At 36.2% G+C, this 72,089-nt stretch overlaps 7 protein-coding genes across 7 annotated transcripts in view; 2 read left to right on the top strand and 5 right to left on the bottom strand.

The window, feature by feature from the left end:
- The first annotated feature begins 19,637 nt into the window (after nt 1–19,637).
- LOC108339378 (protein OCTOPUS) lies at nt 19,638–20,423 on the top strand. Its single transcript, XM_017576514.1, has one exon. It carries the CDS (start codon nt 19,638–19,640, stop codon nt 20,421–20,423), a length of 786 nt encoding a protein of 261 aa, XP_017432003.1.
- Nucleotides 20,424–22,133: 1,710 nt separating this feature from the next.
- On the bottom strand, nt 22,134–23,009 carry LOC108339376 (glycine-rich cell wall structural protein 1). The gene has a single exon (XM_017576513.1). The coding sequence runs from the start codon at nt 23,007–23,009 to the stop codon at nt 22,134–22,136; it is 876 nt and encodes a 291-aa protein (XP_017432002.1).
- Nucleotides 23,010–28,694: 5,685 nt separating this feature from the next.
- Nucleotides 28,695–29,462, bottom strand: LOC108339374 (glycine-rich cell wall structural protein 1). Its single transcript, XM_017576511.2, has one exon. The coding sequence runs from the start codon at nt 29,460–29,462 to the stop codon at nt 28,695–28,697; it is 768 nt and encodes a 255-aa protein (XP_017432000.2).
- Nucleotides 29,463–38,132: 8,670 nt separating this feature from the next.
- LOC108339373 (dof zinc finger protein DOF5.3-like) lies at nt 38,133–38,853 on the bottom strand. Its single transcript, XM_017576510.1, has 2 exons — nt 38,845–38,853; nt 38,133–38,729 (listed from the first exon to the last, which is right to left on the bottom strand). Exons 1-2 carry the CDS (start codon nt 38,851–38,853, stop codon nt 38,133–38,135), a joined length of 606 nt encoding a protein of 201 aa, XP_017431999.1.
- A 2,224-nt stretch (nt 38,854–41,077) lies between these two features.
- LOC108339372 (uncharacterized) lies at nt 41,078–45,882 on the top strand. Its single transcript, XM_052878233.1, has 4 exons — nt 41,078–42,005; nt 42,194–43,999; nt 44,081–45,391; nt 45,458–45,882. The coding sequence occupies exons 1-4, from the start codon at nt 41,078–41,080 to the stop codon at nt 45,880–45,882; spliced, it is 4,470 nt and encodes a 1,489-aa protein (XP_052734193.1).
- Nucleotides 45,883–54,115: 8,233 nt separating this feature from the next.
- Nucleotides 54,116–55,180, bottom strand: LOC108339371 (glycine-rich cell wall structural protein 1). The gene has a single exon (XM_017576508.2). It carries the CDS (start codon nt 55,178–55,180, stop codon nt 54,116–54,118), a length of 1,065 nt encoding a protein of 354 aa, XP_017431997.2.
- A 14,560-nt stretch (nt 55,181–69,740) lies between these two features.
- LOC108340732 (L-ascorbate oxidase homolog) overlaps nt 69,741–72,089 on the bottom strand; it is a 4,784-nt gene continuing 2,435 nt past the window's right edge. Inside the window, exons 5-8 of the mRNA XM_017578281.2 lie at nt 71,721–72,066; nt 70,900–71,265; nt 70,498–70,576; nt 69,741–70,202 (exon numbers count right to left, since the gene is read on the bottom strand). Of these exons, the coding sequence (XP_017433770.1) occupies nt 70,002–70,202; nt 70,498–70,576; nt 70,900–71,265; nt 71,721–72,066 (992 nt within the window). The 3' untranslated portion in view covers nt 69,741–70,001. The remainder of the gene's footprint in view (nt 70,203–70,497; nt 70,577–70,899; nt 71,266–71,720; nt 72,067–72,089) is intronic.

Genomic DNA, 72,089 nt, shown 5'->3' with positions numbered 1-72,089 from the left:
AAGTCATACTTGAATAATCGATTATCACTTCATATAATCGATTATCACATTTTTGAAATTGAATAATCGATTATCACTTACAATAATCGATTATTCATGGCAGTTGGGAGCTGACCTTTGGCATTCAGTGTACTTGGCTATATATTTTGTTTTGGAGAAATTAGAACGTTAACGTTGTTTTTGAACTGAGAAAGCTTAGAACACTGTGTGTCAGAGGAACGTTCTCAGAAAGCTTTTTGTTCATTGTTCCCTTGCTTGGTCTTGTGAAAGGAGAGGCTCGCGTATCGTGTGTCGATAGTCGGAGCAGACTCTCTTCAAGTTAGCAAGGTGCTCTGCCTGGTCTTGTGAAAGGAGAAGCTTGTGAATCGTTGGTCGATTGCTGAAGTGGTTCTCTTCAAGTTGGTAGAGTAGTTCTATTCATTTTTATTGTTCATTATCTTGTAATCTGTTAAACAATTTTTAGTGAAAAAGGTTAATCACTATTTATAGTGATTAACGACTGGACGTAGAATCTTTTGATTCAAACCAGGATAAAAATTCTGTGTTGTTCTTCTTATTCCCTATACTTATTTTATTGTACGTACATCAACGGTTTGGAAATTTGTCTCTAAGAAAATTAAATTTCTAAAACTGACCATCTTATTAAGAGTTTGACTGAACACGCTTTCCGCTTTATAAGTTATTCCGCTGTGCAAAATTCTATAACGGTACCGATTGTTCCAACAATTGGTATCAGAGCTTGCTTTGATATTTTTTCAAATTTTTTTTCGAAAATGGCCGGTCATCAAACTCAAGTATATGCCGAGGGTGCTTCCATCAACAGACCACCACTCTTTACTGGTGATAACTATGCATTCTGGAAAGTCAGAATGGAAATTTTTATGGGGTCTGTTGACAGAGGCATCTGGGAAGCTGTACTAAATGGTCCCTATATTCCAAAAAGAACTATTGATGGTGTAGAAGTAGAAAAACCATACTTTAACTGGACTCCAGAGGAAAATAGACACTAGTGCAGAAACGGCTTTTCACGTCCCCGAATAGACGTCCGTCCAACGAATCCCCAACGTATATAATTGACCGGTGGCATCATAGTAAATAAGTGAAACTATAGACGTCCGTCCTGGGTCTCGCTGGACGTTTATAGTATTATAGATGTCCGTCCAAGTGGGACGGACGTTTTATAGGCTAACGTTTTCAATCTCTGAACGTCCGTCCTGGGTCGAGCTGGACGTTTATAGTATTATAGACGTCCGTCCAAGTGGGACGGACGTTTTATAGGCTAACGTTTTCAATCTCTGAACGTCCGTCCTGGGTCGAGCTGGACGTTTATAGTATTATAGACGTCCGTCCAAGTGGGACGGACGTTTTATAGGCTAACGTTTTCAATCTCTGAACGTCCGTCCTGGATCGAGCTGGACGTTTATAGTATTATAGACGTCCGTCCAAGTGGGACGGACGTTTTATAGGCTAACGTTCTCAATCCTTGAACGTCCGTCCTGGGAGAGCCGGAACGTCCGTGCTCAGAACGGACGTTCCGAGGACTGACAGAGTGGCTGGGGTACTAATTGATTTAAGTCCTCTGAACGTCCGTCCTGAGGGGCGCGGACGTCTATAATATTATAGACGTCCGCGCCCCTCAGGACGGACGTTCAGAGGACTTAAATCAATTAGTACCCCAACCACTCTGTCAGTCCTCTGAACGTCCGTCCTGAGGGGCGCGGACGTCTATAATATTATAGACGTCCGCGCCCCTCAGGACGGACGTTCAGAGGACTGACATGGGTAGTTGAACCGTTTAGGGTTTCATCAGAATTATAGACGTCCGTCTTGGGATGGACGTTGATAAAATTATAGACGTCCGCGCCATTTGCACGGACGTTTAAAGCCCCGCGAAATTCAATTTTAAATTCATTACAACGTCATATTAGTGGTGGGCCGGACGTCTATAATATTATAGACGTCCGGCCCACGTGGGACGGACGTCTATGATCATTAAAATGGGAAGCGCGAACCGAGACCATTCACTGTTCGTCTTCTTCCCCGCGAACGGCGACTCTGCTGCTGCGCCATTGATATTCGAGGTTGGTTTTCTCACTTTTGGACCGTTTAAAATTACATTTAATCCGATTACATTACTTTGTGATGAAATGTCTTTGATTTGAACCGATTAAAAATTGTTTTGGGTCCGTTTTTTTGCAGACTCTTGCGTGTTCTTGGGCGGCTTCCTTGACTCTTTTTGGACTGCGTGTTAGGCCGTTTACTCCTCCACTTCCCTCCTTCTCATTTGGAATCTACTTTTCAGGTTAGCTTGTTGGTTGAAAATTTTGTGTATGCATGTATGTGGATTTTGTGTATGGACGTTTTTTACTGTAAAATGTGTATTAGTTATGTTATTGTGTTAAACGATTAATGCGAAATGTGTATTAGTGTATGGATGTTTTTGACTGTTAAATTTTGTGTATGCATGTATGTGTTATTGTGTAAAATGTGTATTAGTTATTGCCATACATTGAGTGACACTTAGGTCCCGTTTGAAATTTAAGACAAACGATTAATCTTTTAATCGTTTATTTTAAATTTTGAATTGTCCGATTGGACAGTTTGAGAATATTAATTTTCATAATTTGCAATACCATGTCAATTGGAGTTTAAGGATAACATTGATGAAATTTCGGTTCAGTACTTGTATAATCTCACTGGCAGTTGATGGTTATCATTCCCAAACAATGTAAAATTATATGGTTTTGTTCGTTGCACAGGAAGATGAAAAATGACTTGAGAACCATGCTTCAAGGGTAAGTGTTTCTCCAAAAAATGACTTCAATTTGATGTTAACCTTCAACTTTTATGATAAAATAGTCATATTAATTATACTTTGTGTTTTCAATCTGTACAGAGTTATTGGTAAATCTCGTGGTCAATTGGTTCAAATTTTGTATCCAAAGGTTGTAAGTCATTTATAGTTTCTAATTCATTTATGTTATTGAATGATCTAAATTTTTAACTATTTAGTTTGTTATTTTAGTGTAACCAGCAGGTAGATTCATGGGAATGTGGCTTCTATGTGATGTGTTGGATTAAGACCATCATTCGAGCTGTCATTACAGATGACTGGAATGAGGTAATGATGTATACCTTCAATACATTACAAATTAAAATCATCTTCAACTATATATGAAACAATAATGAATCTTTCTTGAATTTTGCAGCGCTTCAAGACTACATCGCCTATTGCAGAGGACACAATTAACCAGATAAGGCAGGAGTGGACCGCTTATCTTTTACAAAGATGGAGTTAGGAATAGTTATATTTCTTCTTGATTGAACATTGTTTGGTTTTAGTTTTATTTTTATGTTAATAGTTTGGTAGTGGATTGAACATTAAGTAGAATTTTGTTTATATAAAACGCATATTTATGTTATTGGAGAATTGTTCTGGGACATTTTTCTGTTTTTCAGGTGTGGTTCTATTGAGAAAACAAACAAATTTTTAAAAAAAAAACGCCCACTAGACGTCTGTTAGTGTACCGTCGGACGTCTATAGACGTCCGTCTGTGCACATACGGACGTCCCACCCCAGCGCTACACCAAAATAACTCAGCGAGGATGACGTCCGTCTTCAGACAGCAGCGGACGTTTATGTGGACGTCCGTCCTGATGCAGCGGACGTTTATATAAACGTCCGTCCTCAGGCCACGGACGTTTCTATAAACGTCCGTCCTGATGCAGCGGACGTTTATATAAACGTCCATCCTCAGGCAGAGCGGACGTTCATATAGACGTCCGTCCTCAGGAAGAGCGGACGTTCGTATAAACGTCCGTCCTCAGGAAGAGCGGACGTTCGTATAAACGTCCGTCGTGGCAGGACGGACGTCTGAGGGACGTCTACCGCATAGACGTCCGGCGTACGCCGGACGTCAAAAGGCCAAAATATCGGACGTAAAAAGCCTTTTCTGCACTAGTGAGAAGAGCTCAATTTGATATTAAGGCTCGCAACATTATTTCATCTGCTGTTGTACTTGATGAGTTTTATAGAATTTCAGTTTGTAAGACAGCACAAGAAATGTGGGAGGTTCTCAGAGTCACACATGAAGGAACAGAGGACGTGAAACGTGCAAGGAAGAACACTCTCATTCAGGAGTATGAGATGTTCAGAATGCAACCTGGAGAAACAATTTCTGATGTCCAAAAGCGGTTCATTCACATAGTGAATCACTTGACAGGTTTGGGTAAGACTTTTGATACTGATGAATTAAATGTAAAAATTTTGAAATCATTGGACAGGTCTTGGCAACCAAAGGTGACTGCCATCTCTGAGTCTCAAAATCTTACTCAAATGTCTATGCCAATCTTGTTAGGGAAACTCCGTGAGCATGAACTTGAGTTGAGAAGATTGACGGCTGAAGAAGATCAAGGCAAAAGAAAGACACTAGCCTTCAAGTCCGAGATCTCCAAAGGAAAGAACTCTAAAAGGATTGAAGATGATGACTCCGATGATGATGAAGAAAACATGAGTCTTATGATTAAGAAGTTTGCAAAATTTATGAAAGCCAAGGGAAAAGACAAATACCGTGAAGAAAGGAAAGAAAATCATGGATCTTCTTCAAGCATTAAATGTTATGGATGTGGAGAAAGAGGTCATGTGAAGACTGACTGTCCTAAAAATAAGAAAAGTGAAGAAAAGAAAGAAAGAAAGTTTCCAAAGAAGAAGAAAGCTTACATAGCTTGGGAAGAGAATGCTTCTAGTTCTTCAAGCTCAAGCGTTTCAGATGAAGAAGCAAATTTGTGCTTAATGGCAGACCTAGAAGATGCAGGAAGCCAAGTAAGTGATTCTAGCTTAGAGTCAAGTAATGAGTTTGACTTACAAAAGGCATTTCTTGATTTGTTAAATGAATCTGAAAAACTTGATGTTGCTCATAAAAAGCTAAAGAAAGAGCATAATGAATTGAAATTGAGATATGAAAAAGTTCTAGATGACGAAGTTGTTTTAAGAAACAAAGTTAGTAATTTGGAAACAAAATTATCTGAATCTGATACTATTGTACATCCTATTGAATGTCTATCATGTAAAAGTCATCTATTTGATATTGACATTCTTGAGCACTTACTTGCAAAAGCAACTAAGTCTAAATCATATGCCAAAACAAACTTTGAGAAAAGCAATGCAAGAAGTGGAAACACACATCTACACAAAAAATCTAAAGTGATAAGAACCCGTAGAGTTTGGGTAGAAAAAGGGACTTTTGTGAAAAATAAAGTGTATAAGGTTTGTTGTTTTTACTGCATGAAACTTGGTCACACCTCAAACAAATGCAGCATCAAACACTCTGGTGTTCCAAATGGTAAATATGCATGGGTTAAAACTGTAAAATGATGTATGTTGGCATAAAATAACCCCAAGGACCCATAATAAGATTGGGGACCTAAAGTCTTGCTCAAATTTGTTTTGTAGGAACTTATTAAGTCAAAGAAGTCACTATGGTATCTTGACAGTGGTTGTTCAAGACACATGACCGGTGACAAGAAAAAGTTTATTTCTTTTGAGAAGAAGAAGCAAGGTTTTGTGACTTATGGAGATAACAACAAAGGTAGAATCATTGGAAATGGAGACATTGGAGGAGGAAACACATTGACTATAAAGGACGTATTATGTGTTGAAGGTCTCCAACATAATCTCCTAAGCATAAGTCAATTATGTGACAAGGGTCTCAAGGTAACTTTTGAACGTGATAGATGCACCGTATATTTTAAAGATTCTACTGAAATTGCTTTGCAAGGTGTTAGGCATAATAACATTTACTTGATTGATATTGAAAATGCATCTAGTCATAGTATAACATGTTTAGTTGCTAAAGAGGAAAACCCTTGGCTATGGCATAAAAGAGCTGCACATATACATATGCAACATTTGAATAAATTGATTTCAAAAAATCTTGTGATTGGTTTGCCAAATTTAAAATTTGAGAAAAATAAACTTTGCTCTGCATGTCAAAAGGGAAAGCAAACCAAATCCTCATTCTCATCTAAAACTATGATTTCAACATCAAAACCTTTAGAACTTCTGCATATGGACTTGTTTGGTCCATCTAGAATTAAAAGTTTTGGTGGAAACCACTATGCTCTTGTGATTGTTGATGATTACACTAGATTTACTTGGACATTCTTCTTAACCCTTAAAAATGAAGCTTTTAAAGCATTCAAATCGTTTGCAAAACGTGTTCAAAATGAAAAGGAATTGAAAATCAAAACCTTGAGAAGTGATCACGGTGGTGAGTTTGAAAATGAATCTTTTGAAAAGTTTTGTGAAAAACATGGAATTGCTCATAATTTCTCTGCTCGAAGAACTCCCCAACAAAATGGTGTTGTTGAAAGGAAAAATAGGTCATTAGAAGAACTAGCTAGGACTCTTTTAAATGAATCAAATGTGCCAAAATACTTTTGGGCTGATGCAGTTAGTACTACTTGTTACGTGTTGAACAGAATGCTAATTAGGCCTATTCTTAAGCTAACTCCCTATGAACTGTTTAACGGTAGAAAACCAAATGTATCTCACTTGAAAATCTTTGGATGTAAATGTTTTGTTTTGAATAATGGTAAAGATAATTTAGGAAAATTTGATGCTAAATCTGATGAGGCAATCTTCTTAGGATATTCTTTAACTAGCAAAGCATATAGGGTGTTTAATAGAAGAACCTTGACAATTGAAGAATCAATGCATGTTGTCTTTGATGAAATTGTGGACCTTGAGGTGAACCCTCTTGAGTCAAATAAATCAATTGTAGGTGATGAGGATTATTTGAGGGAAGCTCTTGAAGAGATGTATCTAAATGAAAACTATCCACCAGAAACTCAAAATGAACATCAAGTAGTTGATCCTAAAAGCTATCAACAACCAAGAGGACTTTCTCTGGACAACATCATCGGAGATATATTAAAATGGGTAACTCCTAGACACAATCTTAATAATTTCTGCTTAACAGTAGCTTTTGTGTCTCAGGTAGAACCTAAGAACATAAAGGAAGCTCTTCAAGATGATAAATGGTGTGTTGCTATGCAAGAAGAACTTAATCAATTTGAAAGGAATGATGTTTGGCAACTCATTCCTAGACAAGATGATTTTCAAGTCATTGGAACAAAGTGGGTGTTTAGAAACAAGCTTGATGAAGATGGAAACATCACAAAGAACAAAGCTAGGTTAGTTGCAAAGGGCTACTGTCAAGAGGAAGGTATCGACTATGATGAAACTTACGCTCCAATAGCCAGGTTAGAAGCAATTAGATTATTACTTGCTTATGCCTCTTTGATGAAGTTTAAATTGTACCAAATGGATGTGAAAAGCGCATTTTTGAATGGTTTTATTAAAGAAGAGGTATATGTTAGTCAACCTCCTGGTTTTGAGGATTTTAAATATCCTAATCATGTTTATAAGTTAAAAAAGGCCTTGTATGGTCTTAAACAGGCACCTAGATCTTGGTATGAAAGACTTAGTACCTTCTTGATTGAAAATGATTTCTCTAGAGGAAAGGTTGATTCCACCCTATTTATTAAGAAAGTAGGAAAACATATCTTGATTGTTCAAGTATACGTAGATGACATTATTTTTGGGTCTACAAATAAAGCAAATAGATGGGGGATTATGTGAGGGATTTGCACAAATCATGCAAGGTGAATTTGAGATGTCTATGATGGGTGAGCTTACCTTCTTCTTAGGGCTGCAAATAAAGCAAATAGATGGGGGGACTTTTGTCTCTCAAACTAAATATTGTAGAGAAGTACTTAAGAAGTTTGGTATGGATACTTGTAGAGAAGCCAACACACCTATGGCAACGTCTTGCTATTTAGATAAGGATGAATCTGGTGAAGGGGTAAATGAAACCATGTTTAGAGGAATGATAGGATCCTTACTGTATCTAACTGCTAGTAGACCAGACATTATGCAAAGTGTATGTGTGTGTGCTAGGTACCAAGCTAATCCTAAAGAATCTCATCTAATTGCTGTCAAAAGGATTTTGAAATACCTTAAAGGAACCACTTCTTTTGGACTCTGGTATCCATCTGATGCTTCACTTAGTTTAATAGGTTATTCTGATGCAGACTATGGTGGCTGTAAAGTTGATAGGAAAAGTACTAGTGGCACTTGTCATTTTCTGGGTTGTTCTTTAGTGTCTTGGCATTCAAAGAAACAAGCTTGTGTAGCTTTATCTACTACTGAAGCTGAATACATTGCTGCTGGAAATTGTTGTGCCCAAATCTTATGGATGAAACAGCAACTGGAGGATTTTGATATCTTCCTTGATCACATTCCTTTGAAATGTGATAATACTAGTGCTATCAACCTAACTAAGAACCCCATAATGCACTCAAGAACTAAGCACATTGAAATTAGACATCATTTCTTGAGAGATCACATTCAAAAGGGAGATTGCCAAATTGAATACATTGACACGATACATCAATTAGCTGATATCTTTACTAAAGCCCTGCCTAAAGATAGATTCTATGAGCTTAGAAGAGAGTTAGGGGTATTAGACATGTCTTAGACTCCACATTTATGGTTCTTTGCAAATTTTCATAAGATCAGCGTTAATAATCGATTATCATCAGGTCATAATCGATTATTACAAACCTGGGATACATCCTCTACACTAAGATAATCGATTATCTTACCCCATAATCGATTATGAATCTTCAAACTCCTCCCTGGAAAATCATGAGCAAATAATCGATTATCTTCATACATAATCGATTATCGCACAATTTCTGGAAAGAGACCAATGAGCAGATAATCGATTATCACTTACGATAATCGATTATCACGCAAACAGTTTCGAAAATAAAGCCGTTGGAGCCTCCCATAACGGCTCCAAACGGCTATAAACGACTAGTTTTTCCCTTCTTCTTATAAATAGGCCCCAATAATCGATTATTGGCCATCTCTTTGCTCCCAGAAACTGCTGAAATCAAAATCTTGAGCTTCAAATCTCTCCAATTTTACTCAATCTCTCAAACATCACTCCCTCAACCTTTCTCCATGGCAGATTCAAGGAGACATCGCCGCAGAACTGTTGGAGCATCCTCTTCCTCTCAACCACGTCCGGCAACTATTGATGGATGGATTTCAGATCAAGAGAAACATGCGGACTATGTTACTTCCTGGCAAGAGAGAAGAATCATGGCGGTAAAGTATATTCGCCTTGATTTTTTCCGTTTCTATGGATTTCAATTTCCAGAGCTTTTTAATGATCAAGGACTCTCAAATCTGGTGGAGCAAAAAGGTTGCATTTATCCCGATCTTATCAGAGTGTTCTATTTCAACATGAGATATCGAGATGGGATTATTTCCACTAAAGTCAAGGGTGTCCGCATAATTTTAGATGATGATGTGTGGACCAATGTTGCCCAACTACCCATCTGGGATGATGCTGTCAAAGTTCATCTCGGACTCCAAGATTTCGATCGATTATTGACCTTCCAATCCTTCCTACGTCACCCTGAACAACAGACTAATCGAAGGCAATTGCTTGTTGGAGGTTTCAAGGTTGAAGAAAGGATGATTCACTACTTACTTGTCTGGATCCTATGTCCTAGAGCAACCAATCATGCTCAATGCTCTGAACAGGATCTACTTCTTCTGTATGGGATCCTAAATCACATACACATCGATTGGCCTGCTCTCATTGCTGACACTATGGTAAAAGCTAAGAAATCCCCTTCCTATCACCTTCCTTATGCTCTTCTTATTTCTAGAATCTTGGAGTACAAAGGTGTCAATGTTGAAGGAGAACTTGTCCAAGCCACTCAAGTTGTTGGCTCGGAAATTGGCGATACTACCTTTCGTCAGATGGGATTCATTACTAGAGGCAGAGTCCTTATTCACAAAGATGATGATCATCCTGATGTCGATGAAGATGATGACATGGACACTCATATGGCTGACCCAGTAAGTGCTGCTGCTCCATCTGATGCTGGACCATCCAACATACCCTCTTCTTCCTCAACTTCTATGGAAGAACATTTTGCAAGGTTATCTAAACAATTGGAGGATATGAGTCTTGCACAAAAGACTCACTTTGAGGAGATTTATGATTGGCAACGATCTGTTGAAGAGTACATGGTTGATCAATTTCTTGATCTTGATGTTCGCCTTTCTAACATCGAGCATCATCTCAACATTCAACCTCCCGAGAGATCTCCTAGTCCTGAGTTTTAGATATAGGTTCTCTGTAAGACTGTTTTGTTGTTTACTTGCCATTTCATCTATGTTATAATTCAGTCTGTTATGTGTCTTCTTCCAATGTAATCTTTATTTTCATAAATAAAATGATCTCTTGATTATATGCATCCTTTGATTAATTAAGGGGGAGATCATATTTAGGGGGAGCCTTTAACATCTGATCTTTTTGCTTCTGATAAAAAAGGGGGAGAAGTATAAATTATTACAGGTATTGCTAACCTTGTTGTTGTTTGTTAGCTTGTATGTTTTGCAGGTAAGCCAAATTTGCTTTTAAAATTGAATTTTTGATCATCATCAAAAAGGGGGAGATTGTTACCAATAAGGAGTATTGGTAAATCTTGAAGAAATTTGTTTTGATGATGTTACAAGAAGTTTTAGTTGCAGAAGATATTAGAATTAGTTAAAAGCAATTTGTAGAAATTAAATGTAGTAGGAAATTCTTGTAAACCTTGTAAACTTACATTTTTAACTACAACAATCGATTATGATGAAGCAATAATCGATTATCACAAGTCATACTTGAATAATCGATTATCACTTCATATAATCGATTATCACATTTTTGAAATTGAATAATCGATTATCACTTACAATAATCGATTATTCATGGCAGTTGGGAGCTGACCTTTGGCATTCAGTGTACTTGGCTATATATTTTGTTTTGGAGAAATTAGAACGTTAACGTTGTTTTTGAACTGAGAAAGCTTAGAACACTGTGTGTCAGAGGAACGTTCTCAGAAAGCTTTTTGTTCATTGTTCCCTTGCTTGGTCTTGTGAAAGGAGAGGCTCGCGTATCGTGTGTCGATAGTCGGAGCAGACTCTCTTCAAGTTAGCAAGGTGCTCTGCCTGGTCTTGTGAAAGGAGAAGCTTGTGAATCGTTGGTCGATTGCTGAAGTGGTTCTCTTCAAGTTGGTAGAGTAGTTCTATTCATTTTTATTGTTCATTATCTTGTAATCTGTTAAACAATTTTTAGTGAAAAAGGTTAATCACTATTTATAGTGATTAACGACTGGACGTAGAATCTTTTGATTCAAACCAGGATAAAAATTCTGTGTTGTTCTTCTTATTCCCTATACTTATTTTATTGTACGTACATCAACGGTTTGGAAATTTGTCTCTAAGAAAATTAAATTTCTAAAACTGACCATCTTATTAAGAGTTTGACTGAACACGCTTTCCGCTTTATAAGTTATTCCGCTGTGCAAAATTCTATAACGGTACCGATTGTTCCAACAAATACATCCAACATTATTAAAATTAATTAAATAAATTTCACAATATTACAGAGCATTTTTTTATATTTCAAATATACATATTTTAAACTTTTAAAATTAATTATTAAATTCAATTTTTAAACATTATCAAACAATTAATTTCGTTTGTTTATATTTAATGAGATACACTTGATTAAAACAAATCTTATAAAAATAAGCCACCAATAAGTTTAAAAATAAGCCCATTGGTACATGTCTGACATATGCATGGCCAATGCATAATTAGAAATTTCAATAAATGGAAAGAATTTCCATATTCTTTTTCTACATACCAAACAAATCCAAGTCTGCACATTCTATCTAACGAGGCTCAATAATTATGATAGTTACTACCTTCAAAAAAAGGATGGAAAAGAGATATGTTATGTCTGTGATAAGGCATGGCTCAATTTTCGAAGTGCCTGACTCATCAATTCATGTGAGCATCACCCATTTCATCATCAACATCACCTTTAGGAACAAGTGCAGCCACCTATCATGAAGAGACTGCAAAAAGTTAGTTGCTAGTGGACGTGCATTTAAACTAATTAAACAAGATGCTGATGACATTGTATAAACCATACATAAGAAAAAACAAAACAAAAGGGAGAAATTCATAGAATGTTCAAAGAGGAACGAACACTAAAATTCCTTTCATTGTTACCATCTGAAAACCAAACTTAGCAGGTCTACAAATGAGGGTTTTCAGATGATAAAATCCAAAAACTAAAAGTAATTTTACTAAAAAGCTTCTAAATATTGGATGATTCAATGTGAGAAATACTCAAGCACTAGGGAAATTCACTCTCAAAAGCTAGCTATTGAGGGGAGAAACCAAATGCTTAAATAATCCACTTCAATCAACTCCCTCGTTGGTTACAATCCTTAATAGGTATCCCTTTTTGATACATTGACAACCACCTCTAATATAAATTGACAAATACCTAATAAACACTTCGAGACTCCACCGAACATTGCATACAACTCAATGTAAGACTTAGGCACCCTATAATAACTAAGTTCCCACTACTAACAAATGCATCCCTCTGAAAACCAGCATTTGCATTTCGCACGCATGAGGCACGACACAAGTTACAAATCAAGCAAACCAAATTTATCATAAATCAATATTTACTTACAACACAGGACAAACAAATTTGTCAAACAAGGAAACTAACCAAAATAAAATCCCAAATTAGACATTCAACCACAATTTTCAAATTAGACAGAGATAACTCCCCAAACCTTCTTCTCTCAGTGCCTCTCATTCACCACCGATCTCGCTCTTCACAGATTGAGAATTTAGTGTTCTCCCTACCGCAACTCTCCCTCTCACGACCATGCCCCCTTTAGTCTAGGGTTCACCAAAATGAAGCAAATAGAAATGGAAAGATACAAAAATGATGACAAAAGAAGAAACGAAGAAGAAGCATACACCCTCCGATTAAATGGCACCCATGGAGTTCTCGCGTTCTCTATCAACCCAACCCTAGCACAACACGAACACTTGCTCTTCCACTTCTCGGCTTCTCTATCAACCCCAACCCTAGCACAACACGAAAACTTCCTCTTCCATTTATCGCGTTCTCTATCAGCCAAAACCCTAGCAGAGCATAAAGACCTCTTCGAAAATGAATTGGTCCAAATGTGAAATCAGACAAACCAAAAAAGTGAACACATAGAGAAAGTGTAACACCCAAATATTTTAAAGGGTATTACTGGTAGTAGAGACTAAATTAATTTGATATCTAATATAAACAATCAAACTTTATTTCAATTCCTCCAAAGTACAATACCAAACTTACAAACTTTAAACAATATAGTCTTCACCACTTAACATAAATTTGAAATTTAACTTATAAGTCTTACACAACATATTTTTTCAATACAAATTTATTCTTTATACAAAAATCCCTGAAAGTTTTTCCCCGCATCTCTCTCATCATCTCTAAGCTTTTTCGACCGCATCTGCAACATTATCTATTCACATATAACATGAGTTATATGATCATAGCACAAACAAATAACGGTAAGCCAACCATATCATACAATCATTAAACTTATAATATAAATGTTTCAATCATGTATTTCTGCAATTGATAAATATCATTATCCCGATGTCATTAATTTATCATTTTTTTTTAAAATCATCTTTCTCATTTTTATAAACCTTACAAGTATACCATGCTTACTCACGAAGCCTTATGGTCAGACCGCTCTCTGCCTACTTCCTTAAGCCTCACCTGTATACTATGTCTTACTTTCTGAAGCCTTATGGTCAAACCTCTCTCTGCCTGCTTCTATAAAACTTACGAACCATATATTTATGTCAAAGCCTTATGGTCAGACCACTTTCTGCCTGCTTTCATAAACCTCGGTGTTACTTTGCTCATATCAAGCTCTCATGGTATAAACCGAACATACTACTCCAAGTAGTAAACATCATTTCATAAGTAATGATTTCTTATATCCACTCCCACATTTCATAAAAATCAACAAATCATACCATTATAGAGTCTCTCCCCGAGGCTCATACTATATTTCAAATGCATAATTTCATATCAAACATCACAATATATATTCATAGTAGAATTCATACAAGATAATTATAAACAAATAAAATTTTACTATAAATGGTCAGAGAAGAATCAAGTATTTGACAATTATCAAAAATAATCCTAAAATATAAAAATTCTTGGGGAAACAAGAAGTTGAATCTGGCAGAGCCGGTTAGACAACTTCTAATCCTTCCAAAAATACAAGGTAATTAAATAATAAGTACAATAACAGGTCTGGGGAAAATAAGAAGTTGAATCTGGCAGAGCCAGTTAGACAACTTCTAATCCTTCCAAAAATGTAATAAAAATAAATAAGGAAAGAAATAAAAAGTTTGGGGAAACAAGAAGTTGAATCTGGCAGAGCCGGTTAGACAACTTCTAATCCATCCAAAATTACAAAAATAAACAACTAATAACATACAAATGGCATAACATAATCAACATCACATTTTACAACTATCACACTTGGATCTAAACACAGAAGCATGTTCTCATTCAAAATTCAAGATCATACAAAAACAAAATACTTCATATTCAAGATTTAAGATCAAACAAAAGCAACATATGCAAGACTCAAGATAATATAAAACAAAAACTTAAACGTAACTCCCCTTACCTCTGTTACAGACTTAATCTCCTCGTTCTCTGAAAACTTCCAGAATATCCCCTTTGCAACTAGAAATTCTTCCAACTCTCTTCTCTCAAAAATTTTCTAAGTTTTTTGGTGTAAATTTTCAGCCTCCCCCCTTGGCTATTTATAGAAAAAAAATTTACTATTCATTTTAACTATTCATTTTTTATTCATTTTACTACTACAAAAATAAGTTTTTATTCACAATTTGATGAATTCTGATCTCTTATGACTCAAGGCAACGTGGAATACTTATCTCTTCCACAAATTTTTTTTTTACTATTCACTTTTTACTATTCACGATTTACTATTCACAATTTACTATTCACTTTTTACTTTTTTTTTAATCTAGTATCTGAATTACAAATATTTTCAAGGATCTTACAGAAAGAATTTACTGAAATGCAGCGTTTCATTTAGCGTGTAAATGACAATATCACCCTTCTATACATTCACAAAATTTGGGCCCTACCGTGTGTCATATGAGTGTCAAAAACTTTCAGCGTGTCAAAGTATTCTTTTTGTTCTTTTTATGCATTTGCATTATTCTAGTTCCTTTAAACTTTAATATCAAATTAGTTTGTTTTCTTTGAAAAACTGCTATAGCTTTTTTTGTAACTATGATGAGATGTGATATTCTTTTAGAAGATACCAGAACACTTACTTTTGAATAAGCAATTATGCTGAGTTGGTATATATAGTATATATATAGTATATATATAGTAAAGTAGCTTCATACTTTGGATTATATTCCTGATGTCATCATAATGAGTACATGTTACACAATATTTACATAATGCTTTACAAAATGCTTTCGGGAAATTAAGTGTAGAATATTTGAATGTTGAAACATTAATAATTTTCAAATGAGTGGAATTTTAATATTAGTGTATGCTGATAATGTTGTTCATACTGATGTTGAAAGAGAAATCATCCTGAACTTCTGTTTTTCTTTTCTCTTCAGGCTATGAAAAATGTGTTTATTCTACATCTGGGTATGTATGAGATCATAGCATAACTTACTAGTTTGAAAGAAGCTTGTATAAATATTTTATTTAATCACTCTTTATATCATTGTTGTACTTTTTTTGGACAATTTTTAGTTGCTTCTGCACCACCTTTGAACTAAGGATTTTGAAAAGCAAGATGCATTTGTAACTGGATTTGCTTTGCATCAAACTGAACTATAAGTAACTGAACTATACTATAGTAAACTGAAAAATAGTTTACTAAAATGTACTATAACTTAACTAAAAAAATATTTCAGTTCAGTTGAACTATTAGTTCAGTTTAGTTTTCCTAAATTATTTTATAGTTAACTATAAATTTTTATAGTGCACTTGAGTGCACTTTACCTACCCCTACTTTTAAGTCCTTGACATTATTTTCATTTTTAATCTAAAATCAATTACATAATTTAATTGAATTGGTAATTAATTAAAACACTAATTTTATTGTGTAAAAAATATAATTATATGTATATTGTATGACCGTCCGATCAACTTACGATCGGACAGTCCAATCTGGTAGAAACATTTAATGAACCGGTCGCTTAAGCGACATGAACCAAGCGGTCAACCTTAAATAAGAATTAGGATTGATGATGATTATTTTAAGTTAAAATATGATGATTACTAGTTGGATCGTAATTAAGTTGACATTAATCCAAAACACATTCAGAAATATATAAATACATATTTGAAGTATTGCAGTAGGTTGGTTACATTTAATACGTATTTATTGCTAGACAACTAAATCTTTATTGATTTTGGCATCATAGTACCTTTTGTAGGTAACCTCCCAATACGTTCAAGCAAAGTGAAGGACAAACGGTGACTTGTGCAAGGAGTTGGACGAATAGATATGGGCACTTAATGTACCGTCTCCAACGAATTTATTCACTGTCTTCCATTGAGCGGCTATCTTGGCGAAGGCACTGGTATCCGTAGCGTTAAGGGAACCCATGATATATGAAATAAAGCCCAAAAATTAGATAAGTTAAAAATGATAGTTATAACACACCATATAATTGAAAGCTTATCAAACACCCTATTACAAAGCATCTCAGAGCTCGATGAGGTTAATGAGTTCTTAGGAGGAGAAGCGACAAGGTGACTAGTCGATTAAACTGACCTCCTCAAGCTCTTTGGGCGGCATCGCAGACTTCACCCACGAAGTTAACCTCTCGAGATGCTCGGTCCAATATAGGGAGAACTTTAGTAGACTGTTATCCATAAAATACTTTAACCAACCGACTTCCTTTATTACTATCTTCAAATAATTGGTATTGAATTCCTTAAACGAAGTGTTAAACAAGGTGAATAACAACTTCCCTAACTTTAATATAAGGGACATATAATACCCATTTGCATGCGGTCGGATTTGGAAGAAGAAAAGGAAACATGGTGGAGTGGGAGTGACGACCAAGGGTTTGTAAATAACCTCGAATGCTTGCATGAAGACCCAACTGTTCGGATATAGTTGGGTAGGAGTCACGTTCAGTTCGATCAGAACACCTATATGAAACTCATTGAAAGGCAATCGAACAACAAGGTCCTTGAACAAGGTCGAATACGCGTAGAAGAAATCTAACGCGTAACTTTCCTTGAACAACTACCTTGACCAGGTCCATCGAACCAGCGAAATCCTCCAAGGGTTGGCTGGTGATGAAGTAGGACACATACTCGCTAACCTCATGAAGGTCTCAACCATACCCCAGAACTGGAAGAACCGACATGCTGGACCCAATCCACTCCCTAGTTGCGTCCACCTCGATTATAGCCACCTCACCCTTGTTTACTCGGGCAGCGACATTATGCCTATTTACATCTGCCATTGCATCTGCTGACTCCACCTCTTGCTCGGTTGATCCAAAGATAGAGGACCCAACTGACGACATTGATGATGCTGAATCGCTATCAGTAGAAACTCGACCTCCCCTCCTTTTAGACTCCTAATACGAAGATAATAGAACAATTGACATTATTACCTTTGAGAGAAGAAGAATGCAATGATCGATTTTTTCAAGCAAATAGAGATTAGTGGTGAAAATGACATTGAGCCCCACTCCCTTTTTATAGCCAAAATGGGCGCTCCAGCGAACGAATCCTGACCATTGAAACAAGGAAGATTTGATGGCTTGTGCCATACAACGTTTTGTTTCAATGGGTGCATGAATCCCAATATACCACATGTCTCATTCCCATCGGTTATAACTTCTCTCAACCTTTATTACCTTTCATGAGGTCGACTGCTTTGGACCGATCGTGGTGATGAAGTAGGACACATACTCGCTAACCTCATGAAGGTCTCAACCATACCCCAGAACTGGAAGAACCGACATGCTGGACCCAATCCACTCCCTAGTTGCGTCCACCTTGATTACAGCCACCTCACCCTTGTTTACTCGGGCAGCGACATTATGCCTATTTACATCTGCCATTGCATTTGTTGACTCCACCTCTTGCTCGATTGATCCAAAGATAGAGGACCAACCTAACGACATTGATGATGCTGAATCACTATCAGTAGAAACTCGACCTCCCCTCCTTTTAGACTCCTAATACGAAGATAATAGAACGATTGACATTATTACCTTTGAGAGAAGAAGAATGCAATGATCGATTTTTTCAAGCAAATAGAGATTAGTGGTGAAAATGACATTGAGCCCCACTCCCTTTTTATAGCCAAAATGGGCGCTCCAGCGAACGAATCCTGACCATTGAAACAAGGAAGATTTGATGGCTTGTGCCATACAACGTTTCGTTTCAATGGGTGCATGAATCCCAACATACCACGTGTCTCATTCCCATCGGTTATAACTTCTCTCAACCGTTATTACCTTTCATGAGGTCGACCGCTTTGGACCGATCGGTTTAGAAACAATCCCACCATCTCTTAAACGCACGAAACCCTATAAACCCCTTTGCACATTAAGATATGTTCAGGCTTCGGGAGCCTGTGTACTGTATGATTCAATTAGCTTAGGATCGGGTAATCCAATATGACAGAAATATCCAATGAATCTGTCAGCAAAGCGACATGGACTAAGCGGTCAACCTTTAACAATAATTAGAATTGATGATGGTTATCTTAAGTGAAAGCATTATCATTACCAGTTGGACCATAATTATGCCAACATTAATCCAAAGCTAATTCCAAAATATATAAATACATGTTTAAGGTATTATGATAGATTGGTTAGATTTAATATGCATTTATTGCTAAATTGTCGAATCCTTATAAATGTTGGTATCAGATTATCTTGAGTAAGTAACCTCTTAGTATGTGAACCTTGACCACACGAAGGAAGGTAATATGAAAAAAAAATATTATTGTTTTAAAGATATACAATAGCTTCTTATTTACACATATTATTATTTAAATTTTGATATATATTATTTATATATTTAACCTTTAGCTTTCCAAATGTCAAATACGAAACGCTATTTTAAAATATGTCCAAGATTTAAATTATTATCTGCAATTTTTTTTAATATAGTATATTATGAATTTTACAACTTATATACAGGTGAGAGTTATTAAACCCATAATTATATAAATAGTATTTGAGGTAAATAATTTAAGTTCAACATTAATTATTATCCAATGTAATAACTTGGGTTAAATATGTTTTTCATCCCTTAAGTATCACACGATTTTGGTTTTAGTCCCTACTCGAAATTTTGATGGTTTTTAGTCTTCGTAGTTTTGAAACTATTAGTATTAGTCCTTAAAAATGGACGGCGTTAAGTTTTAGTAGATGTGGCAAACGGCGATACCAGATTTGATGCCAGCTACGCTCTGCACTCTCTACCACATTAGTTTTCTTTTTATTGATGAGATTAAGTGGCACGAGTTGTTGATTCAAATCAGATTAAGAACTAGGGTTGTTAATTGGGTTCTTAATTAAGGAAGAAGAGCTTGTTGCCATCGTTGAAGAAGAGGAGGAGCAGAAGACAATGAAGGACCACATCGACCTTGACTCATCACAAGCGAAGCAGCAAAAAGCGCGTGACTTCAAGGACCTCGCAGGAAGCTTCTTCTCCGCGGCATCGGTTTTCAACAAGATATTGCAGAAGTGGCGGCAGAAGCAGAAAGCGAAGAAGTGGAGGAACGGTGCTCTTCCGTTGGAGAAGTCGATCGGGCGGCAGTTCCGGGACACACAGTCGGAGATCGCCGACTACGGCTTTGGGCGGCGGTCTTGCGATATCGATCCAAGGTTCTCGCTGGACGCAGGGCAATTCTCCCTAGACGAGGGGCAGTTCTCGCTTGACGCCAAGAGGATGTCGTTCGACGACCCTCGGTACTCGTTGGAGGAGCCACGGGCGTCGTGGGACGGTTATTTGCTCGGACGGAGCAATTTTTCGAGGATGCCGACGATGTTGTCAGTGGTGGAAGACGCGCCGGTGCAGCATGTGATGAGGACTGATATGCAGATTCTTGTGGAGGAGCAGCCGGTGAATGACGATGAGGGCGTTCCTGATGGGAATGCACAGACTAAAGAGTACTACTCTGATTCGAGTTCTAGAAGGAAGAAGAGTCTTGATAGGTCTAATTCGGTTAGGAAGAGTGTTAGTTTGGAGGTGGATGAGTTGACTAACAATGGAAGCGGTGGTGTGAATGGGAATGAGAATTTGAATGTGAATGCGAATGCTAAGGTGGCTCCTTCTGGAGTGGATTATGTGGAGGGTGTGAGAATGGGGTTTAATGAAAGGGAATTCGGGTCGAATTCAATGCGGGAATAAAAAGATTATGTGCTTGGTGGAGGAGTGCTTATTAATCTGATTTGAATTAACAACTCGTGCCACTTAATCTCATCAATAAAAAGAAAACTAACGTGGCAGAGAGTGTAGAGCACAGCTGGCATCAAACCTGGCCTCGTTGTTTCCCACATATACTAAAACTTAATGTCATCCATTTTTAAGGACTAATACTAAGAGTTTCAAAACTACGAGGACTAAAAACCATCAAAGTTTTGAGGAGAGAATAAAACCAAAATCGTGTAATATTTAAGGGACGAAGAACATATTTAACCTACTTGGATATTGTAGTGTGTCTTTTCCAAATATTTCACCATATAACGAGTACCAACAAAAATGTGAAAGAAAAATCACTTAATAAATATTAACGGATAAAAAAAACTCATCTTCTCATTGTATATTTAGATTCATAACTACATCTCCATTATTTTAGTTTTGATCATTTATAGCAAAAATAAATATTATAATAAAAGAAAAACTATAAATAAAATATAAATTTATAAAATGTATAATCTAGTTTCCTGCATATAAAGATGAAGTTGTGTATATACATGAGTTAACATAAATCTAGCAACTGTAGATCAGCTCACATGCCACATGTTCGAGGAAACACGTTTGTCCCCATGCAAGTTGACATGTTAGTGCAAAATATTTTTATCCCTTTCCTCTGATAATCTTATGCTTCGTATTTCTATCTCATAACATGTCATTGCATCATCGGTTGCTAATAAATTGTAAACATTTAACCTTTTCATGTTATTGTTTTTGCGACACCCTTTTGGTTAAGCTATCAGGTACACATACGTAAATCATGTTCAGGGTAGTAACTTAAAACATTATACTTTAGTTTGTAGCGTTATCAATGTTCACATTGTTATTTATTTTTGTGTCTAGAAAAAGGAACTATAAATTAACAATCAATGACAACGAACAACCTCAAGTGAAGCAAATGCAATGTTAAGTGTTTCATTAGCGACGAACAAGGAAAAATGAACTTCATAGGTACTCGGTGTGTGATAGAGCTTCAGTTGGTGACATTCGTGTTGGTTTTCTCAACGAGCAATCTTGTCCTTCCTCTAAACCTAGCTTATTCGAGTCTCATCTCGATCTATCTAATGTTACTCACTTGTTTTGCGTTTTCCTCACACGAACCTAGACTAAGGCCCATGTTTCACGAAAGTAGGCTTTTCTAGATGTATGTTTCCTGAATTAAATCTTTAATTAGACGAAGAGAATTTTGATCCAAAATTTTTCTATAAATTGAACGTATTGAATTATTGGAGAAATTGTTGATTATCCAAATTTGTTTAAGATAACTTGTGACATGCTTAATATTCCAATCACGACCTTTACGACTTTGCAGAACTACACATGAAAAGCAAATGTAGGTTTGAAATCTAGAAATTAATAAAACTTTAACGCAGTTACATTTCTATTAACTAACTTCATCAAACAATACAACCCAAGTCTGAAAAAGACATGATAGTTCATATTATAGATTTTTTCTGTGGTGTCTCAATGATACAAAGAAGCATAGCCACTAGCCACTGCTTCAAATACAAATTATGAACACTTGAATGGACCGTGTAACTGATTAACATAGATTTTCTGAAGTAACTGTTCAAAAACCGATAAATAAGATAAAACAACGCATTAACGTTGGGAAAAGCTTCTTAATATCATGCATGCATGAGCTTAATGTTTACCACCGCCACCTCCTCCAACACCAACACCAGAACCACCACCTTTACCACCTCCAACCCCAACTCCTACTCCAATGCCAATTCCAATACCAATCCCTCCACCACCACCTCTTCCTCCACCGCCGCCTCCCCCAATTCCTCCACCCCCTACACCACCTCCTGCTCCAAACCCACCACCATGACCTGAACCTCCACCAACTCCTCCACCTCCACCACTACCACCTCCTCCACCACCTCCAATTCCTCCACCAACACCACCTCCAACACCAACACCTCCGCCAAATCCTCCCCCTTGTCCAGAACCTCCACCAACTCCTCCACCTCCACCACTACCACCTCCTCCACCACCACCAATTCCCCCACCGACACCACCTCCTACGCCAACACCACCGCCAAATCCTCCCCCGTGTCCGGAACCTCCACCTAATCCACCACCTCCTCCTCCTCCACCCCCTCCACCTCCACCTCCAGCTCCACCTGCTCCGCCTCCACCAACACCACCTCCTGCTCCAAACCCTCCACCGTGTCCGGAGCCACCACCCAATCCACCTCCTCCTCCACCACCGCCGCCGCCACCTCCACCTCCACCACCGATGCCTCCCCCAGCACCGCCACCTACACCTCCTCCAGCTCCAAAACCTCCACCACGACCTGACCCACCTCCAAGTCCAGCTCCTCCCCCGCCACCAAAGCCGCCACCGCCGCCAAGACCACCAAGACCACGACGGCCCAAACCATCTGGGAAGATTTGTTTGTCAAGCTTCTGATCTCCAACAACAAGAGTGGGAACAGTGAAGTGAAGAAGAATGCAGAGAAAAAGAAGAGAGAGAGAAAGGCATTTTGGATGGAAGTGAGTAGAAAGAACCATAATTGTGTAAAGAATGTGATAGAAATGGAGAGAATTTATCGAAGTGGGAGATGCTGCTCTTTCAAAATGAGGAGTGTGCTTTATATAGCCTTCGTCCACTACTGATTGCTATTAATGCTTCCTAATCTTCAAAACCGTTGGGTAATTAGCGGCAACATTAAACCATATGAGAGTCAAAACGCAACCACATTGGACTTTTCGTCTATCCACACTACTCACACACTTTGCTTTCACCCAGTTTCAACTCAAACACTTATTTTGTTGGGTGATGATAAATGAACATCACATATTTCGTTTCATACCTATTCAACACGAACATTTTTGTTTTAAAATATTTAATATTTGGAGATGAATCAAGTACAAAAAATAAAATGTTAATATTTTATCAAGTATTAAATAAGTGTAGAAAGATTGAACGTTGTCTGTTCATAGTTTTCCTATTTTATTTACTCTAATTAATTACTTTTATATTTTTCTCCTTTTCGTCATTATCTCTACATGTACAACTCCTAGTCTGTTTTATTCATTACTAAAAGCATATCGTTAGATAGTATGGGAAGCTTTTAAAAGTATTTGCATTTGTTAATGTGTAACAAAGTTTATTTATCGGATTAATTAAGTTCTGCACAAATATATATCAATACAATTAGTTATTATTTTTAACAATAAATCAATTTTTATTATTAGTATAGGTAATCATATAAAATCTTGTTATTATATAAAAATAATTTTAAATAGATTTTGATTGTTTGCCATTTATAATGCGAAAGGTTCGACAATTTAGCGCAGCTTTTCCTTCTTCCAAACGGTCACGTTCAATACCGTCTAACAAAGGCAATGTCAATTGAACCTAAAAACAACTAATTAACACAAAGATTAACAAAACAAAAAATCTCTGTGCAGAAGCAGAAACTAATCTAAAAGATACAAGAACAGAAAGTAAAATTGAAAACCCAAATTTATTTGAACGTGAGGGCCTTCAACGTCCAGGACAAGATAAAAAGATCTGTTCATAAGAAAGACCTATGATAGTAGAGATCTCCTCACACATTTAGGAAAGACCTTCTATGATAGTAGAGCGTCTGTCGAGGTCTCTCTATGAACGACTTCAAGAAGGAGAGTGATTACCAAGGATGCACCAGTCCAGATCTAATGCTTCATAGAGGAGTTGAAAGTTTCACATCGATTAAAAATAAGACCAATTTATAGTTTATAAATAGGTGCAAACCTTACTCTACAAGCCGATTTTGTGGGGTTGAGGTCACTTGACGAGGATTGTCATCGAGAAAGAGAGTGAAAATCATCCAGGTTTCTAAGAGTGTGACTATGATGGTGTGAGTGAGGCACAACATTAGAACTTCTTGTATATTATATAACTTTCGTTTCACTTATTTAACGATGAATAAAAATTCGTATATAAAATTCTTATGTAAATATTTTTAAAAATTTATACGCAGATTTCGTATGTAATATCATGTTTCTTACTAATCAAATTTTATATGTTAATATTAGTAGAAAAGTCACATTTTTTTGTAGTGAATATATAAATAAAAAAATTTATAAATCTATTAGATAATAATCATTTTTTTTTTTGTATATAGTTATACCTTTCAAATTTAAATTAGTGTTTTTATTAATAACAAATAAATTAAAAAATTAATACAATTAATTTTACATTAAAAACAAAAATAATGTGGATAACTTAAACTGTAATTATTTGTAGTACAACTTGATTCCAAACGAGTTGAAATTATGCGGCTTTCAAACACGGAATAAGGAATGACATGGTCAACTCTACGGACGCGGATGCGGTTGGCTATGCATCGACCTCTCTGCTTAGAATTGATGGGTTTGTAGACTTTAAATTTTTAATTTTAATTGAAGGTTTTAAAATTTCAATAATTAACATGGATTTTTTCTTTACAAATTATTGAGTTAAAATTTTATTTAATCGAAAAATATTTAAGAGATATAATTTATTTTTTCCTTAACATATTTTAGTCATTATTAATATCTTAGAATTTTTGAATATTTCTATTCATGATTAATATCTTAGAATTTTTAAATTATATATATATATATATTATTTAAATGCGTTAGAGTCATTTTATTATATGATTAGTCAAAACTAAAAAATATAAATTAATATTAAGTTTCTAACTAAAAGTATAATTGTTGTGAAATATTATTGTTAAATATTCTAAAGTATTATCTAAGGCTCTTTTTATCCCATTATTTTTGGAAGATAACCTCATTCACATCATTCTCACAGGCAAATTCACTTTTGCATTCTTTTTCATCATGAATCAAATAATGGGTTCATTAAAGATTAATATATGATTATGCTATGCATTTTGGATCTTTATAAGTAAAATCATGTGGTTAAACATGTTATAAGTCTCGTATCGATTAGAGATAAGACTGATTTATATTATAAGTGAGAATAAACATCACCCTTAGTTAGTTTGCCACCATGGCGTTGCCACCTTGTCATGACATTGTCATCATTGAAGGGGGTTGTTGCCTTGTTCATCTTTAATATTTCTCAACTCATCAAACTAAAATCTCGGGGCTTACTAAGCTAGTGTTATAATTTTTATCGTTTTGTCTCTTTATGGATTATTGTCACTTTGTTAAGTATTGCTCCAATACTCAATCCTTCATTTGACAAAACACTAGTTTTGTCACCTTTAGTCCAAGTTTCATTTTTTCTAGTTCAAAAGGTGAAGTAAATATTGAATGGCAACAAGTACTACGAAATTCGCGATCATAAGGGGAGGAAAGGAGAAAACCTGATTGTACGCAAGAGAAGGTGTCTCGAAGATGACGACATGGAGAGCTAACATTGTGGGAAAGCCACGACGTCGATGCAATGTGGGGGAGAATATGAAGTGAAAGAAGAGAAGAATAACATGAACAAAAAGAACGTAGATGAAATGAGAAAGAGAAAACGTGAAGAAAGGGCACAGAAATCAGATTTTGAAAATGAAGAGAACATTTAGAGAGAGAAAAAATTAAGGATTCAGATTTTATGATAGGTGATTTACTACATGTCATAATATATTTTTAACTTTATTATGAAAATGTCACCACATCTAGGGTGGGCAAATAGAACTGAACTGCACTGTACTACTAAAATTTGTACTTAACTAAAAACTAATTTGTCTAAACTGAACTGAGCTGTAAAACAATTCAGACAAACTGAACTGTTTTTTGTTTTATCAAATTGGACTGAACTGAACTATACTAAATTGTACTAAACTACAATATAAACTAAACTGAACTACTAACTATACTAATTTTAAACTGAATTGTACTAATTTTAAACTTAATTGTACTAGTTTTTAAACTCAATAGTATAACAATACATGTTCTTTTTAATTGAAATTTATTTTAATATTTTTATTTTATTTTATTCATAAGTGTCTTACAAATTAACTTTTTAATTATTTGATATTATTATTTTCTATTTTATTTATATTTCTTTTATTATTATATGTGTATGGAAATTATTTTATTATTTATTTTATTTTATTTTGTTTTTTATTTTTTTATTTATATTTATTTTGTCATGAATATTATTTTACTTTTATATTTATTTTTTTATTTTTTTTATTTATATATTTTTGTTTTATATGTATATATAATTTATTTTATCTTTTTATCTACTTATTTTATTTTAAAATAATTTTTTATTTATATTTATTTTGTTGCCTCATAAAATTGTTTTATTAATCAATTATTTATTATTTATATTTTATTATGTAAAAATTAAACTAATATTTATTAATTATTATAATATAATAAAAGATGATACTAAAAAAGTTACTCTTAATAAACGTTTGTTGATTTTTTTGTCATTTGATATTTCTATAATATTAATTATTTTTGCTATATTACTATTTCTTTATGATATTTCATTATATAGTCATTTAATAAAATTTAACGTTAAAAATATATTTTAGTTTTAGTCTGTAATATCATTAAAAGTTTTTTTAACATATTTTTACATATTTAATAACATGTTAAAGAATATAATATATTTAAAATATTATTTTTTTATATAGTCTTTTTTTTCTTTTATGATTTCTATTACTTAATCATTTAATAAAATTAAATTTTAAAAAATATATTTTACTTTTATTACTTAAAATAATATTATTTAAAAAGTAATATAGGTTTATTGATAAAAAAATATAAAAAATTGTGATAAAAAAATTTTGTCTTAAAAATTTCATTATTAATTTTTTATGTGAACAGTTTCTTTTATTAATATTTTATTATTAAATAACGTTTTTTGGCAAGACGAAACAGTTGAACTGGAACTAGAGAAGAAAAAAGAGTAGATACAGTTCTCACGGTTAACTGAACCGAAATTGTTATAAGTTCAGTTTTTAAAAACTAAACATAAAATAGTATACTGAACTTTTAGTGAAAGTGGATCAGTTTTTTTAAGTATAATATAGTATAGTTAACTGTAGTACAATACAGATCAGTTATTTTTGTCCAACCCTAACCACATCTAACTTATTATGACAAGTGGTGAACTAACTATCATAATAAGATGTACTATAAGAGGTCTTCGTAAACCTATCACAATACATTTTGAACATAATTATAATTTTGCCACCGTATTATGATAGGTTTCTCAAAGTACGTCATAATAACTTTTATTTTTATTATGAAAATGTCATTATTATGGCATGTATATTTCATCTATAATCTCCTTTTTCCACTAATTAAGCTTATTTCTATCGGTAATTTAATGATCATGTATAAAATATTATGAAGAATGATAATAACTGTATTGAGAGTATACTTTTAAGACTTCACCTAATAACTCGTTTGTGAGAGAATTCATCCTTTTTAGCAAACACAAGTGAAAAGGTAGTGAAAAACTATTCAATAAAATATTAATTTTTTAAAGATAACTTATATTATTCACTAAAATTTATTAGAAAATACAACTATTGATAATAACTGTACTGAGGGTATATTCTTAATACTTCACCTAATAACTCATCCGTGAGAGGATTCATCCTTTTTAGCAAACACAAGTGAAAAGTAGTGAAAAGGTATTGAACAAAATATTAATTTTTTTAACATTTCTTATATTATTAACTAAAATTTATTAGACAATACAACAATTTATATTTTCATTTAAAAACCTATTAATTTCTATTTTTTAATTTTTAAAATACATACCTACTCCTGAAGGACTAAACACGTACTCATGTGACACTCTAACAAACAATACATGATAAACTATCTTTTAGAGAATTTTAACTTCGTTAACATTTTTATGTATATGAATTAATAAATTTGTTCAATGGGAACTGGTGTATAACTTCTCAAATTTTTCATCTGTAAATTTTTCTAGAAATTAATACAACTTTTAAGGCATAACAATTTCCGGCAACTAACTTAATTAACAATCAATCGCATGTCTGGAAAAGGGATATGACGATATTTATATAGATGATTTTATGGTTTCTCAATAATACAAACAAGTAAAGGCATAGTTTCAAATACAAATGGCGAATACATGGATGGACTGTGTGACTAATTAAGATGGATATAACCAAATTGTTCCAAAACCTTTGACTTCTTAAAACACTTTATTCTAAAACAAAACAACGCGTTAACGTTGGCTAAAGCTCCTTAGTATCATGCATGCATGAAAGCTTAATGTTTACCCCCTCCTCCTCCAACACCAACACCGACACCAAACCCTCCACCGTGACCCGAACCTCCACCTATGCCACCTCCACCTCCTCCACCGCCACCTCCCCCTCCGCCCCCTCCTCCACCAATTCCTCCACCCCCTACACCACCTCCTACTCCAAACCCACCACCATGACCTGAACCTCCACCAACTCCTCCACCTCCACCACTACCACCTCCTCCACCACCTCCAATTCCTCCACCAACACCACCTCCTACGCCAACACCACCGCCAAATCCTCCCCCGTGTCCAGAACCTCCACCTAATCCACCACCTCCTCCTCCTCCACCCCCTCCACCCCCTCCACCCCCTCCACCTCCACCTGCTCCACCACCTATGCCTCCACCAACACCACCACCTGCTCCAAACCCTCCCCCGTGTCCGGAGCCCCCACCCAATCCACCTCCTCCTCCGCCACCGCCTCCGCCACCTCCACCTCCACCACCGATGCCTCCCCCAACACCACCACCTACACCTCCTCCAGCTCCAAAACCTCCACCACGACCTGACCCACCTCCAAGTCCACCTCCTCCCCCGCCACCAAAGCCGCCACCGCCGCCAAGACCACCGCCTCCGCCACCACGACGGCCCAAGCCATCTGGGAATATTTGTTTGTCAAGCTTCTGATCTCCAACAACAAGAGTGGGAACAGTGAAGTGAAGAAGAATGCAGAGAAGAAGAAGAGAGAGAGAAAGACATTTTGGATGGAAATGAGTAGAAAGAACCATAACTGTGTGAAGAATGATAGAAATGCAGAGAATTTATCGAAGTGGGAGATGCTGCTCTTTCAAAATGAGGAGTGTGCTTTATATAGCCTTCGTCCACTACTGGCTGCTATTAATGCTTCCTAATCTTCAAACCGTTGGGGAATTAGCCGCAACATTAAACCATCTCAAGAGTCAAAACCCAACCACACTCGACTTTTGCTCTATTCATACTACTCACACACTTTGCTTTCAACCATTTCCAACTCAAGCACTTATTTTATTTGCTTAATTAAATAATTAGCTTCTATTTTAGTCATTATATCTACGTTTACAATTCCTCCTAGTCTGTATTCATTACTAAAACCAAATCATTAACTAGTGTCCGATGCTTTTAAAGTATTTGCTAATATAATTTGTTTGTTTAACAAGAGTTATTTATTGGATTTTAACGGTCCACTCAAATTTATCAACAAAATTAGATAATATTTTTAACAATTATTATCAATTATTATTAAGATTGTAGGTAATAGTTTAAATCTTGATATTATATGAAACATGTTTCGGGTAACTTTAATTCGTTTTGTCTTCATGTTTATTCTGATCAATCGGGATATCTGCCAAAAGTAATCTAACGCTTAAGTAAATAGTTTGTATGAGATCAAAACAATAGTCTTAAATACACAGTAAATGTCATCATTTATCTCTTATCTTGGATTTTTATTTATAGGTTTTAAGACGGACTTCATGTCCGTTTGGCTCGATATATCAAAATTATATTTTACGTCTTTAGGCCATTCAATGACTTCTTATCTTTCAAGGTCGTCCGAACATTCGGTACAAAACATATTTTAAAATAACATTTATGTTTGACATTTGGAAAACTCAAAATTTAAGATATAAATAATATATGTCAAAATAAAAATAATAATATTATATGTAAATCAGAAGTTTTTATATATCTTAACAATAATCATACATTTTTTAATATAATTATATTTTTTACATATAAATAATTAGTGTGCTAATTTATGAGAAACTAAATTAAAAAATGTACTTAATTTTATATTAAAAATGAAAATAAAGTCGATAACTTAAAACTCCAATTATAATAGGTAAACTTATTATTCACAACTTGATGAAATAATGTGCTTTCCAACACGGAATGAGGAAAATGCATGGTCAACTCTGCGTACGCGGATGCCCTTGTCTCCTCCCATCTACCTCTCTCGCTCAGAATTAATGAGTTTGTTTGTAGACTTCAATTTTTCAAATTAAAATTCTTATATCAATACATTAACATAGATTTTTTTCTATATAATTTAATGAGTTAAATTTAATTCAACTGAAATGTAGGATAAAAATAATTAAGAGATATATTAAATTAGAACTTTTAATTTGACTTATTGTCTCTGAATCAGTGCTAATTATAAGACCTTAAAAAATGTAATTAAATAAAATAATCGAAACGATGACTAAAGTTCAAATTATATTTTTTGAGATGAGTGAAATGATGAAACTAGTTATATAACTTATTTGGTTAAAGTAATATTATGTTCAAATCCTATCATACCACCAAAGTTTTTATTTTATACAATTTCTAAAATTTATTTTTTGAATATTTGTGAAGATAGTTTCTTTGCATTTTGAGAAATATAATAAATGTGAAAAAAGATCTAAAATTTTGATTAGGATTTTTCTTAAGTAAAGACTATGTCCGATTGGTCTTTTTTGTTTCGAAATGACAAGAAATGCTTAAGAATTTTAATTATTTCGTTTTGAATGAGTCCGATGGTTAAAATTATGTTTTTATTAGAAAATTGTGTTGTTAGGCAAAGGATTTTCATTTTGTCAATGGGTGATTCTACAACCATAATGGAATAACCTAGCCTTTCTGGGGTTAACGTTTTTAATTATAATATTTGGAAGCAAAAGGAAATTTTGGTACAGTGATCTTTCATATATATTTATATTGTATAAAGAATATATTTTTTCATGACAGTTTTGTTTTGTTGATCGATTATATATTTGCACCCCTCCCATTTCGTTTTGTCGTCATTGCTTTCATGTTGTGATTATCCTTCCATCCCTTTCCTTCCCTTCAATCTTCTCCTCGTTATTGTTATGGTCACCACCATTCTTTCCCCTTTCTTTTTCTTTTCATTGTGAAAGTGCAAAGTTTGTTCATGATTTTCATTTTTTATTTCTTATTCTTGACATTTAATGCATCGATTTTGTATTTTTGTTCAGATTTATTAATTCTTCAATTCATGCTCCAAACATTTGAAAGTTTGTTTACAGAGTTCCACATTTTCAGGTTCATAAAAAAAATTAATTTATATATATATATATATATATATATATATATATATATATTAATATACATATTTTAAAATTCATTATATTTATCAATTGTGTTTTGTATTAATCTTTCGGTACATATTTGATTGTAGTTGATAATCACTTTCATTTCATTTTAACCTCAAAAGCAATGTAAAATGCTTAGCAAAATTTTGTGAAATTTAAAATATGTTTAAAATTTAAATTTATTAATAAACTAAAACAAGTGAATCCTCTTAAATAGAAAATAGTCAAACCTTGAATACAAAAGCAATGTGATCATTCATTTAAAGATTACTAAAATTGTGTGAACAATTTATTATATATACGTATGGATCGAGATTAGATTAATTCGTCACACATTAGTGCTGAGTATGAAAGAGGAGTAGAATAATTTATACAATTTGCGCAACATAATGAGGGTAGAAGTGATGATGAAGTGAAATTTAGATGTCCTTGTGTTAATTGTTTGAATGAAAGAAAGTTGAATGCAACTGAAATTTGGAAACACCTTATCTATGATGGTTTCTTTCGAAGTTATACAACATGAACATGATATGGTGAGTTATATACTTTCCAATGGTCTTCCAAATTGACCATGTTGTTGATTCCACCATGAAAGATCTATTGAAAGAAGATAAATTACAAGATATGATCTACACTGTTGGCATAGAAGCTTTTATCCAAGCACATTGTATGAAACGATGTGTACTGATGTAGAGACTCTGTTGTATGTCAGTTCAACTAAGTTCACACGATTGTATATATAAAATAAATGTTTTGTTGTCAGGTATATATTTGGAGCCAACAACAATACGAGGTTAAATGTTGTATATAGGTTCATAGACCCCCAACTCACTCATGAAGGTAATAAATTTGACATTTTCTAAACATATGCCATCAACTGCTTTGAAAAGGGGAAGCAAATATATTTTGTCCCTTATATTGTTGTGTTAGCTTAGTTTGTTAACTTGTAATTTTAATATGTCCTTTTAAGGTATAACAATAAAGTTATTTTCAATTTAAGCATAATTGAGAGCTACTTATGCTTTTCTTGAAGGATAACATTGTTGTGTGGTTTTTCTCCTTATACAAGTCTCCCCCAACTATCTCAGACAAGAAATAGATTAGTAAGAACCTCAATGCTATGAACTTCTCGTATTATATAAGTGTATCCTAAAATATTCCCTTTTTCATAGTTCAATTACAGGACATAGCATGTTGTTAGGAAAACTACTAAGGAAAAAAAGCTTACATGGTTATCCTTCCAAGTTTGGTATTTTAGTTCATATATTTATAATTATTTGATTCATTTTCTTCCTCAATTATTTGTAATTGTGCTAATAAATTGTAGCATAATAAACAAATCGACTCAAATGAGTGATATTACTATGTAATGCAATGAAAGACAGTCGTTGTTCGTGCTCGTATTACAACTAGTTGAAAAATAGTAATAATTACGTTGAATCAAATATTTTGCAACTTTGTGTTTTTATATATTAATTGAAATTATTGTCATTTTGTGTAGAAATTCAAGAATCTGACATTAATTCTCAATAGGTCCATCCATTATGTATTTAAGGATAACTTGTGCAAAATACATAATACAAATGTAGAGTAGTATATAACATATTTACTTATTGTATATATATCATACTCTTAAGGATTTAACACAAATATAATTTAGCACATTTACTTGTATCTAGGTTCTAGCTTATTCTGGGTGTGATAGATATAATGTGTTATTTTTGTTTTGATGTTGTGATATTTTGTGTAGGTTTAATATGTAAGAAAAAATAAAATAAAAAAAATTATAAAAATGACTACATTAACCTTCTATTATAATTAAAACCGAAGCATAAAAGAGTATTAGGCTTTGGTTCTGATAATTACCGAAGCTTAAAACCCTTTAAGAAAATAAACTATTTAAAAAAAAAACTTACATTAGGCTTTGATTATAAGTATAACTGAAGCATAAAAAAATATTAAGCTTTCAGCTTTAGTAACCATCGAAGTCTAATATCTTTCTCTGATTTAAAATTATTTATTTTTAAAGGTCTCATCTTTAGTTAAAAGCCTAATATTTTTTTATTTAAAATATCATTTAATTTGAAGGATATTAGATTTTAATTTTGGTTAAACCGAAACTTAATAACCTTAAAATTAAACATTTTTTTAAATCTGAAAAAATTTCGATTTCGGTTGCTGTGAACCAAAGTCTAATACCACATTTTTTTTATTATTTATTTATAATTTCATACTTTATTTATGAATAAACTAAAGTAAAATAGGGAGATTTATGCTTCAGTTTATAAATGAAGTAAAAAAAAATCACTATTTTTTATTTTGTTGAATATGTTTTAATTGTAAAATCGAAACCTAATGTGTGCATTAGTGTTACTAAAAAGTCAATAAAGAAAAATAATAATAAGTTTTTCTTGTGAATGAAAAATAAGAAAAGTAAGCATTAGATTCACTTTGTTGATCTCGTGATTAATATCCAAACAAGCAGTTGATACTTTCACTAGTTGGAAGAAAGCATAAAGGATAAACATATAATTTAGAGAAGAACACATGATGGCACATATGTATAGGTTAGGTTTTGTTGCTGCACAAAAGTGGGGGTTAGAGTTTTAACTTGTGAAGGTTATACTTTAAGATCATTAATGTTAATGACATGAGATTAGCATTTTGGAAAGATGGTTGAAGTTAATTTATCAAGAAAGATGACTGGTCATGGTTAGAGAGACTCGTGATGACTAACACCAGGAGGTTTTGGCAGGGAATGTAAATGTGAATAATTTACAAACTTTTTGGAGGATTAAATAACCCAAGTGAAATTTGAGAAACTAAAAAATTATAAAAGGTTAAATAAAATAGTCTACAAATTAATATCTGATAATTAACATACACTAACTCTCTTTATCTTTGAGGTTAAATAAATTAAAAAGAGAGAAAATTATATATCTTAATATTTAAATTAATAATAAAAAAGAAAATAAAAGAATCATCAATTAGTGATTGATTTGTGAAAACTCAATCACCAAGTTAATTCGTTTAGAAAAAAAAAATAGTCATTGATTTAGTAGTAATAATAAATATAGAAGAATTTAGTATTCTTTAATTGATTTGATACTTGCCCATTAAAAAAAAACATAAATTTAACATTCAAATATTAATATTAATATCGGCTAAATTATGATTATATTAGTATTAACTTAATCAACTCCAATGACAAAAAAATTAATTTAAAAAAAATAAAAACAAATAAATTTATTTTTAAATCATTTTATTAAATAAATATTTATATTAGTATTGATTTAGCGGAAACTAATTTATTTATTTTTAATATTTATATTTATTTAAATTAACGTTGGTTAAGTGGATAATAATTGTAAAAGAAATTAAAATAAGTGGATAATAACTTTAACTTTATTTTTCTTGGTTTTTGTTTAGAAGCCCCATGAGTGATTGCGTATGGATTTGTTATAGTCTTTCTTGCCATTTTTCTTTCTTCTCTCTTTGCTTTTTAACCTCTAAACAACTTTTTACCTATGTTCAAAACATACTCTTATGTCTCTCTCGTTACTGCAACAGTGACCTACATTTTTTAACTGTAGTTGAAAATACTTGTTTTATACAATGTCTCAAAAACTATAATTATTTAATCGTAGCCTAGTATCTAAACTAACCATAGCTAAATGTCTTTGCTGCAATAGTGTTTAAGTTAGTTTCAACGTAGTGGACATTAAACTTTTTTATTTTTAATATTTTGTTTATTTAAATTAATATCGGCTTAGCAAACACTAACTATAAAAAAACAAAAATAAATAAGGTTAGCATTGGTTCAGTGGACGCTAATCTCAATTAATTTTAATATTTATTATATATTATGAATCTATTTGCATTTTTCATATCCGTAAATTAATTTAATTTAATAGTCCAGATTTAAAGATGATAAATCTTCTTTCTTATAATTTTTTTTTCATACATTCTCATCTCCTTCACTCATATTCACCTTCTTCATCAACACTCATCCTTTTCACACATTCATCCACATTTCTTTTCCTAATTTTCTTCATCCATATTATTCTCCTCTTCTCCTTTATTAACATTCTTCTCTTCATCTCCTTCTTTCATATTCATTTCTTTCATTCACATTCATTAAACACATTGATTTCTTTCATCAATTATACTATTTTTACATTTGTTAAATATGAAAATATTATGCTAGATTTCTTTTTTTTTTTAATTTATTGTCAATAGCATCGATCAAGCCAACACTAAATTATTACACAAATTCTAAAATAAAAATACATTAGTGTCGCCTAACACTAAACTACACTAGTAAAAAAAAGGCTTTCTAACGCGCCTAATAGGTCTCGGTTTGGACAGACCCGAAGCAAATATAAATGTGGTGGTAGAATTGCAATTTGTGCGAACTTATAGGCATCGGTTCAACAGGAACCGAGACATAATAAACATATTAAATTGGTTAAAAACTACCCGAAGCGTATAATTTGCGTATAGGCACCGGTTGGAGGAAGAACCGAAGCAGTAAAAGTAAATTACTTCGGTTAAAGAAACAACCGAGTCAATTTACCCTTCCTATCTGCTCTTCTCTCTGCTTCTCTTATCTGTGCTTCTCTTCTCTCTGCTGCCATCGAAGAAATTCTTCTCTCGCGATTGCCATCCAACCACTGCTCGTGCCTCCCCGCTGCTGCTCCCTCACCACCGCGGCCTCCCCGTTGTTGCGTCGCCGTCGCGTGGTCAACCACTGCCTCGTCATCGAGCTCCCGTTCGTCTACCCGCTCTTCTCTCTGCTTCTCTTCTCTCTGCTGCCATCCAAGAAATTCTTCTCTCCCGCTGCCATCCAACCACTGCTCGCGCCTCCCCGCTGCTGGTCACTGATAACGGTTGATTTTACGTGTTTTTGTGTATATATTTTGTGAATAAATCAACTCCTTCATAGCTTTTACCGTGTTTTATCCTCAAGTTTAGTGTGTTTTCTAGTTTTCATGTGTTTTCTAGTTTTCTTGTGTTTTATTTAGTATTTGTTTGTTTTTACCTCTAATCTCTTTGTTTGAGTGTTGGAAATAAATGAATAGGAAGCAATTCTAGTGGAGGAAAACAAGCAATAAATCAAAGGAACATGTTTTTGGACAATGAAAGATCAATTAGCCAATCCAAAGAATCAATGAACCACAGAAGCAAGAAAAAGTGTCAAAAGAAGAACAATGAACAAAAGTGCTGTGGTTGGGGTGCAGCTGGCGTGCAGCTGAGCGCCACCTGATCCGACTTGCTGTAGCTGAGCGGTACAGTTTCTGTGCAGCTGAGCGCCACCTGATCCGACTTGCTGCCGCTGAGCGGTACATGTTTTGTGCAGCTGAGCGCCAGCTCTCTGGAATGTTGTCGCTGGCGTGCAGCTGAGCGCCAGCTCTCTGGAATGTTGCCGTTGGGGTGCAGCTGGGGTGTAGCTGAGCGGTGGCAATGCTGATGTGGCAAATTTGGTCTATTTATGGCTAAAACTCGAAGGGCTTTGGATCTTCCTGGAGCTAGACGTATTTTCCTTCACCTAGAGCACTTGGAGGTGAGCTAGGAGCTGTGGGAACAACCCTTCTTCCTCCTTGGGTCTTCAAGCTTCATCAATGGTGATTTTGCCCCTTTTGGGTTGAGGAAGAAGATGGGTTACGAATTGGAGATGGAGATGCGAAGGGGAAGCGCAATTGGAGCATGGAGCAGCTGCAAAGAACCTTGGGAAAGGCTATGCACACTTCTATGGTTTCAATTTCTTCCTTATCTCTTCAATTTTGTAGAACCCTAAGTTCTCCACCATGGAGGGCTTTTCCTATTTGTTGAGATTAGTTGTAAAACATGGAATTCTTATGTATTTTGTAATGTTAATGATATATGTTGTTCCAATTCATGTTAGTATTCAATTTATATGCTTAATGCTTGCTTTGGATTGATTACCCATGCATGAATTTTGGTTCTTGATGTATTGAGAAATATGAATTGAACCTAGAATCGAAATTGAACACCTATTGGATGGAATTGAGATGTTTGTGAATGCATGAGGATGAAATGGATGAATTCTAGTCTTTGACAAATTGTAAATACTCTATGTTAAATTCCTTGCACACCAACTGTTTGATAAAAATACCAAAAAAAAGTTTCTTGTGTTATTTTGTGCATTTTGATGTCTAAGTGATTTATGAATGGAAGAATTATCATGTGTTGCACAAGTCCCTTGGGAGAGAATGATATTTATCACTTGCTACACTGCGACTGGTGCACTTGCCGTTGGTTTTGCAGTTAACACTCACTCACCGCCGCGGCCTCCCCGTTGCTGCCTCACCGTCGCGTGGTCAACCACTGCCTCGTCGTCGAGCTCCCTGTCGTCACCAGCTTCGTCCAGATCTGCTCCAGATCCGCTCCAGATCCACTCTCATATGCAACGGCTTTCATCTTGGTTGAGGCTGCCTTTGCCACTGAGTTCGCCACGTCGATATTTTTGTTTTTCCGGCAGCCGTCACCGATGGGAACGTTGCGGAGAGCGCCACCTTTGGTCCAGTAGCGGCGGCATGTCTTGCAAAAGTGGCGGGGCTGAGTGAGGTTGTAGTTGTTGCAGTAGCAGAACTTGGTGTTGGATGAATCGCATCGCGGGCACCTGAGGTTTTGATTTTCCGATGTGGGAGTAGTGGTGGTGGTGGTAGGAGTAGTTGTTGTGGTGGTGGATGTGAGGGTAACATTATTAGTTGAGGAAGAAGGAAGAGAAGAGGGAGATGGTGGTGTTTGGCGGCGGGTGGTCTTTGAGAAAGACGGTGGTGTTTGGCGGCGTGTGGTGTTTGGCGACGTGTGGTGTTTGATAGCGTGAGAAAGACGAGACGACGGTCGTCTGATGGGGAAACCAGGAAGAGGATACTGCCTCGGTTCCCTTTGAACCGAGTTCTAATCGTACATTGTTTTGCCTCGGTTCACAGCAACCGAGGCATAAAAGTGCAGATCTTTAACCTCGTTTAGATATGCTTCGGGTCAATAACCGGTGTCTATAGGCTAAAATAACCGGTGCCATAACCTTTGACTGCACTAGTGCTACTTTAACAAAAAAAAATCAAAATTAAAATTAATACAATTTAGCATCAACTAAATCGATATTAATTATAGTTTGATCTTAAAGATTGATACTAACAAATTAACATTAATGATTATAAAGTCGCATGTGTGCACACATAAAAACGACGCTAATATTAACTTTTGGTTGTTAACACCGACTTTTGGTTGACTATAAATTTTTACTCTCTTAATATTGTGTTAGGATCCTCTTGTCAATGCTAATGACTAATACTTTAATCACAAATAGTTTAAAGAATATTTTTTAAACGTTATATATGATTTTGTACAACTACATTAGTAAAACAAGGTTTTGAATTCTATGTCAAAGTTAATTTAAAGCCTATAAAAATATTAGAAAATGTTCTTTTAACAACTTTTTTTTTATAACAGCTTATGTGATAGCTTGTGATTGGTTCGTTTCAAATATATGAACCAATAAAATAGTGACACATAGTCTATTGTCAAAAAGTTATTAAAAAAAGTTGTTAATATATCATGGTCCAAAAATATTTCAGAAAACATAAACATGTTTTTATGTTTTGATAGATGACCAAATGTAAATATCAATAACCAACATCTAAGGTTTCTCATCAACACTACTATTTGAGTGCACATAACAAACAAGTAAAAGAAAAAAATAGTTTTCCTTAATGTGTGGTATCCCTTCCCCCTTAAATGTTGCTTCCTTTTCCCAAACTCATAACCCTTGGCCTCCATCATCTTCACTTATGATAAAAAAAAAATATTTTCTGTCGACGAAAAAAAAATATTAGTAAGTGACAAATAAGTTAGATTTCTACAAGTATTTCATGTATTAGTAATAAATTATTTAAGTTTTTATAAAGGATATTTTACTTTATGTAGAATTTTTCTTCCTAGCTATTTAACCTATTTAAAGAGTCGGTAAAACTTCAAAATAATTAACCTCTAGGTAAGCTAACATACTAGGACAAGCATTAATCTCGAAAAGTTAAGGACAAACTTAAATAATACCACAATAGACCATAATTAAATTTGTACTATAGGATGCCTTATCCTACAACGGTCGACCGATAACCCGGGCGACCTAATGACACCTTATCCTACAACAGTCGACCGATAACCCGGGCGACCTAATGACACCTTATCCTACAACGGTCGACCGTTGACCCGGGCGACCTAACGACACCTAAGCCAAAACAGTCGGTCGATAACCTAGTGGCACATTATCGTCGACCACTTGGTGCTCGACAACCTAAATAGTATGTCGCGACACGAAGCGCTCATACGACATGTCGCCTCACTAGATCGACACACAGAACGATCGACGTGCGGCCTGCGATATTTTAGCATACGGTTTAGCAGTTGCAGAGAAGCGGTTACACATGTTAGCTAACTGACGCCGCGAACCACGGAAGCAGTTGACTCAGTATCAAAGCACAATCTAGCAGTTACAACTTCTACACGGTCCACTTCGGTAACTGTCCGGATTTTCAGGTAACAATCTGTTTTACTGTTTTAAATATACGAAATACAAAGGAAAAAAGGTACGTTTTCACTCATAAGAGAAAATTAAGAAAGATTACTCCTAATTTGTTTTTGATCAGATCCCTTTCTGACTTGAGCGTCGGAGTGCCTTTGCAGGTACCCAGCCCATCTTATCCAGAGAAGCAAGAGAAGAAAGAGAGAAACAGTGCAGTAAAAGCAGTACAGAGGAGAAACGATCCAGAGTGGTTAGGTTCGAATCTTGGGCTCCATATCCCTACCGAAACATTTTGGCGCCCACCGTGGGGCCCGAGATTTACTAGCCCAACAACGCCACCGGAGCAATGGAAGATTTAAACACGCGTGAATTGATCAGGCAGCTGCAGGTACAGATTGAGACACAAGCGCAAACTATAAAGGAGCAGCAAGAAGTCCAACGCAAACAGGCGGAAGAGATGGCAGCGTTAAGGGCCCAGCTCCCGCCACCAGAATTGTCTGCCTCTAACAGACAGGAGGAGAACGAGGTCAGTCATCACGGTGAGGCTTCTCACCCCGCTGGCGGGGGTCGAAATGGGCCTACTCCCATCCGCCTCACCAACCTCCTTCCGTTCACAGAGGCCATTGTGCAAGCAAACATGCCGGACAAACCTCCCCTAACCTTGGAGCGTTAAAATGGTTCCGATGACCCCGACAACCATCTACGCAATTTTATAGATGCCATGGCATTCTATACTGACAACGACCCGGTGATATGTAGAGCTTTTTCTTTATCTCTTAAGGGGGAAGCTCTGGAGTGGTTCCATAACCTTCCACGGAATTCAGTAGATTGTTTCGCCACAATCGAATCCTTATTCCGCAAACAGTATGCGGCTAACAGAAAACCGGCGGTGACCGCTGCGGAGCTTGTCCATACCAAGCAAGAGAAGGATGAGACCCTGAAAGCTTTTATGCAACAATATATCGAGACGGCCCGGCGTGTCAAGGATATCACTCCCGCTTTCATCATCAGCAACTTATCTTCCTGCTTAAAACCGGGACAGTTTGCGGAACAGTTGTATGCTGATCCTCTGACCTCCATGCAAGAATTGCAATCCACTATTGCAAAATTCATCCGCATCGAAGACCACCGTAACTCCCGAAAGAAACAACACCAGGATATCTCCAGCCAGGAGACAAGGAAACCAGTTAAGCGATCCACTAACGACTACAAACCGGACCGACCACCTCGGAAGGAGACAAGGTGGATATCTAAGTACGATCGTTACACGACTCTCAATGCACCACGGGCGAGGGAGCTGGAAGAGGCCTTGCACGCCGAACTCTTAACCGTGCGACGAAAGGCCACCCCGAAAAACGCAGACAGTAACAAAACCTGCCTATTCCATATGAACCAGGGACACGACACAAAAGAGTGTAACATGGTGAAAGACGAACTAGAGAGACTCATCAGGGCAGGTTATCTTCAGAATTATATTAAGGATAGAGTCTCCACTAGAGCTAACACCCCTCGCCGAGGAGATCCTTCTAGGCGAAGCCCCCAACGATCACATCCGAGAGATGATCGACCCCGAAGACGATCTCGTAGTCCGCCTCGCCGGACAGAAAGGGAGCGCTCGGTCCGAGGCCGCATTGACACCATATCTGGCGGTTTCGCCGGGGGGGGGGGGGGGGGGGGGGGGGGGGTGTGTCAGCTTCAGCAAGGAAGCGACATTTGAGACAATTGACGTCGGTTCACATGGTCGAACGCAAATGCAGATCGATTCCTGACATCACCTTCACAAACGCCGATTTCCATGCACCCGACCCTGATCATGATGACCCTATGGTGATCACAGCTAGTATCGCTCGGTATGATGTCGGCAAGGTCCTCGTTGACCAAGGGAGTTTGGTCAACATCTTGTACTGGTCTACCTTTCAGAAGATGGACCTATCTGAGGATCTCATCGCCCCGTTTAACGAACAAATCGTAGGATTCTCAGGAGAGAGAGTGGATACCAGAGGATACCTAGACCTGCGAACCCGGCTCGGAACAAGTCGAGAGGCACCTGAGCTTCGAATTCGATTCCTGCTGGTCGAGGCCAATACATCTTATAACGCCCTACTTGGACGACCTTGCCTGAATGCGTTCGGGGCAATTGTATCCACTCCTCACCTCGCCATGAAGTTTCCGACAGATCGTGGTGACATTTGTACCGTAAGGGCAGATCAACGATTAGCCCGACAGTGTTATGTGGCGGGGCTGAAAGTAACCCCTTTCGTTCCAACCAGAAGGACAACAGGAGCCGAGGCAGCAGCGGTTGACTTAGACCCCCGAACCAATATAGACGAGCGTCTTCTTCCGCAAGGCGAGGTCAAAATCCTCTCCTTGACAGATGACGCATCTAAAACTACTACCATTGGCGGGGACCTCACCCCAAGCGACGAGCGCGATCTAGAGCGTATACTACGGAACCATGCCGATTTGTTTGCATGGACGACCGCCGACATGCTGGGAATCCACCCCGGGATTATGGCCCACAGATTATCCATCTTCCGGGAGGCACGGCCTGTCGCCCAGAAAAAGCGACGGTTCGGGGAGGAGAAGCGCAAAGCCATTCAAGCGGAGGTCGAGAAGCTGATGAACGCTCAGTTTATCAGAGAGCTAACTTACACTACGTGGCTGTCAAACGTAGTCATGGTTAAAAAGTCAAATGGCCAGTGGCGAATGTGTGTCGACTTCACAGATCTCAATAAAGCATGTCCCAAAGATTCATATCCCCTGCCTAGCATCGATCGTTTGGTAGATGGAGCTTCAGGTCATGTCATCTTGAGTTTTCTCGACGCTTATTCAGGATACAACCAGATCCCAATGTACAAACCAGATCAAAACAAGACGGCCTTCATTACCGAACGCGCTAATTACTGTTACGAGGTAATGCCCTTTGGATTAAAGAATGCCGGGGCCACTTACCAACGCCTTATGGATAAAATATTCCATCATCAAATAGGACGATGTATGGATGTGTATGTCGACGACATGGTTGTTCGCAGCCATTCTATGGAGCAACACCTGCAGGATTTGAAGGAAGTTTTTGGGCAACTTCGACGGTACAGCCTGCGCCTTAATCCTTCCAAGTGCACTTTCGGCGTTCCCGCGGGTAAGTTCTTAGGCTTCATGCTCACGCGTCGAGGCATTGAAGAAAATCCGGACAAGTGCAGAGCTGTACTCGACATGACAGCTCCGCAAACTTTAAGGGATGTGCAACGTCTGGTAGGGCGACTTACAGCTTTGTCCCGATTCATTCCGAAGCTTGCCGAACACATCAAACCCATCCTGAAGAATTTAAAAAAGGGCACCACCCGACACTGGGACGATGATTGTGAAGCAGCGTTCGACACTGTAAAGCGCATTCTCACCAGTCCGCCGATTATGGCTCGGCCGGACACTGGATCTGACTTGCAGCTGTACATTGCGGCATCCCATCACGCTGTTAGTGCTGCCTTGATACAGGAAGCTCCCTCCCTTAAATTGATATACTTCGTCAGTCGTACGCTGCAGGGGGCTGAAGAACGCTATTCTCGAATTGAGAAAATTGCCCTGGCATTGCTCACCGCTTCTCGACGCCTCCGCCCGTATTTCCAAAGTCATCAAGTGGTAGTCCGTACCGACCATCCGATATCCAAAATCCTTCGCAAGCCCGACTTGGCAGGAAGAATGGTCTCCTGGTCCGTGTAACTGTCAGAATTCGGACTCCGCTACGAGCCGCGAGGGTCCGTCAAGGGACAACACTTAGCAGACTTTGCGGCTGAGGCGCTACCCTCCCCAGATGACTCGTTCACCAATTGGTTACTCAGTGTAGACGGATCTTCCGGCAAAAAGGGGGGAGGAGCCGGTATCGTTCTGGAAGGACCAGATGGATTAGTTATCGAGCAAGCCATCACTTTCAATTTCCCAGCTAGCAATAATCAGGCCGAATATGAAGCCTTAATTGCCGGCCTATCCCTAGCCAGGGAGCTCACGGTTGACCGTTTAGAATGTCGGATGGACTCGAAGTTGGTAGTCGGCCACGTAAACGGAACCTATCAAGTCAAAGATAATCAGCTATTACGTTATTTCCACAAGGCTCAATCCTTACTACGAAATTTCGTCGAGGTTAACGTCATCCATGTACCCAGAGAACAAAACGCAAGAGCAGATCTCTTGTCTAAGTTGGCTCATTCCAAGGAGCGAGCACAGCTGTCCTCAATCATTAAGCTGACGCTCGACAGTCCGGTGGTGGAAGCATTCGTCACCGATCTATCAACACCTACAACGGATTGGCGCCAGCATATTAAGAATCTTATGGAAAAACAAGACAACGGAGACAGCATTTCGGTGGTTGATTCCAAGCGCATAGCACGTTTTGTGTGTATAGGTGACGACCTATACCGTCGCGGCTATGGCACTCCTTTGTTGAAGTGCATTTCAGAGGAAGAGGCAAACTACGTACTGCGCGAGTTACACACCGGGATATGCGGGTTACACTCTGGAAAACGGACCATGAGGGCTCGTGTGCTCCGCGCGGGATATTATTGGCCTACACTCGACCACGACTGTGAAGAATTCGTTAAGAACTGTATTTCCTGTCAAGCCCATGGTCACGACATCCGCGCACCCCCAGAGGATTTACACCATATCGTCTCTCCCTGGCCGTTCGCTCAGTGGGGTCTCGACATAGTTGGACCACTGCCGATCGCCAAGGCGCAAAACAAGTTCCTCCTAGTGGCGGTCGACTACTTCACCAAATGGATAGAAGCCGAACCATTATCCGTTATCAGTGCCCAACGAGTACAGAAGTTCATCTGGCGTCTCATCTGTCGATTCGGCCTCCCTAAGAAAATCATCACAGACAACGGTCGCCAATTCGTTGCCCGTAAACTAGAAGACTTCCTCAGCCAGTTAGGCATCCAACATGTCACATCCTCCGTCGAACATCCTCAAACTAACGGCCAAGCAGAGGCCGCGAACAAAGCCATACTGACAGAGTTAAAGAAGCGACTTGGCGAAGCCAAAGGTCTATGAGTGGAGGAACTACCAGAGGTTTTATGGGCATACAGATGTACACCTCACGGCTCTACAGGGGACACCCCGTTCAACCTGACTTATGGCACTGAGGCTATGCTCCCAGTCGAAGTTGGCGAGCCTTCATTAAGGCGCAATATCACCGATATGTCCCTTAATGAAGAACAATTGAGAATAAATCTCGACATCCTCCCCGAACGTCGAGAGGTTGCCGCCATTCGAGCAGCAGCGCAAAAGCGAATGCTATCTCGCCGATATAACACCAAAGTCAAACCCAGAACCTTCAAAAATGGAGACCTGGTATGGCGAAAACGAGGAGAAGCTAGGAAGAATCGAGCACACGGTAAGCTTTCGGCCAACTGGGAAGGACCATTTCGAATTATAGAAGACATGTCGAACGGAGCATATCGCCTCCAACTTCTTGATGGGCAACCAGTTCCTAACACCTGGAATGCCACTCACCTTAAATACTATTTTAGTTAATTTTCATTTGTTATTGGTTATTCCTCCCACATTTTCTAAACTTGTTACGAAATAAAGCGTACTTTTCATTGTGATTCATACTTAATGTCGTTCATCACTTCTAGTGACGAGTCCCAGGGTCGTCGTCGCGAACATTTCTACACACACACGACTTAGGAGCAAGCCACCTGGTAGATGTTCTTTCCTGAACACCCAACCTATACGGGAAACACTCCCGCTGGTAGATGTTCACCCTTGAACACCCAGTCCACTTGGGATACACTCCCTCTGGTAGATGTTCCCTCTGGAACACCCAGTATTTACCTTACTTGACCTTCACTCTCGACGGTCGCACATCGCATTATCTATACACTCCACATTGATGCTTAGCGGTCATCACGACAAACAAATCACAAATTCAACAAATTGTAACATTCAGCACACAATGCAATTCAACATTCACAGTCATTTCAAAAAATCCAAATTCAAAGGTATTATATCCACAGGCCGACGGCAAATCTTAATCTATTACAATATTAGGCGTGTCGCCAACAACCTCTTCGACAGTATTCGGAGCAGGTTCATTTACCACTCCATCCTGTTCAGTGTTGGCAACCACCTCTTCTTCCTCTTCACCCTCCAAGACAGCATCTTCCGGTATGTCGTCCAGAGGTTTAAGTTGATCCTCATGCACATCCTTCTGCACGTCAAATGGCACTCCCTCGGTCGACACTTGGAGCAAGTGCCTGGCCTGCCTCAAAGCCTTCCGGAAACCTTTGGTATGTTCACTCATAATCGCATCCTTTAATTCTTCTACCAGCTCATTCCTTTCCACAGCCTCCGCCTTCAATTCGTTTCTCTCCCGGGCCAGCACCACCATTGCCCTCTTAGTTTGCTCCAACTCAATCGCCAGCTGATCACGTTCCTTGCGGAAGGTCGAGCCAGCCTCCCGTGTGGCATTCAGCAATGTCTCGGCCTCTTTCAGAAGTTGCTCCGCGCGCTTCTGATTGGCATCGCAAGCAGCATGAACCTCGGTAAGTTCTTGCAGCTGAGCCCGTACCTTCTCCCACTCAGCACGTACCTTCTCCAACTCGGCCCGCACCTTGTCCAACTCGGTCCGTACCCTCCCTCTATCAGAAGCATAGGCTAGATGCCAAGCCAACGCCTGTGCCCGTGTTGTCATCTCCAACATGGTATCGGCAATTTCTTGCTCACTCATGTTTTCGAAAACCCTTTTCTCCGAGGCGTCCATCTGCAGGTCCACCTTGTGACCCATCGTGAAAGCAGGATCCCATACCCCTTGGGGGAGGGGACGATCAGCTTCCTCAACCGCCACTTTCTTCTTCTTTGAAGCTTCACGACTGATGTCGACCGCCTTCGTCTTCCTTTTACGCACCAGCGGCACTTCCGCAGCAATTGTGTCGTCAGTCGACGCCGACACTACCACTGGTACCAGCTCAGTTGTTCCCACTGGGGGGCATGGCTGCCCAACAACCTGTACGGCAGACGGCCCCGGGCGGCTAGCTTCAGTCCTCTCCTTTCCGATTAAGTGAAACCAACCTTTGCCACTTCCTTTTCTCCCCATAATCTCTGCGACAACCACAATCCATCCAGAACAGTCAATAACAACAATGCATTCTATAACGACAATAAGCAAAGACACATACCAAACACCCTCGCCTCCGCGTCGTCGAACTCGAGGCAATCTATAAGCTGACGGGAAGAAAAGGGGCGTGGTAACGCGGTCAACACACCCAACGCCTCTAGCTCTTCAATCGTCATCTTATCCTCCGACCAAGAAGTGAACCTCAGTGGGTCCTGTGTCCAATACAAGGGGAATCGGGGGTTCCCCTCACCATCGAAAAAATACCGCCGACCGACTTCGGTAATCGACACCTTAAAAAACTTCTCTTTAAAATTCCTATATGATTGCAGGTAAAGCTCTAACAATGCATTACCCGGCTCCGATATCAATGATACCCATCCCTTCGTAGCCACTGGTCGACATCTAAAGAAATATAGAAACAAACCTACAGTGGGCCTAATTCCTAACGCCCGACAAAGCAACTCGAAAGCCTGCACGTAACCCCAACTGTTAGGATGCAACTGACTAGGGGCAACATTCAAGGTGCGCAGAACATCCATTTGGAAACCAGTAAACGGCAATCGCAAATACAAGTCATAGAACAACGTAACATAACAATAAAAAAACTCATCGGAAGCATTCTCCCTCCCATAGCATACCCTCTCATCGTCTCAGCAAGCTATCAATTTTATACAGGTTTGATATCCTAGGGTTCTTAACACACAACTATTTTCGATCCAATTCGTTATCACAGCCCTACTCCTAAATTGACTCCTAAGTTCTTTAACCTCACGCGCCACCCAGCCATACTCATCTCCGCTAATCGGAGATATTGCACGTCCCCCTGGACCCTCACCGCACACATTTCCATATACAAAGGCATCCTCACCATAAGGTATAGTGGTAACTTCAGGGCACTCCGCCGTTGATGACGGCCCCGCCGTTGATGACGGCCCCGGAACATCGTCACCGGTATTCTGCCCCCTTTCTTCCATGGTCAAACACTAAACGCACTCAGAGTCAGACGAAGGAAATTTTGGGTTACCTGGTAATGTCTCGTAGCAGCGTAAGCACTGATGATGGAGAGGAAACAAACTCGCTCACGTTACCCTCTGTTCTTCCACTGAAGTGACAAACCCCTTTCTGATTCGTGTGGAAAAAGATAAAGCGTTTAATCGCCCCGTGCCGTAGGATTCTCTTTAATCCAAGGGCTACCAACTCGCGTCCCCTCGCTTCCCTAAAAGAGCGGGAAAACCCTAAAAAGCATAATGTCAAAACGGTGCGCATCACTTTCCCTTTCAAACTCGCGTCCACTCGCTTCCCTACAAGAGCGAGAAACCCTAAAAAGCGTAACGTCGAAACGGTGCGCATCTATGTCCCTACCAAACCACACTCAACGTCCCTCTGTAACTTCGCCTGCTAATGCTAGGCTCAATTACTCGGACTCGGGGGGCATGTACTATAGGATGCCTTATCCTACAACGGTCGACCGATAACCCGGGCGACCTAATGACACCTTATCCTACAACAGTCGACCGATAACCCGGGCGACCTAATGACACCTTATCCTACAACGGTCGACCGTTGACCCGGGCGACCTAACGACACCTAAGCCAAAACAGTCGGTCGATAACCCAGTGGCACATTATCGTCGACCACTTGGTGCTCGACAACCTAAATAGTATGTCGCGACACGAAGCGCTCATACAACATGTCGCCTCACTAGATCGACACACAGAACGATCGACGTGCGGCCTGCGATATTTTAGCATACGGTTTAGCAGTTGCAGAGAAGCGGTTACACATGTTAGCTAACTGACGCCGCGAACCACGGAAGCAGTTGACTCAGTATCAAAGCACAATCTAGTAGTTACAACTTCTACACGGTCCACTTCGGTAACTGTCCGGATTTTCAGGTAACAATCTGTTTTACTGTTTTAAATATACGAAACACAAAGGAAAAAAGGTACGTTTTCACTCATAAGAGAAAATTAAGAAAGATTACTCCTAATCTGTTTTTGATCAGATCCCTTTCTGACTTGAGCGTCGGAGTGCCTTTGCAGGTACCCAGCCCATCTTATCTAGAGAAGCAAGAGAAGAAAGAGAGAAACAGTGCAGTAAAAGCAGTACAGAGGAGAAACGATCCAGAGAGTTAGGTTCGAATCTTGGGCTCCATATCCCTACCGAAACAAAATTTATTTTAAATTTAATTATAACGATGATAAAGAGTTTCGATATTAAATAATTTGACTTTAATTATGTAACTGATGTGAAAAGTTAGAAACTCTTTACATGTAAAAAGTTTGAAAGAGGACATATTAACTCACTTGATTATTTACAATTGACGTAAAAAAATACACATTATATTGACTTTAGCAGTATAAAATGTATTGTTTTTTTTTTTTGAAAAAAAAAAACTGGTTGTTTCTACCGTATATAATTATAGTAAAATTTCATTACAAGATAATGTAACTAAATTCCATATTTAACAGACTTCTAAACTATGACGAAAAATATATTAAAAAATATACTAAAATCAAATTACAATTTCTGACTCTGTCTGTTAGTGTTCCAGCGCAATATGAAAAGGAGGAGATAGACATTAATGTGGAGTTTTTTAGTTGGAAATTTATAAGGGTTAAATATGTTTTTCGTCCCTTAAGTATCACAGGATTTAGTCCCTATTCAAAACTTTGATGGTTTTTAGTCCTTAAACTTTTGAAACTCTGAGTTTTAGTCCTTCAAATTGAACGGTGTTAAGTTTTAGGGGAGGTGGCAAACGGCGTTGCCACGTGAAAAACCAACTGCCTTCTTCTCTTTCTGCCATGTTGGTTGATTAACTTTGCAAATGAGATTAAGTATGTTAAGTGATTGGCACGTGCTTGATTGAAATCAAATTAACAATTAAAGTTCTTAATTGGGCAATTAGGGTTCTTAATTGGGGAAAAGTTAATTGGGCAATTAGGGTTCTTGGGGTTGCAACAGGGACTGGGATTATGGAGAATCCTCCACTACCACTTCTTCTTCCCCGTGTTGATGTTTTTGCTCTTATTTTCGCGCTGATTAGTGTATGTCTAACAACTTCAGCACACCAAAATCTAGAATTCGCCAAAGCAATAGAGGAACTGTTGAAGATATAATTTAGATTTAAATTATTGTTGCACTTAATTAGGAATAAGTTTTAAATATTTAAAGTTGTTTTCTGTTTTAAGTTGTTTTCTGTTTTTATATTATTTCCTATTTAAATATAAGCATTTAATATTGCTTATAAAGTATGTACATCTGAGAAGAAAAAAGATGAATGAAAGGATTATATTTTATTCCCAGTGAATTGTTTAACATGGTATCAGATGTTTTTTAATTCCGGGAATATCTATCTTCATCTCCGCTCTGTTTCCAATTCCTAAATTCCCAATTTCGTCATGGCCAACCCATCCTCCAATATTATCATTCAACAAGATAATTCTTCTTTTCCCATCACTGTTATTCTTGATGACTCAAACTACCCCCTTTGGTCCCAGTTAATGGACATGCGTATTGGTGCTCGAAACAAATCGGGGTATCTCACTGGGGCAACTACGAAACCCTCCATTGATGACCCAACCTATGATAATTGGATTACTGAGAATAAACGGGTGAAAAGTTGGCTTATTGATTCCATGAGCCCCCCGTTGATGCAGCGGTTTATCCGCCTTGAATCTGCCCATCAAATTTGGGATGCAGCTCTCCGCACATTCTACGATGGATCCGATGAAACTTGCCTCTTCGAACTGAACCAACGATCTTTCTCCACCAAACAACATGGTCGTCCCCTCTCTACTTATTATAACGAACTACTCTCTATATTTCAAGAAATTGATCATCGTATGTCTTCTTCTGAAACCACCGTGAATGGCGTAGTCCAGATGCATTCTTCCATGGCTCGTCTGCGCGTCCACATCTTTCTTAGCGGCTTGGATTCTGATTTTGACCAAGTTCGTGGAGAGATTCTTCGTAAAGACCCAAAATTGGATCTTGAAAGCACATATGCCTATGTCCGTCGTGAACATCAACAACGTATCACTATGGGTCGTCCTGCTCCTACCTCGGATTCCTCAGCTCTACTATCTCAAGCTCCTCATTCTTCCCCTGCCAATTGTCCTCCTAAACACCGCAAGGATAGTTCCTCTACGAAACCCTTGTTATGTTCTCATTGTGGTGATTCTGGTCACTCCAAGAATCGTTGCTACGAAATCATCGGCTATCCAACGTGGTGGGACTTCACCAAACGTCCTCGCAGAAAAATCTCCTCCAAAGCCCTCAATTCTTCTTCTGATGGTGACTCATCTCCCTCTCCTCAAGCTAATGTTGTGTATGAAGGTATTCTAGGTAAAACTCTTGCTTTCTCTGCTCACTCTAGGAATTCTACTTGGATAATTGATACTGGCGCATCAGATCATATGATTCATGATGCTTCTATGTTACAACATTGTTTCCCATGCAGTAAGTCCACCATAACCACTGCTAATGGTGGTTCTGCCTCCATTACTGGTCAGGGTACCCTTACTCTATCAAAAACTCTCACTCTTCATTCAGTTCTTGTCGTTCCTTCTCTTGATTTCAATCTTTTATCTGTTAGTCAACTTACATCACAACTTAACTGCAGTGTGATTTTTTGGCCCACATTTTGTGTTTTTCAAGACGTCCAGACCAAGGTGATTCTTGGCTATGGTGTTAGACGTGGTAATCTTTACTTCTTAGATGTCTCTGAGGGTGGTACTGACTTGCATTGCAGAGCATCTGCTACTAACACTTCAAATTCTTCATTCTGCTGCTTGGCTTTGGCATAAAAGACTCGGACACCTTTCCTTTGGTTATCTTCAAAAATTATTTCCCCATTTATTTTCAAATTGTCATTCCTCTAAATTTCAATGTTCTACTTGTGAAATGGCTAAAAGCCATCGCATTCCCTTTTACCCCACTATGAATAAAAGTTGTATTCCCTTTCAAGTCATTCATTCTGACATTTGGGGCCCTGCTAAAGTCCCTTCGTTTTCTCATTCTTATTATTATGTCTCCTTTATTGATGAGTGTACTAGAATGATGTGGGTCTCTTTGCTTAAACATAAAAATGACGTCTTCCATGTTTTTCAGAAATTTCACCGTATGGTTCAAACACAATTTAATACTTCCATACAAATTTTTCAATCTGATAATGGCCTCGAATATAAGAATGGATCCTTTTCTGAATTCTTCAACTAAAGAAATCAATGTTCAAAACAGCTTGCTAACTTACATTGTTCGCGTTGAAAGGTCTGATGAGGGTGGTGATTCTCTTCGGTCTAAGGACTTGCTTGGTTGGTACCGTTTACTCCTTCCATCCAGTTTGGAATCTGATCAGAACCTGCGGCGCATTATTTTCTTATACCGCAACGGTCTAAGGATTTGCAGTGGAATTGACCCCAGAAGAAGCCGAAGCTCTTCAAGAGAAGGAGGAGGTTGTGTCAGTGCGTCTTGAAAGGACCTATTCATTACACACAACTCATACTCCAACGTTCTTGGGGTTGCAACAGGGATTGGGATTATGGAGAATTAACAATTATAGTTTTTCCCAATTGAAAAAATTAACTTTTCCCCAATTAAGAATCCTAATTGCTCAATTAAGAACCCTAATTGTTAATTTGATTTCAATCAAGCACGTGCCAATCACTTAACATACTTAATCTCATTTGCAAAGTTAATCAACCAACGTGGCAGAAAGAGAAGAAGGCAGTTGGTTTTTCACGTGGCAATGCCGTTTGCCACCTCCCCTAAAACTTAACACCGTTCAGTTTGAAGGACTAAAACTCAGAGTTTCAAAAGTTTAAGGACTAAAAACCATCAAAGTTCTGATTAGGGACTAAATCTTAAAACGTGTGATACTTAAGGGACGAAAAACATATTTAACCCAATTTATAAACATGGACAAATTTTTAAAAAGATTAAAGAAATAGACAAATCATATTTGGAATAAAAACGATTTATTTTAATCTATTTTAAGGTGGAAATGTACGATGCACAATAAATGATTGTCCTTCAGCCTTTGGTTCTTCTAGAGAATGGCTCAGTACTTATGGGGAAAATGCACATAAATTTTGAAACTCGCCATTAATAATAGAATAATGCTAAGGGAAGTCACTCTTATATCTATTTCATATATAACATAAGAATAAAATGTTCGTAAAAAAATGAATTTTTATATTTTTTATAAATAAAAAAAGAAAAAATAAAAAAATATTATCAATGTAAAAATTGATGTAAATTAAAGTTTTATTTTTTTAACAATATTAACTTAATGAATTAATATATTTCTGGTGACTTGACCAAACAACTTCAACAATAGCTAGCTACTCGACATTAAAAGATCATACAGGTATCTTCAAGATAAGGATGAAGCTTTCATAAATATGGCAAAATTTCATATATGAATTCAGAAGTCGAGCAAGACATCATTTGCATGGAAATAAGTAATTCATCACAGTGTTCTGAATCTCAGTGACTTTGATAGTTAAAACACATGTAACTATAGTAATAGGATTTTGCCAAAGCTTTTCCCTAACAACACAAGACAACATGGACTCTCATAATCCTTACATAAAGACGGCTTTCTTAAGGAATATCCAAATACTGTTATGCATGCATGCTTAAACCCTAATGTTTACCCCCACCTCCTCCTCCTCCCACACCAGAACCACTGCCGGAACCATGCCCACCTCCTACCCCAACTCCAATGCCAATTCCGATGCCAAACCCTCCACCGCCTCCATGACCACCGCCGCCGCCTCCACCTATACCTCCACCCCCGCCATGACCTATACCACCACCTGCACCAAAGCCTCCGCCGTGACCAGAGCCTCCTCCAATTCCTCCACCGCCACCTCCTCCAGCACCACCACCACCACCAATTCCTCCTCCTACACCACCTCCTGCACCAAAGCCCCCACCATGACCTGAACCTCCGCCTATTCCACCCCCTGCTCCACCACCACCTCCTCCTCCACCACCACCTCCTCCTCCCGCTCCACCACCAACACCACCTCCTATACCACCACCAGCACCAAATCCTCCACCATGGCCTGAACCTCCTCCCAAACCACCACCACCACCACCACCACCTCCTCCTCCTCCTCCCCCTCCACCTGCTCCACCACCTAAGCCTCCACCAACACCACCACCAGCTCCAAACCCTCCACCATGGCCTGATCCACCACCCAATCCACCCCCTCCACCCCCACCACCTCCTCCTCCTCCGCCGCCACCACCACCAATGCCTCCTCCTACTCCCCCACCTACACCTCCTCCAGCACCAAAACCTCCACCATGACCTCCCCCAGCACCTCCGCCGCCTCCAAAACCGCCTCCACCACCAATACCTCCACCATGACCTCCCCCACCACCAAGACCACCACCTCCCCCGCCACCAAGGCCACCACCACCACCAAATCCTCCTCCACCACCTCTACCACCACCGAGGCCTCCACCACCGCCAAGACCTCCGCCACCGCCAAAGCCTCCTCCTCCCCCTAGTCCACCACCACGGCCACGTCGGCCCCCCCACCCCCTGCACCGTGGTCCACGTCCAAATCGACAATCATCTCCATACCTTTGTGGGTCAAGCTTCTCATCACCTAAAACAGTGATCACACTTAATTCAAGGACAATGCACATAACAAGAACACTCAAGGAAACCCATTTCTTATGGAAATTAGTAGCCATTGCCAAAAAGTAATACACTCACTTTGCTGCTCTGGAAGAAATTATGAGTTGGCATTATATAGGCTTTGTTCACTAGATCTTGATATTAATGGTGCAAGCTATGAACAGTTGGGGAATTCAAACCAACATTAAACCATGACAAGTGGAACTGATATATCAACTCTAAAGCCAACGTGGACTTTAATTCAATGCTGCATATATGGATATGCCCTTCAATCTTATCACACTTCCTTTCTACAATGTTTTTACATATATCATAAAAAGAGAAGAAAGATAACCATTGAATAAAACAGTGTTTATGAGATTAAAATATTAAACTAAAATTCTTTTAAGGGCAATCTGCTCACAGCGTACTACATCCTTTTGTTTTGTACTACCGTTACTAGATCAAATTTATTCACTATTAGCATTCTATTGGTTAGCATTTTTCTAACAAAAATTAAACTATTGTGTATACATTTAAAAGTACTACACTAAAATTTATTATATTAAATATATATATATATATATATATATATATATATATATATATATATATATATATATATATATATATAGGTTTAATTGCTTGTTTTGTCCCCAGTTTGGCTGTAACGTGTCAAGTTAGTCCACAATTTTAAGAAAGTTTCAATTACGTCCAAACTTGGTTTAAAAGTGTCAATTTCGTCCAAAGGTAATAAAAGTGTCAATTTCGTCCAAACTCTGTTGCTCTGCTCCTCTCCTCTGCTCCTCTGCACAACAGCAGACCCTCTCTTTCTTTTGAATATTTGCATACACTAAATGAATAGTTATAGTGATCACAATGACAAAGTAAAGCAACGGTTATAAATTTTGTTATAGGGATGAAAATAATGCATTTGCACTAAAAGTTGTCTATCATATTCTATATGGTAGTGTCTAATTTGGTCAATCAATATTTTAAGAAAATAAAAAGGTGTAAACAAATAATCATTTCAATGAAAAGTTTGAAAGAACGAAAAACTTTTAAATAATTTTCAATATCTTTTATTTTAATAAAATTACTTTCTTTATGTTTTAATAAATATTTTTTCGTATTTTATTTATATAAAACATACGCTTATATTTTTAAAACTTTATTTTTTACCTTTTTATATTTTTATTCAATATTATATCTTTAAATAAAATAAGAGAAATGTGTTGTTTACTAAATATATCAGGTAGATTAATTTTATTTTTATTAAAATTATAGTTGAGACGAATGTGAATTCTAAATCTAGAGGACATATAAATGTCACACATAATATTAAAATCTTCTTTAACATCATTTTAAAAAAGGTAAATGATATTTCTGCAATTATAATTTTTAATTTAATTGGTCTATACATAACTCTCCAAACTATTTAAAACATGTTTCTATTATAATTTATAAATACAGTTTAACTAAAAAATTATTGTTTTATAATAATCAAGTTCAGTTTTAACTAGTAATTAAATAGTTTGTTAATAAAACTTTTCTTTTATGGAGTGGATCCTTCTCTTTTGACATTAAATGGAGACTCTTCCATTCCAGAAATGTGAACCATTTGATTATCTTCCTATTTTAATTAACCTCTTTATATATAACAATTACATTATATGTATCTCTTAATCTAAACTATTCATTTAAATTCAAATATTAAAATAAATTTTAGTGTATGCAAATATTCAAAAGAAAGAGAGGGTCTGCTGTTGCGCAGAGAAACAGAGCAGAGGAGCAGAGGAGAGAGAAAAAAATTAACGTCCGTTTCTGTAGAATTAACGGAAGGGACTTGATTGATGCAAATTTTACTACGTTTGAACGAAATTGACACTTTTAAACCAAGTTTGGACGTAATTGAAACTTTTTTAAAATGGTGGACTAACTTGACATGTTACAACCAAACTGGGGACAAAGCAAGCAATTAAACCATATATATATATATTATATTTCATACTATAGTGATTTTATTTGTCAATGTGATATATATGTATCATACATTTTAGTATAAACTCACAATATCTCGTATTTTCTTGTCGTAAAAAAAGTTTAGACTAATTTTGGTGTAAAAATAACTCATATTCGCATCTAATATATAATTATTAAAATACATATTAATTTAAATTTATTTAATTGGATTTAGATGGAATAATATTTTAGAGTTTAAAAATCTAAGTCAAGGTAAGTTATGCATAATTCAGGTTATAAAAGTGTAACGAACCTGATCTCCAAATAAACACGATCAAATTCAATTAGACCTAATTCTCATAGGGTCGAAAATTCAGTTAGACCTAATTCTTATAAGGTCGAACTTGGTTGAATCTAACTCATACGAGGTCTAACAATTTAGATTTGTATTTTCAGTAAGTATATTATATATATTTTTGTATGTTTAAAAAGTATATCCTATTTCTTATATGTTTTTTATGTTTGTATTTTTATAAAGTCTATTATTTATATTTTTAATTTTTTAATCATATAAATCTTTAGATTATTATATTTAAAACTTAGTTTTAAACTTAAAAATATTTATTATTTCTTTTCTACATCTCTAAAACTCTTTTAATAAATATACCAACAAACATCAATATGTACATAAACACAAAAGTTTAACACTAGTTTATTTTAAAAGAAAATACTTTTATTTTATAAAATTGTAATAAATTTTTAAATTTTAACTAAATTAGGATCTCAATAATGCCTTGTGGGAACACGCACTGCGAACATGTTATTCGTCGTGTCTGAAAAATTTTGCCCCATTGTATGTTTTTCTCCATGGAAAATTATTTGTGAGTTTTTTTTTTATTTGTATGTCTTCATTGATCCACGTATATCTATTATTTTTTTTCATTTTAAATAAGATTGTAAACAAAAATTTTAAAATTACACAAATTCTGATAAAAAATTAATTTTAAAGTACAATTTAAATAAAATTACATAAGAAAGTATTATTATAAAATAAATTTGATCTTTATAAAAGAATTTAAATAAATTGTATCATAAAATAAGTTATAAGAGATTTAATATTTTTAAAAAAGAATGCAATTTTAGATATCTAAATAAAAAATATAAATATATAAAATAAAATTTAAACAATTTTAATAATTCGTAATTTTCTTATTATTAATATTTTAATCACTTAATATTTTTTAAATATTCAAATAAAATTCTCATTAAAAATAAAAAAAAAGTATCCAAAAATTAAATATTATATTGTATATCTATTAAAAATATTTATTTCAAATTTTACTTTTAAATATTTACTTGTACATATTCTTTTCTGTTATCTTACTACTTATGTACCGATATTGTACAATAGATTAAATTGATTAAGTACACAATACGAATAAAGAATAGGATTTTATGACTATACACTAGTAAAAAAATGGGATTAGGAAGTGCAATATACGCTTCGATTTAAACGAACCCGAAGCGTATAATAGTGCGGTGGCAGAGTCGTAATAATAACTTAAATATATGTCTCGGTTGTTCCATAATCGGTATCTAAAGCACGCTACTAACTCGGTTTTACGTAAAATCGAGGCATAAAACTCTGCCCAAACCTGCTCCACTGACAGCTGTTGGGTCTGATAAGAGCTACTAACTCGGTTGCCTAGCAACCGATGCCTAAAGGACACTACTAACTCGGTTTTAGGCGAAACCGAGGCATAACTCCTGCCACCTAACACGGTTCTGACATTAACTCTTCATTTTCACTTCTCTCTGCCCGTGGCTCCCATTCTTCTTCTCTTCTTCGTGCTCACTCCCCTCGTGCTCTCACTTCCCTCGTGCTCTCACTCCCCTCGTGCTCTCACTCCCCTCGTGCTCTCACTCTTCTCTGTCCGTGCCTCCGTCGTTGTACGTCCTCCGCTGCTGCCTCCACTGCCTCCGCCTCTGCTGCTGCCTCCGCCGCTCTAGATCCACCGCTCCAGATCGCCATCGCCAAGCCGCTCCAGATTGGAGAGCCTCCGTCGTTGCTGCCTGCCTCCGCCGCTCTCCATCCACCTCTCCAGATCGCCACTGCCTCCGCCTCTCCAGATCGGCGAGCCTCCGTCGTTGCTGCCTGCCTCCGCCGCTCTCCATCCACCGCTCCAGATCGCCGCTGCCTCCGCCTCTCCAGATCGGCGAGCCCTCCGTCGTTGCTGCCTGCCTCCGTCGTTCTCGATCCACCGCTCCAGATTGCCGCCGCCTCCGCCTCTCCAGATCGGCAAGCCTCCATCGTTGCTACCTGCCTCCGCCGCTCTCCATCCACCGCTCTAGATCGCCGCTGCCTCCGCCTCTCCAGATCGGCGAGCCCTCTGTCGTTGTTGCCTGCCTCCGTCGCTCGCAGCCCTGTGTGATGGGAAACCCTAAGGGAGCTTCCTAGTTCGTTGGAGAAGGTGTTCATCTACTCTTGTTCTTCTGCTTTTGAGGCCAGGCCAGTGAAGACTCACAATCACAAGCACTTTGGGTTTCTGAAATTGTAAAATGTTAGGTTTGTTTTGATCTGGGATTGGGATTGGGATTTTCCGGTTGTGTGAAAAACATTGACTTGCTGAAACAGTTTCTTGTTGCTGAAAATTTTTTTGCTGAAACAATTTCTGGTTTTTGAAACCATTTCTGGTTGCCTACAGTAAACAGGTTGTAGGTTGCATCTGAAAAAAAATAGGCATATTTATGTCTGCTTTTTATCTCAGTCCATGACCCGAGGCATAAAATCGGTCCTTTTTACCTCGCTCACATATGCTTCGGTTGCAAAACCGATGTCAATAATAAAAAATAACCGGTGCCTTTTCTTGTTAATGTACTAGTGATATATATTATACCGATTATATATTTTATTTGATATAATAAACGATATAATGACAAAAACTTAACTATAATAAGACTTTTTATACAAGTTATCACTTAAATAAATACAAACACAATAATATTCTTATAATAAATTAAAAAACATTTTATTTGAATTTTAGTCTGTTAATCATAATTTTGCAGTATAAAATGGACACGTTATATATAATGAGTTTATTAAATTTTATTATTATTTTAGAAAGTGTAACAATATATTTATATTATTTAACAATACAAAAGTTTGTATTAGTGCTGTATAAAAGTTAAGCCTTATACATAATGCACAACAGAACAAAAAATCAGAAATAAACTCTCTTAATATATATACTTCTTTACGTGACGTTTAAAGTTTTAACACAAATGTTAAGAATTGAATAAAAAAGTATTATATATAACATTATTTTATATATATATATATATAATTTAATTAATAACTCATTTCCTCTTACTATGCAGTATTTTCAATGAGGATATATAGTTCTAGAAAAATATTTAATCATTTTCTGTCTAAAATATCATATAAAATGTAACAAAAAAAACAGTATATAAAAGAAACCTTTTCAATTTATTTGTTTTTTAGTAGTTAGGAGAATATTTTAACTTTTTTATTTATTTAATGTTTAATTAATATCCGTAGCAGTATTGATAGTGACTGATAAAGAGGGATATGAATTATTTGGTTTGATAGACACGGAAAACCATCGGTCAACTACACCGACGCGTATGGTCTTAGCTACCACCAATCTACCTCTCTGCGTAAAATTAAATTCCATCTTACTTATTTAAAATGCAAAGAAAATTGGTGTCTGACAACTGACAAATTCTGCAAAATCTGAATGGGCAGTCGTTGAAAAACATAAATTTTCAAAATGAAATAATGACAAGTCTCCGTTGACTCGTGTTGCTGCCTGCCCTGTTCATTGCAAGAGCCCATTTTGGATTAAATAATATTTTTTATTTTATCCAATCCGAACACTACGTTAATGTCACATTATCTTAAACATGCAATTATTTTTATACTAGTTGCTAATTAACTATTTAGTTAATTAATAAAAGGATAAATATATTTTTAGTCACTAATTAAAATAAATATCCAATTGCACTACATATTTAAAAGAAGTAACGTTCACTATTGTGTTCATTGAGCCAGAAGAAGGAGACCATTCTGTTCTGTGCATGCGTTGAGTGTGGAAGAAGAGAAAAAAGAGAAAGCTCGCGTTGGAAGATGAGAAAGAAGAGAAAGCTCAGGTGAGGTTAGTATGAGTGTATTGTTGTTTAGGCAAGTACTGTAATGTTTGCAGGATTAGTGGTAGATGAAGAAGATGAGGTTGCTAGACTCTGCTCTCTTGCACCCTGGGCGTATGGATGTGCACATTGACATGACTTACTCCACCCATGGGTTCAAAATGCTGGCTTCCAATTAATAATAAATAATAATAATAATGATAATAATAATAGTAATAATAATAAAAAATAATAATAATAATAACAAATAATAATAATAATAACTAATAATAATTAATAATAATAATATTAATAATAATAATAAAATAATAATAATAATAATAATTATTATTATTATTATATTAATAATAAAAATAATTTAATAATATTATTATTATTATTTTAATTTACTAAATTATCATTTTTTACATTTTAAAAATTAATTTATATTTTTTTACACTTTACAAACATTTTTACAATTAAATATAACATTAACAATTATCATCTTATAAAACTTTAATAACTAGGGACATTTTGGTAATCTATAATTTCTACCAATTAAACAAATTTTAAAAAACTGTCACATCAATCAAATCTTACACTAACTTTCACAAATTTTACCTCTAAATCCACTCTCAATTACTTTCAAATCTACTCAAATAAACAAAAAAATTTACTCTCAAATTCATTCAATCACTCTCCCCCAAATCATCTCCCCCAATCACCCCCAAGTGAACACACCCTAAGGAAACCTTAATTTTTAGTCCTCCAAAACTAACAGCGTTAAAAACTAGCTGATGTGGCTAACATCTGGCCACGTGTGTTCACAGCTTTCCTTCCTAACTCTTGGCACGTGTGATTGCATGATTGATGAAAAAGATAATTATTTAGTTTTGGTTTATCTAATAAACCAATCAAACTTCAAGCAAACTTTGAAGATTATGGGAGCAGATTGGTGACGCTTGGCGATTTGGCCGACGAGTCTATCGCCCTTCTTGGTTAAGCGACCACGGAGGGGGTGTTTCATTAGCCCCCGACTTTGACGATGATGGTGGACTTCCTAATAGATTGCTTCACAATTCGAATTCGCAATTCCGGTTTGCTTATGGGAGCAAAATGACGGCGGCGTGAACTAGTTTCACTTGGTGCCGCAGTCATTGTTCATGTTTTTGCTTCGTAGGGTTTGAGACACAAGGATGGAGGCGAAGGAGACAAACTCACGGTGCTCTAGTGACAGCGGCTCTTGGGGGCGCGACAAAGGTTGATGGACGAACCTGATTTGGGGGTTCTCTTTGATTCGAAGGCGCGCTGGATCTGAACCGCAAGAGACACGATTTTGCAGAGGTGCTTGGGCGACATCAATGGCTGCCATGGGGTTCGTTGTTTCCTGATTGCAGGTTGTGCGATGACGAATGAGGAAAATCCCGGCGGCAATGCGGTGGGAGAACAGTGGTGATTTTAGTTGTGAGCGACGACGCTAATGGAAATCCTCGCCGACGATGGCGATGGTGGAAATCTAGCCGCAAGAACGGCGCGTTGCAGGATGAAGGAGGTACATTTTACCAATCAACTTTTTGAAGAAGAAAGGGTCACACTTTTTAGTCAATCAACCTAATAAACCAATATTCTCACTTTGCATTAAAAAATACCAACGTCCCAAGAGTTAAGAAGGAAAGTTGTGAACACACGTGGCCAGTAGGGTTGGCAAAAAAACCCGTACCCGTGGATATCCGCAGATAAAATCCGTTACGAATATTTAGTACCAGCAGATAAGAGGTACCCGCGGGTAACAGGTATTTTTATACCCGCTTGTTAACATGTCGGGTTCGGGTATCACACAATTCGTACCCGTGGGTACCCGTTACCCGTTAAGAAAATAAAATTACATATTTATCCCTTATTAGGTTTAAGAAACTAAGGTTTCCATATTTTCCTTTCCACTGTTTCTTGTTTTCATTTTCTTTCTACATTTGGAAGAGTAAGTTGTTGGTGATAGATGAATCTCCTCAAAGATCTGAGACACTGTTTGCTGAAAAAATAAACAGTATTGTTCTCTTCCAAGTACTTCTTTCTTCTTTCCCTACTTTCTTCATTCTTTTCTTTTTCAGATCTGTTGTGAGCTCATCGCTGTTTGCGTTTCATCCCTCGAAAGCTTCCTTCTTCTTGCATTTCAAAGTCTAAACACTAAACAGAGCTAAATGAGAATGCGATTTACAAAATGAAGAGTCTAATCTTGCCCTAAATATGATTTTCTGATTTTTCCCAAATACAAAATAGCTAAAGTGTTGCTACCATTTATCCTGAGAATGTGATTTTCTTAGCTGAACTCGTTGCATGAGTGACGTCCCAAGAGAAGCGAGACAAACACATATGGTTTTCGTCCGTTATCTTCTCATCTCCGTCTTTATCAGCCGCAACTTTCTTCAACTCTCTCCATTTTTAATAGAATAGCTTGAGCTTTCTTAGCTGGTGTCATTTTGGTTTTTATATGATATATATAAAAGTGGGTTCGATTAGCCTTACTTGTGACTCTTTCTACCAATTCATATTTTATTCATCAAAACTAAACCTGCTTGTCATGGAGATTTCTGCTTTTCATGGAGGAACTAATGGCCATAACTATAGTGCTCGAAAAATGGTTTCAGTAATAATGACTCTTCCTACATTTTCAATACTAATTAATGGAAGATTTTCATTTTCAATACTAATTGATGAAAGATTTTTTTGCTGGTGTTGGAATAGAAAAAGCCCAAAACCTTCTGGACTTTGAAAGACATTAGGCACATCTAGGGATGGCAACGGGTCGGGTCAGGCACGGATAGTGTGATACCCGAACCCGACCCGCATGAGAAAAACGTACCTGTTACCTGCCCCGCTACCCGCATAAAAAAACATGTGGATTTTTTCTAACCCGCGGATATCTGTTGGATACCCGCAAATATTATTAAAAATTATTTTATGTTTTTAAAACAATATTTTAGCTTTCCAAAATGTGAAGGAAATATGAGTCATGGACAGTCCAGAAGGTTTTGGGCTTTTCCTATTCCAACATCAACAAAAAAATCTTTCATTAATTAGTATTGAAAATGAAATCTTCCATTAATTACTATTGAAAATGAAATCTTCCATTAATTAGTATTGAAAATGTAGGAAGAGTCATTATTACTGAAATCATTTTTCGAGCACTATAGTTATGGCCATTAGTTCGTCCATGACAAGCAGAAATCTCCATGACAAGCAAGTTTAGTTTTGATGAATAAAATATGAATTGGTAGAAAGAGTTAGGTAAGGCTAACCGAACCCACTTTTATATATATATCATATAAAAAACCAAAATGACATTGGCTAAGAAAGCTCAAGCTATTCTATTAAAAATGGAGAGAGTTGAAGAAAGTTGTGGCTGATAAAGAGGGAGATGAGAAGATAACGGACGAAAACCAGATGTGTTTTTCTTGCTCCTCTTGGGACGTCACTCATGCAACGAGTTCAGCTAAGAAAATTCAATTCTCAGGATAAATGGTAGCACCAATTTAGCTATTTTGTATTTGGGAAAAATCAAAAAATCATATTTAGGGCAAGATTAGACTCTTCATTTTGTAAATCGCATTCTCATTTGGCTCTGTTTAGTTTTTAGACTTTGAAATGCAAGAAGAATAACTCTTTCGAGGGATGAAAAACAAACAGCGATGAGCTCACAACAGATTTGAAAAAGAAAAGCAGATCTGAAAAAGAAAAGAATGAAGAAAGTAGGGAAAGAAGAAAGAAGTACTTAGAAGAGAACAATACCATTTTTTTTTTCAGCAGACAGTGTCTCAGATCTTTGAGGAGATTCATCTATCACCAACAACTTCCTCTTCCAAATGTAGAAAAAAAAATGAAACAAGAAAGAGTGGTAAGGAAAATATGGAAACCTTGAGTTTCTTAAACCTAATAGGGGATAAATATGTAATTTTATTTTCTTAACGGGTAACGGGTACCCGTGGGTATGGATAGTGTGATACCCGAACCCGACCCGTTAACAAACGGGTATAAAAATATTCGCTACTCGCGGGTACCTCTTATTCGCGGGTACTAAATATCAGTAACGGATTTTATCTGCAGATACCCGCAGGTACGAGTTTTTTTGCCAATCCTAGACACATCAATTGGTTTTTAACACTGTTAGTTTTGGAGAACAAAAAATTAAGGATTTTTAAGGAGAAGGACTAAAATGTACATTACTTTAAAATATGGACTAAAAACAAATTCGCTTGATAGTGTAGAAACTAAAAATATATTTAACCCATTAAGAAATTAATTACTTACTATGATATTATTAGCTTTGACGCACTGAGTTTTTATTACATTTTTATGTTTTGCTATCAGTCTAAGTTAAAAAAATATAATTGAACTATCAGTGCTCTAAATTTTTAAATATCTTTTAAACAATTTGATATATTAATATGTTAAATGGTTTTATATTATTTAAGAATTATTGTAAAAATAATTTAAATTTATTTTTCATCTTCAATTTTTTAATATATTTTCTAAAGACAAAATCTAAATTGTGAAAGAGATAATATTTTGAATATAATGATTAAGATTAATAATATTATTAAATATGGTTTTAGTTTCTAAACTTATTTATTTGTGAAATTAAAATTTATCTTTGTATTAAATTTTGATATATTTTAATTTTTAAACTTTTAATATAATTTAATATATATTTTTTAATTTTATTATATGAATTTTTTTAATTTGTTAAGCGATATTTTTCATTAAGATTAAAACAAAAATATGTCAAAAACGTCATATATTTAACACAAAAGTAATGCAACAATATAGTATATAAATTGAGAAATAAAAAAGTTCAAATTTTAGAAGATAAATACAAGATTAATTTTACTAATACATGTTACTTTCCTTTTTTTAAAATAAAATTACTTGTACAGATAAAAAAAACTTATAAATTTGATCAAAAAATAAATTATTAAAAAATTTGATAAAAGAATAATTAATTATAAAATGTAAAATTATAATTATATAATAATAAGTTTATTTTAAAAATATAAATTTTATCTATAAAATAAAACTTATATACTTATATATTTATGTCGATCTACATTTACTAAATAATTTATCACCAACCTACCAAATAGTTCTAATTTAATAAATTTAACTTAATAGGTCAACTCAGAATTTAGAACAAAAAGTTTCCAATTAAAAACTAACTTACCACCAATCAATTAAGTTATTACTTGCCGACACCTTCAGTTAGTTAAATTTAAATACTTTACCTTTGGTTTATGAAACGCTTTTTAATAAAATAAATAATTTTCTTATCTTTTGTATGTGATTTAAAAGTAAATATTTTTTCGCTTATGGTATGGCTTTGAGCTTTGTGAAGACAGTGAATTCTTCGTGTGTTGGGCATTAAGGGGCACTCTATTTGTTTGGTACTGAGTGATAAGGAGTCGCCACTTCTTTGTTGTAGATATGTACACATGTTTCTCTTAAGCACTAGCGCTGAGTGTCAAAAAATGGATGTTGAGTTCTCCTTGTTTCAAATGATATTTCGTGTTTTCTGTGTTGTTTTGATTTTAGATATGCTTGAATTGAGTTATTTTGAATTATATGTTTATGTTTAATGGAAGATAAATATAGATATGATTATAAGTGGTATGTGATAATATACTGAGTGTGGATGGTATATGGTATGAGAAGAATTTCAAGGAATAGTTCTTAAGGTGATTATGTATAGTGTATGTATTAATATAAGAGCTCTACATTAGGGATTATTTTAACACTCTTAATAACTTCCAATCTGAAGTAGAGAATGATGATTATGTTGTAAAGAGTAGTAGGAGACCCTTAGTTTAGTGATTGTTTCTTGACCATCATACATGTTTGACATATTAACCTTAGCGTGTGATGGTAAGATATGTCAAATATTATTAGTAAATATTATCTAATCAAGTATTGTGTTGGTTATAATTAAGACATTATTATAATTTGTGCAATTGTCATTTCTTTAATAGATGAGGAATTATAGAACCTTTGTGTGTGTGTGTGTGTGTATATATATATATATATATATATATATATATATATATATATATATATATATGTTACCGTAATATTTGAAATAATACATCAGAATTATTCTTTAAACCTTTTTATATGGTATCAGAACCAAACATTGACATCCTCTACAATATAGGAATTGGTGTTTTTTTATTTCATTGAATATTTCTTATGGCTTCTTCCGATAACAATCAATCAAAGAAACATGATTTTGGGACTTCTGCTGCTTCTAAGAGCCATATTTCTACTACTGTCATATTTGTGACCAAGTTTTATGTTGGTACTAGGGGTAGTGATTGGATAATTGATTCAGGTGCTACTTATCATATGACTTGTGATCCTCATAAATTTACTACTTTTTTCCTAATTGTTCTAAAAGTGTTATTATTAATGTCAATGGGGTCTTGTCTTCCATTGACGATGTAGGTACTATATTCCTTTCACCCTCCTTATCAATTCCTGATGTTTTATTTGTTCCTACACATTGAATTGTAATCTAATCTCCGTCAGTAAGTTAACCAAATCACATTCTTGTGTTGCCTTGTTTACCCAATCCATTGTCTTTTTTAGAACAAACATTCCAAGGAGAGGATTATCAGTGGTAGAGAGAGTGAATGATTGTATTATCTTGGAAATGTCTCAAAACAAACCCATAAAGGAGCGTTGACTTGTCTTGGGAATGATCACATACAAGATAAAAACAAAAAGAAAATTTGGTTATGGCATAGACGGTTGGGACATTCTTCAGTTTTGTTCATGATTGTGATAGGGTAACCTAGGTGATTTTTCTTAAACATAAAAGTAATGTGTGTGATGTGGTTCGTTCCTTTCATCATATGATTGTTGCACAATTAATACATCTATTAAGATCATTCGATCAGACAATGGAGGAGAATACTTTAAGACTGAATTAATAAAGTTCATGAAATGTAAAGGCATTTTGCATCAAATTACATGTCCTTATTCACTATAACAAAATGGAGTGACTGAGAGGAAAAATAGACATATTTAATTAATTGAACCCCTTCTAGTGTGCTTAAATTTCAAAGGCCTTTAGATGTGTTGTCTGATCATTGTATCATTCCTTTTACCACTTCATGTCTTTGGATATGTTATATATGTTCACTTACACCCACATTAATGTACAAAGCTTGAAGAACAAGTTATCAAATATGTTTTTGTTGGGTATGGATCAAATCAATAAGGTTATCATGGTTACCATCCACCATCAAAGAAATTTTATATTTCTATGGATGTGACGTTTAATGAGCATGAATTTTTTTTACGTTGATTCTCCACTTCAGGGAGGCAATGAAAGTGAAGTGCATAATCATGATGGATGAGTAAAAAATAGTCTGTAGTAGCAAGATCTAGTTCTTAAGCAGAGGCATGACACTGAGTGTATGTGAACTTTTGTGATTAAAAATGTGTTATGAGATTTGGGCTTTAAACCAAATGAAACTATGAGTTTGTACTATGACAATACTTCGGCTATAGCAATTCTCACAATCTTGTGCAACATGATAGAACAAAGTAAGTGGAGATTGATAGACATTTCATCAAAGAGAAGCTTGAAGCTGGAATAATTTTCTTTCTTTTTTGTAAGATCAAAATTGCAGTTGACTAATTTTCTCACCAGAAAAGTGTCAGGGAGTAATGAGTCTCTATTCAAGTTGGGATTGTGTGATATTCATGCACCAACTTGAGTAAGGATGTTAAGATATGTTAAATATTCTATTAGTAAATATTAGGTAATCAAATATTGTCTTGACTGTAATTTAGATATTATTATAATTTGTGCAAATTTATGCAATTGTCATTCCTTTAATAAATAAAAAATTATAAGACCCTTGTATGTATATATGTTACCTTACTATTTGAAATAATATATCATAATTATACTTTAAATCTTTTTATATGTGTGAGCTAGTTATTTCATCACCACCGATGCATGATCATGTATTTATATGGTTAAGTTTAGAGATAAAAATTATATGACTTACTATTGATGGTTTTACCTAGTTCTATAAATGTGATTTTGTTTTTGATAAATGTAATCATTTATAAACATATTTATCTGTGCAAAATAATTCACGAATATAAAAGAAAAATAAAGTAGTTAAACTAGATTAAATTATATTCATATAACTTACTTTTATAAGTAATCGTTAAAAGTTAAGGATATAAATGAGAAACAATCCATCCTTATTTCATAACCTGTTTCTATAGTTTCTCTGATTTGTCTTCTCTTTTTTCAAATTTTATTGTGTTCATAATTCATTATAGTTTATTTGTCATATTATCTTCAGTTTGTTAGCTGATGAAACATAATTTTAACCAAAACTTACTTTTTCAAATAATTTTAACCAAAACTTACTTTTTCTTCTTAGAAAACACACAGACAAACAAATACTACGTTAATAAAAGCAACTAACTACTACACCAAGATCAATAACAACAATTTCATTTCCATGCCACATTAAAATTAGGTCCCTTGAACCTATTTAAATAAATAGTATAAATAAGAATATCATAATCCAAATACATATATGCTCTTATAGCTGAATTTGGACGCAATAACATCATGAAGAGAAGGACATGGCCAACCTATAATTCTATAATCTATGGCATCACAACATGAATGGTAGAATAGAATATTGGCTTGAGTTAAGCCTTGAATGGAAATGAATGACACCGTTGAAGAAAAATCTCCATGGTGGTAGAGCATTAATAGTGACCCACAGCTTTGCCACACCTCAGAGCATTGCTTGGAATTGGATACTCATCTCTCCACGAATTTGCAGGAGAATAAACCCTCAGATAAAATTGCTGGCCCAAATACTGATGAACCCAATTCTCAGATCTCACATTCCACATTCCCACATTGTCCAAAGGCATGTACAGTGCAGTCCATGACTTGGGATAAACCTGCCAAACCAAACAATGTTTTTCAATATCTAACTAATAATGCCAATGAAAGTGACATTTGATTTGACAAAGACTGCTCCAATAAAGAATAACTGTTTGGTTTGAAAAACTTCTCCACAACAATAGAGACAAATGAAATACTTTTTCACGAGACCTAAAAAAGTTTTTTACCCTTTTAGTCAATCAGAAATCACTGCATGATTACAGAATTACTTTAAAAGTAAATTCTGATATGGTTCCTGATATAAGGAAAACCAATATTGAGTTTATCACAAGGGATAACAAACATGATTACCTGAACTGTGGAACGAGAAACTGTATCTCTTAAATTGTAACCAAGCCTGCTTGCTTGTGACCATAGTCCTCCATCCATTCTGCTAGTTCCAATGAAAGATACATTATTATAATGTCGATTTAGTATGACAAAAATGTGTCCACTTTTGTATGTTCAATGGAAGAAAACAAAGAACTCAGAATTTTGAGAGATACATGTTACTACAAGTTGGTAAAGGCAAAAACCATTGATATTAAGTGAATGAGAAAAGTGCTATAAATGAGTGTGCTACATGCATCATATTATATAAAGCTTATTTAACTATAACACTAACTAATCAGAAAGCAAGTAGAATCAAGAGGGGTAGCACAATGAAGTTCAGTATCAAAATTGCAGCAGAAAGGAATGATTAGGTGATCTTACCCTACTACAAAGAAACTGTGGCCGTCAATGTGCCAAGATTCCACAGTGTCTTCAGTATTCTCAAACACAACCTCCAGAAAGCCACGGAAATCGGCTTCCATGACAGAAGTTTGAAGGTAACCACCACCACCAGTGGGGTTGTCAGAGATACTTCCAAGAGAGAACACCCCTTGGATCTTGTAGTAATCAGCCAGTTTAAGTGGTGTATCAGCAGGTATGAAGGACACACTATTCACAGCATATCTCTGTTTGCCATTGATAACTGGAGCAGAATTTTGAAGTCTAATTGTACGAGTTGTGTTTATCAAACCATAATGGTATGATCCTTGTGGATTAGGCCTTGGCCCACTTGCTGTCAAATTCCTCCTGATTTAATTATATATATGTAGTCAGTATGGTAGTTCTGTGTTATAGAATCTATTTCAGAGACAGGATGATGAAAAAATTTGGCAGCATGAAGTCACATAACCTTGTTATATATCACCTTAGCTCTTCACTATGAAATAATTAGATCTCAAATACAGTACTGATATAATTCTGTGGTGGAACTGATCTATGGCATGTCTCAGTTTAGAGTTTATTTAATTAGAATTCGAGTTTCAGCTATTTTTTATGATGCAGACCTTTATTATGTAGATTTCTGAAACGAAACTTCACTTCTGATTGAATAAGAGCAAAAAAAACACATAGCATCTATGTTTTGTCTTAATTAAAAAAAGTTGCATAAGAAATTATCAGCAAATAGCATATATCTAGTAAATGGAGAAGATGAAAATTTACAATCACATGTATCATTTAGCTTTTGAATATGAAATAAATACCTAAGAGAGCGAGCTTGGTTTAAAGACCAATCAACTTGAATAGTTGGCCCCCAAGGAAAAAGGCCAGTAACACTTCCTCCAGAATTACTGTAACGAAAAATGGAGGTAGCATTCAACACTTGAGAGGTAAATCGTGTTGTGACAACAATAAGGTAGTCTTGGGGTGGTTGATCAGCCGTAACCAACACAGAGTAAGTCTGGCCCAGATGAACATCAAGTGAATCATAAATGTTCTGGAGAGTGTGGGTCCCTTCCACCTCAACAATTGTCATTTTATGACCTTGGATTCTGAAATTGATTGAAGTTGTGAGACCCACATTTGAAATCCTGAATCTGTATGTCTTGCCTGTCCAAAAATCAAATACCTCA

Source organism: Vigna angularis, chromosome 5 (assembly GCF_016808095.1).
Source record: "Vigna angularis cultivar LongXiaoDou No.4 chromosome 5, ASM1680809v1, whole genome shotgun sequence".
Lineage (NCBI taxonomy): Eukaryota > Viridiplantae > Streptophyta > Magnoliopsida > Fabales > Fabaceae > Vigna > Vigna angularis.
Note: the sequence above shows the minus strand (reverse complement) of the source record. Positions and strands in the feature narration are given on the sequence as shown.

Coding starts and splice junctions, on each gene's coding strand:
- LOC108339378 (XM_017576514.1), top strand. CDS start 19,638: ATGAAGGACCACATCGACCTTGACTCATCACAAGCGAAGCAGCAAAAA.
- LOC108339374 (XM_017576511.2), bottom strand. CDS start 29,462: ATGGTTCTTTCTACTCATTTCCATCCAAAATGTCTTTCTCTCTCTCTT.
- LOC108339376 (XM_017576513.1), bottom strand. CDS start 23,009: ATGGTTCTTTCTACTCACTTCCATCCAAAATGCCTTTCTCTCTCTCTT.
- LOC108339371 (XM_017576508.2), bottom strand. CDS start 55,180: ATGGCTACTAATTTCCATAAGAAATGGGTTTCCTTGAGTGTTCTTGTT.
- LOC108339372 (XM_052878233.1), top strand. CDS start 41,078: ATGGCATTCTATACTGACAACGACCCGGTGATATGTAGAGCTTTTTCT. Junction 44,000..44,080: donor AAGTCATCAAGTGGTAGTCC/GTACCGACCATC, acceptor TGTAACTGTCAG/AATTCGGACTCCGCTACGAG. Junction 45,392..45,457: donor GCGACTTGGCGAAGCCAAAG/GTCTATGAGTGG, acceptor ACGGCTCTACAG/GGGACACCCCGTTCAACCTG.